Here is a 72,089-nt window from a genome sequence, read left to right on the forward strand (position 1 = left end):
GTTACTTGTGCACTGTATGGTGGTGTTATGTGTGCTCTGTATAGCGCTGTTACTTGTGCACTGTATGGTGGTGTTATGTGTGCTCTGTATAGCGCTGTTACTTGTGCACTGTATGGTAGTGTTATGTGTGCTCTGTATAGCGCTGTTACTTGTGCACTGTATGGTGGTGTTATGTGTGCTCTGTATGGCGCTGTTACTTGTGCACTGTATGGTGGTGTTATGTGTGCTCTGTATAGCGCTGTTATTTGTGCACTGTATGGTGGTGTTATGTGTGCTCTGTATAGCGCTGTTACTTGTGCACTGTATGGTGGTGTTATGTGTGCTCTGTATAGCGCTGTTACTTGTGTACTGTATGGTGGTGTTATGTGTGCTCTGTATAGCGCTGTTACTTGTGCACTGTATGGTGGTGTTATGTGTGCTCTGTATAGCGCTGTTACTTGTGCACTGTATGGTGGTGTTATGTGTGCTCTGTATAGCGCTGTTATGTGTGCTCTGTATGGTAGTGTTATGTGTGCTCTGTATGGCGCTGTTACTTGTGCACTGTATGGTGGTGTTATGTGTGCTCTGTATAGCGCTGTTACTTGTGCACTGTATGGTGGTGTTATGTGTGCTCTGTATAGCGCTGTTACTTGTGCACTGTATGGTGGTGTTATGTGTGCTCTGTATAGCGCTGTTACTTGTGCACTGTATGGTGGTGTTATGTGTGCTCTGTATAGCGCTGTTACTTGTGCACTGTATGGTAGTGTTATGTGTGCTGTGTATAGCGCTGTTACTTGTGCACTGTATGGTGGTGTTATGTGTGCTCTGTATAGCGCTGTTACTTGTGCACTGTATGGTGGTGTTATGTGTGCTCTGTTATAGCGCTGTTACTTGTGCACTGTATGGTAGTGTTATGTGTGCTGTGTATAGCGCTGTTACTTGTGCACTGTATGGTGGTGTTATGTGTGCTCTGTATAGCGCTGTTACTTGTGCACTGTATGGTGGTGTTATGTGTGCTCTGTATAGCGCTGTTACTTGTACACTGTATGGTGGTGTTATGTGTGCTCTGTATAGCGCTGTTACTTGTGCACTGTATGGTGGTGTTATGTGTGCTCTGTATAGCGCTGTTACTTGTGCACTGTATGGTGGTGTTATGTGTGCTCTGTATAGCGCTGTTACTTGTGCACTGTATGGTGGTGTTATGTGTGCTCTGTATAGCGCTGTTACTTGTGCACTGTATGGTGGTGCTATGTGTGCTCTGTATAGCGCTGTTACTTGTGCACTGTATGGTGGTGTTATGTGTGCTCTGTATAGCGCTGTTACTTGTGCACTGTATGGCGGTGTTATGTGTGCTCTGTATAGCACTGTTACTTGTGCACTGTATGGCGCTGTTACTTGTGCACTGTATGGTGGTGTTATGTGTGCACTGTATAGCGCTGTTACTTGTGCACTGTATGGTGGTGTTATGTGTGCTCTGTATAGCGCTGTTACTTGTGCACTGTATGGTGGTGTTATGTGTGCACTGTATGGCGCTGTTACTTGTGCACTGTATGGTGGTGTTATGTGCGCTCTGTATAGCGCTGTTACTTGTGCACTGTATGGTGGTGTTATGTGTGCTCTGTATAGCGCTGTTACTTGTGCACTGTATGGTGGTGTTATGTGCGCTCTGTATAGCGCTGTTACTTGTGCACTGTATGGTGGTGTTATGTGTGCTCTGTATAGCGCTGTTACTTGTACACTGTATGGTGGTGTTATGTGCTCTGTATAGCGCTGTTACTTGTGCACTGTATGGTGGTGTTATGTGTGCTCTGTATGGCGCTGTTACTTGTGCACTGTATGGTGGTGTTATGTGTGCTCTGTATAGCGCTGTTACTTGTGCACTGTATGGTGGTGTTATGTGTGCACTGTATAGCGCTCTTACTTGTGCACTGTATGGTGGTGTTATGTGTGCTCTGTATAGCGCTGTTACTTGTGCACTGTATGGTAGTGTTATGTGTGCTCTGTATGGCGCTGTTACCTCTGCACTGTATGGTAGTGTTATGTGTGCTGTGTATAGCGCTGTTACTTGTGCACTGTATGGTAGTGTTATGTGCTCTGTATAGCGCTGTTACTTGTGCACTGTATGGTGGTGTTATGTGTGCTCTGTATAGCGCTGTTTCTTGTGCACTGTATGGTGGTGTTATGTGTGCTCTGTATAGCGCTGTTACTTGTGCACTGTATGGTGGTGTTATGTGTGCACTGTATGGTAGTGTTATGTGTGCTCTGTATGGCGCTGTTACTTGTGCACTGTATGGTGGTGTTATGTGTGCTGTGTATAGCGCTGTTACTTGTGCACTGTATGGTGGTGTTATGTGTGCTCTGTATAGCGCTGTTTCTTGTGCACTGTATGGTGGTGTTATGTGTGCTCTGTATAGCGCTGTTACTTGTGCACTGTATGGTGGTGTTATGTGTGCTCTGTATAGCGCTGTTACTTGTGCACTGTATGGTGGTGTTATGTGTGCTCTGTATAGCGCTGTTATTTGTGTACTGTATGGTGGTGTTATGTGTGCTCTGTATAGCGCTCTTACTTGTGCACTGTATGGTGGTGTTATGTGCTCTGTATAGCGCTGTTAGTTGTGCACTGTATGGTGGTGTTATGTGTGCTCTGTATAGCGCTGTTACTTGTGCTATGTGTGCTCTGTATAGCGCTGTTATGTGTGCTCTGTATGGTAGTGTTATGTGTGCTCTGTATGGCGCTGTTACTTGTGCACTGTATGGTGGTGTTATGTGTGCACTGTATGGTAGTGTTATGTGTGCTCTGTATAGCGCTGTTACTTGTGCTATGTGTGCTCTGTATAGCGCTGTTATGTGTGCTCTGTATGGTAGTGTTATGTGTGCTCTGTATGGCGCTGTTACTTGTGCACTGTATGGTGGTGTTATGTGTGCTCTGTATGGCGCTGTTACTTGTGTACTGTATGGTGGTGTTATGTGTGCTCTGTATAGCGCTGTTTCTTGTGCACTGTATGGTGGTGTTATGTGTGCTCTGTATAGCGCTGTTACTTGTGCACTGTATGGTGGTGTTATGTGTGCTCTGTATAGCGCTGTTACTTGTGCACTGTATGGTGGTGTTATGTGTGCTCTGTATGGTAGTGTTATGTGTGCTCTGTATGGCGCTGTTACTTGTGCACTGTATGGTGGTGTTATGTGTGCTCTGTATAGCGCTGTTATTTGTGTACTGTATGGTGGTGTTATGTGTGCTCTGTATAGCGCTGTTACTTGTGCACTGTATGGTGGTGTTATGTGTGCTCTGTATGGCGCTCTTACTTGTGCACTGTATGGTGGTGTTATGTGTGCTCTGTATAGCGCTGTTACTTGTGCACTGTATGGTGGTGTTATGTGTGCTCTGTATAGCGCTGTTACTTGTGCACTGTATGGTAGTGTTATGTGTGCTGTGTATAGCGCTGTTACTTGTGCACTGTATGGTGGTGTTATGTGTGCTCTGTATAGCGCTGTTACTTGTGCACTGTATGGTGGTGTTATGTGTGCTGTGTATAGCGCTGTTACTTGTGCACTGTATGGTGGTGTTATGTGTGCTCTGTATGGTGGTGTTATGTGTGCTCTGTATAGCGCTGTTACTTGTGCACTGTATGGTAGTGTTATGTGTGCACTGTATAGCGCTGTTACTTGTGCACTGTATGGTAGTGTTATGTGTGCTCTGTATGGTGGTGTTATGTGTGCTCTGTATAGCGCTGTTACTTGTGCACTGTATGGTGGTGTTATGTGTGCTCTGTATAGCGCTGTTACTTGTGCACTGTATGGTGGTGTTATGTGTGCTCTGTATAGCGCTGTTACTTGTGCACTGTATGGTGGTGTTATGTGTGCTCTGTATAGCGCTGTTACTTGTGCACTGTATGGTGGTGTTATGTGTGCTCTGTATAGCGCTGTTACTTGTGCACTGTATGGTGGTGTTATGTGTGCTCTGTATAGCGCTGTTACTTGTGCACTGTATGGTGGTGTTATGTGTGCTCTGTATAGCGCTGTTACTTGTGCACTGTATGGTGGTGTTATGTGTGCTCTGTATAGCGCTGTTACTTGTGCACTGTATGGTGGTGTTATGTGTGCTCTGTATAGCGCTGTTATTTGTGTACTGTATGGTGGTGTTATGTGTGCTCTGTATAGTGCTGTTACTTGTGCACTGTATGGTGGTGTTATGTGTGCTCTGTATGGCGCTGTTATTTGTGCACTGTATGGTGGTGTTATGTGTGCTCTGTATAGCGCTGTTTCTTGTGCACTGTATGGTAGTGTTATGTGTGCTCTGTATGGCGCTGTTATTTGTGCACTGTATGGTGGTGTTATGTGTGCTCTGTATAGCGCTGTTACTTGTACACTGTATGGTGGTGTTATGTGTGCTCTGTATAGCGCTGTTACTTGTGCACTGTATGGTAGTGTTATGTGCGCTCTGTATAGCGCTGTTACTTGTGCACTGTATGGTGGTGTTATGTGTGCTCTGTATAGCGCTGTTACTTGTGCACTGTATGGTGGTGTTATGTGTGCTCTGTATAGCGCTGTTACTTGTGCACTGTATGGTGGTGTTATGTGCGCTCTGTATGGTGGTGTTATGTGTGCTCTGTATAGCGCTGTTACTTGTGCACTGTATGGTGGTGTTATGTGTGCTCTGTATAGCGCTGTTACTTGTGCACTGTATGGTGGTGTTATGTGCGCTCTGTATAGCGCTGTTACTTGTGCACTGTATGGTTGTGTTATTTTTGCTCTGTATATCGCTGTTACTTGTGCACTGTATGGTGGTGTTATGTGTGCTCTGTATAGCGCTGTTACTTGTGCACTGTATGGTGGTGTTATGTGTGCTCTGTATAGCGCTGTTATTTGTGTACTGTATGGTGGTGTTATGTGCGCTCTGTATAGCGCTGTTATTTGTGTACTGTATGGTGGTGTTATGTGTGCTCTGTATAGCGCTGTTACTTGTACACTGTATGGTGGTGTTATGTGCGCTCTGTATAGCGCTGTTACTTGTGCACTGTATGGTGGTGTTATGTGTGCTCTGTATAGCGCTGTTTCTTGTGCACTGTATGGTGGTGTTATGTGTGCTCTGTATAGCGCTGTTATTTGTGTACTGTATGGTGGTGTTATGTGTGCTCTGTATAGCGCTGTTACTTGTGCACTGTATGGTTGTGTTATGTGTGCTCTGTATAGCGCTGTTACTTGTGCACTGTATGGTGGTGTTATGTGTGCTCTGTATAGCGCTGTTACTTGTGCACTGTATGGTGGTGTTATGTGTGCTCTGTATAGCGCTGTTACTTGTGCACTGTATGGTAGTGTTATGTGTGCTCTGTATAGCGCTGTTACTTGTGCACTGTATGGTGGTGTTATGTGTGCTCTGTATGGCGCTGTTATTTGTGCACTGTATGGTGGTGTTATGTGTGCTCTGTATAGCGCTGTTACTTGTGCACTGTATGGTAGTGTTATGTGCGCTCTGTATAGCGCTGTTACTTGTGCACTGTATGGTGGTGTTATGTGTGCTCTGTATAGCGCTGTTACTTGTGCACTGTATGGTGGTGTTATGTGTGCTCTGTATAGCGCTGTTACTTGTGCACTGTATGGTGGTGTTATGTGTGCTCTGTATAGCGCTGTTACTTGTGCACTGTATGGTGGTGTTATGTGTGCTCTGTATAGCGCTGTTACTTGTGCACTGTATGGTGGTGTTATGTGTGCTCTGTATAGCGCTGTTACTTGTGCACTGTATGGTGGTGTTATGTGTGCTCTGTATGGCGCTGTTATTTGTGCACTGTATGGTAGTGTTATGTGCGCTCTGTATAGCGCTGTTACTTGTGCACTGTATGGTGGTGTTATGTGTGCTCTGTATAGCGCTGTTACTTGTGCACTGTATGGTGGTGTTATGTGTGCTCTGTATAGCGCTGTTACTTGTGCACTGTATGGTGGTGTTATGTGTGCTCTGTATAGCGCTGTTACTTGTGCACTGTATGGTGGTGTTATGTGTGCTCTGTATAGCACTGTTACTTGTGCACTGTATGGTGGTGTTATGTGTGCTCTGTATAGCGCTGTTATTTGTGTACTGTATGGTGGTGTTATGGGCTCTGTATAGCGCTGTTACTTGTGCACTGTATGGTGGTGTTATGTGTGCTCTGTATAGCGCTGTTACTTGTGCACTGTATGGTGGTGTTATGTGTGCTCTGTATAGCGCTGTTACTTGTGCACTGTATGGTAGTGTTATGTGTGCTCTGTATAGCGCTGTTACTTGTGCACTGTATGGTGGTGTTATGTGTGCTCTGTATAGCGCTGTTATTTGTGTACTGTATGGTGGTGTTATGTGTGCTCTGTATGGCGCTGTTATTTGTGTACTGTATGGTGGTGTTATGTGTGCTCTGTATGGTGGTGTTATGTGTGCTCTGTATAGCGCTGTTACTTGTGCACTGTATGGTGGTGTTATGTGTGCTCTGTATAGCGCTGTTACTTGTGCACTGTATGGTGGTGTTATGTGTGCTCTGTATGGTGGTGTTATGTGTGCTCTGTATAGCGCTGTTACTTGTGCACTGTATGGTGGTGTTATGTGTGCTCTGTATAGCGCTGTTACTTGTGCACTGTATGGTGGTGTTATGTGCGCTCTGTATAGCGCTGTTACTTGTGCACTGTATGGTGGTGTTATGTGTGCTCTGTATAGCGCTGTTTCTTGTGCACTGTATGGTGGTGTTATGTGTGCTCTGTATAGCGCTGTTTCTTGTGCACTGTATGGTGGTGTTATGTGTGCTCTGTATAGCGCTGTTACTTGTGCACTGTATGGTGGTGTTATGTGTGCTCTGTATAGCGCTGTTACTTGTGCACTGTATGGTGGTGTTATGTGTGCTCTGTATAGCGCTGTTATTTGTGCACTGTATGGTGGTGTTATGTGTGCTCTGTATAGCGCTGTTACTTGTGCACTGTATGGTGGTGTTATGTGTGCTCTGTATAGCGCTGTTACTTGTGCACTGTATGGTAGTGTTATGTGTGCTCTGTATAGCGCTGTTACTTGTGCACTGTATGGTGGTGTTATGTGTGCTCTGTATAGCGCTGTTACTTGTGCACTGTATGGTAGTGTTATGTGTGCTCTGTATAGCGCTGTTACTTGTGCACTGTATGGTGGTGTTATGTGTGCTCTGTATAGCGCTGTTACTTGTGCACTGTATGGTGGTGTTATGTGTGCTCTGTATAGCGCTGTTACTTGTGCACTGTATGGCAGTATTATGGGGGCTACGTGTAGTGCTGTTACTTGTACACTATATGGTAGTATTATGTCTACCCTGTGGTAGTGCTGTCAGTATTATTTATGCAGGGTGTAGCTTTTAGCTCTTATTTCTCCCGCTGACATTCGTCTGGTTTCTTCCTCAGGCACAGATGCCGCTGATCCCGCCGCTCATCTCTTCCCTCCACCCATCGCAGGAATGTTCGCTGCATCTGTGAGACGAGGATCCATTTCTGTTTCCAAACACAGATTTGTTGATTAAACTAATTAGTGCAGGATTAAGCGGCAGGACATGGAGAGAAGCGAGCGCTCAATGTCAGCGCGGCGCCGCTAATCCTCTGTATCATATGGAGTCCCTGCAGATGAGTCGGATGGGCATGACCCTGGCGAGGACAAGACTCCTATCCACATCTCTTCCCAAGTGCCCATTGAAGTGTGAAAAATGCAGCACGTATCACGTTGGGTCAGAAGCGCCATCTGGGCACAAGGGTCCCACTATTAAATGCATGGGTGTGCGGCCAAAACGCCTGTGCAACATGTGGCCTGGGGCGACCACTGTATCAGAAAGCAGAGGTGGGGGGGAAGGGGGTGTCCTAGAGGGGGGACACAGGCCGTTATGGCTGCAAATGGGAATATCCCTCTAAAGCAATTTTCACTGATGGCTTATTTTCAAGATCTCAGTTTGCTCTCAGTGAATGGAAGCATTCCTTTTTTAAATCAAAATCTTGAAAGTTAATGGGAGTCATTTACAGAGACCGTCTTTTTTCACTGGTCCTTGTTTTACCCCTGTGCCGCTGGATGACTTGCCCAATTCATGATAATATCTACTCCAGCCCCTGACTGATCGCCCCTACTCCTCTTTTACGTCTGACCCCCATTGTGTTTAACAGTCAAAGCTTGTTACTTCTTAGTTAGGACAACGCTCGGTCACTGATACATTGTTACAAATGATACATGTGGGTCAAAAAGTATCAGATTCAGTCACTGTGCCAGGGAGAGCTAGGATAGGGCGACACTGACCACCAACATGGCCGCTGCGGGTACATCTGAAGAAGAAATTGGCCACTGTAGGAATGAATACCCCCCCCCCCCCCCCCAAAACACAACGAAACATGCTCTACTTTCTGAAATAAAAATAACATTTAATATCGGGGAGATATTACATGAAACAGCGGAGAGGACCTCTCAGAGGCGCCCCAAAATCGTATGAAAAAGATTTCATTTACAAAAATTTCAAGAAACTGTTTAAAATAAAATATTAACACAAAAAATTACATTCCATCCTCTTCCATGTTCTGTGGTGAAGTGAAAAGAAACCAAATCATCGCCCGCGGCGTCCATTCTGAGCTATGGCTTTAACTTCCAGGTATAATGTAAAATAAAATAAAAATGCACAAGAATTTAAATTTCCTCCATAGCAAAAATATAAAAAAAATGATAAAAAGCAACAAAAGAAACCACAACGACCCTGAATGTGGCCACTAACGTGAGTACAGAACAGGAGGACGGTCAATTCTGACATCATAGGTTGTGGAGGACGAGGTTTAGACGAAGAAGGCACCATCATGACATGAACCAGACATCATGCAAAAACTCCCAAAGATGGTTATGTTTAATCCATCCATGTTCCCCCCAAAAAGTTTCTTAGTGGTCCTGAATCAAGGATCCAGCCCAGTAGGTCGTCCTCTGTCACATGACCGCACCGTAAGAAGGTAAGTAGATGAAGAAGAAGGTGGCAGCATTCCATTATTCATAAGGAGAAGACTCCAACTGAACCAGGCTTCCTCCAGAACATCAGTCTAACATTTGTCAGCACCAGTCTTTTTTTTTTTTTTTTTGTGTGAAAAATTCACCATATTTGTTTAAAAATGTCCACCTAATATGTTTGGTATCAAATCTCCAGTCCTCTCTGGACAAGAACGATGGGGGTTACACCACAGAGCTGGCATCAGCTGTGCTGTTCAGGCTCTCCACCACGTCAGCCCGCTCCATGTTGACCAAGGCTGCACACAACACTTCCAGCGTGGAGCTGTCCTTGGATGACCAGTCAGTAAGAAGAGTATGAACTGGATCTTCTCCTCTACCGAAAGTATCTATCGTGTCTTCTTCATAACCCAGCAAGCTAGCCAGTCGTTGCCAGTCCTTCCCGCGGCTGGTGTCGGTCAAGAGACGCTCCACTTCTTCTTGTTTGTGCGGCGGGAGGTTGATGTAAAGCTTTGGCTCCAATTTGGCTGTTGGGAGAAAAGAGTCAAGGTCACTTTTAGAAGGACAAATGTCACAAACATCTCTGGTTCTACAGGATGATAATGGTCATGAGTTACACATAAACGGTGGATGCTTCTACTCAATGATTGTCTGACAGTCCTGCTCTTTCCCATCAAGTGGACATAAACCCATCATGTATTCGAGCCTGGGGGTCTAAAAGACCAAGAGTTGACTCTGATGAGATTGGCAAAAACAGCAAACTTTATGTTTTTCCTCTGCAATGCAAAACCTGCAACAGGGCCCCCATCCCACCATTTACTGGTGTCTTCTAATGTGGTTCTTCCCCTGAACCCATATAGCTATACCCTTGGTCATGGACATCCTGTTGGAGCACCAGCATCAGACGATCCACCATACCTTTGTTCAGTTGGTTCTGTTCCTGTAGGCTGTGCGTGTCTAGGAAAACTCCACTGTCGCTATGAAGCTTCTCGCCCTCACCGGATGCTGCTAGTTCTCCTGCCCTTTGCTTGGCCAGGAGTTTCTTCTGCTTGCAAGAGACCCAGCTAAAACACAACAAAACAGCCATTTATCCATAAGACTGATAATCTGGTGATAGTCTTTAGAGAACTGATATCCTCCTAGTGGACTCAACATGGAAGACAAGACCTTCAGGTGATTACCCAAGCCACCAGCAAGACTACAGACATCTTGGCTGCTCCTTGCATACATGTCTATAGAATCAACAAAACGTTCTGACCACAGATTCCCAGAAAACCTCTTCATGATCATTCAACTACTCCAAAAACAGTCGACAAGTGACCAGAAGAAGTTAAGCCCACCACGTGATAGATGTCCGACAGGCACCGAGCTTGAAAAAATCATTTCCAACCAAATTTTGATAAAATTGATACTTCTGGTGAAGTTTCCAATCTCTTCTCTAAGTTATGAGGCCTCAGAAATAGAAAAATGGAAACAATGTGATGCGTCATGGAGATAAGTGACTGTTGCTCAGAGAAGCCGCAAAGATTTTGCTTCTGGAAGCAACTAAGCAAAAAGGAAAAGTAGCTACAGAACAGCAAGAGATGAGAATTGTGAAAGACACGGATCTAATCCACCGAGCGGGAGGCTAATCCTATTCATAGACTGGAAATCGGTTGGAACAGCCACAGAGGGGACAAAAGCCTCATCCTATGCGTGGAATGTCCTCCCTACCGAGAGGAGAACGTGGGATAACCAGCCCCCGCCCTCAGAAAACCTTCTCACAGATCTCCTAGAGGGAAGACGGTTTACACCGAAGATGGAAAGTTCCAGGAAAAACTTTGAAGTTTCTCAAGACAATAGAGCAATATCTGGTAACCTACATCCAATGGTTCGATAAAATCACATGATGACATCAGAGGAACTCACCACTTAAAGGCAACATATCCTATGAGCCCAACAACCACCGCAGCCAAGATGGAACAGTAGACAGGGATAATGTTTTTACTATGGTCCTCTGGAGAGATGAACTGAGGGGAGCCGGACATCGTCGTGTTCTCCTCTGTGTGTCCATTGCCATCTGTGTGCGATAGATCTTTATCTGTAGAGAGAAATGGTGCGTTACAGAAACACTACAATAGTAGAGAAGTGGTACTGTGCAGTGTATATATATACAGAATAAGAGCAGATACTGAGGATTACACCCGGTATACAGGACAGGAGAAGTGGTACTGTGCAGTGCCTCTATATACAGAATAAGAGCAGATACTGAGGATTACACCCGGTATACAGGACAGGAGAAGTGGTACTGTGCAGTGTATATATATACAGAATAAGAGCAGATACTGAGGATTACACCCGGTATACAGGACAGGAGAAGTGGTACTGTGCAGTGTCTCTATATACAGAATAAGAGCAGATACTGAGGATTACACCCGGTATACAGGACAGGAGAAGTGGTACTGTGCAGTGTATATATATACAGAATAAGAGCAGATACTGAGGATTACACCCAGTATACAGGACAGGAGAAGTGGTACTGTGCAGTGTATATATACAGAATAAGAGCAGATACTGAGGATTACACCCAGTATACAGGACAGGAGAAGTGGTACTGTGCAGTGTATATATATACACAGAATAAGAGCAGATACTGAGGATTACACCCAGTATACAGGACAGGAGAAGTGGTACTGTGCAGTGTGTATATATACAGAATAAGAGCAGATACTGAGGATTACACCCAGTATACAGGACAGGAGGAGTGGTACTGTGCAGTGTATATATACAGAATAAGAGCAGATACTGAGGATTACACCCAGTATACAGGACAGGAGAAGTGGTACTGTGCAGTGTCCATATATACAGAATAAGAGCAGATACTGAGGATTACACCCGGTATACAGGACAGGAGAAGTGGTACTGTGCAGTGTATATATATATACAGAATAAGAGCAGATACTGAGGATTACACCCAGTATACAGGACAGGAGAAGTGGTACTGTGCAGTGTATATATATACAGAATAAGAGCAGATACTGAGGATTACACCCAGTATACAGGACAGGAGAAGTGGTACTGTGCAGTGTATATACAGAATAAGAGCAGATACTGAGGATTACACCCAGTATACAGGACAGGAGAAGTGGTACTGTGCAGTGTATATATATACAGAATAAGAGCAGATACTGAGGATTACACCCAGTATACAGGACAGGAGAAGTGGTACTGTGCAGTGTCCATATATACAGAATAAGAGCAGATACTGAGGATTACACCCAGTATACAGGACAGGAGAAGTGGTACTGTGCAGGGTCTGTATATACAGAATAAGAGCAGATACTGAGGATTACACCTAGTATACAGGACAGGAGAAGTGGTACTGTGCAGTGTCCTTATATACAAGACAGGAGAAGTGGTACTGTGCAGTGTATATATACAGAATAAGAGCAGATATTGAGGATTACACCCGGTATACAGGACAGGAGAAGTGGTACTGTGCAGTGTCCTTATATACAAGACAGGAGAAGTGGTACTGTGCAGTGTATATATACAGAATAAGAGCAGATATTGAGGATTACACCCGGTATACAGGACAGGAGAAGTGGTACTGTGCAGTGTATATATATACAGAATAAGAGCAGATACTAAGGATTACACCCGGTATACAGGACAGGAGAAGTGGTACTGTGCAGTGTATATATACAGAATAAGAGCAGACACTGAGGATTACACCCGGTATACAGGACAGGAGAAGTGGTACTGTGCAGTGTATATATATATACAGAATAAGAGCAGATACTGAGGATTACACCCAGTATACAGGACAGGAGAAGTGGTACTGTGCAGTGTCCATATATACAGAATAAGAGCAGATACTGAGGAACTCTTTTTAATTTTATACAAAAATACAAAAAATTTGCCATAAAATTTCCAAACAATATATAAAACAATATATAAAACAAGTATATACACTTACCCTACTGGCCCAGCTCCATGCATACTATCTCATTCATACCTACTGAAAAGAGAAAATGAAACCTAGCCTAACGTAAACATCCGATCCGGCTGAACCCCGACTATATACAAATTTATACAAATTGTTTCTAACAGAAAAAAAGACAACTTGTCACAATAAATAATCATACAAAAAAATATCAAACAACAAAAAAATATTTCTTTTTTTTTTGAAATATATATAGATTTTTTTGTATATATTTTTTTATTTTTTTTTCTTTTATATTTTTTTTTTTGTATATTTTTTTGTATTTTTGTATTTCTTGGGGTATACACACACATATATGAGAAAAACAAAAACAAACCTATACTAACCCTACCAATCTATCTATCCCATCACCTTCACCCAGGGCCAACCTCCGCCTCTTGTCCCTCCATGAGGCCAGCCCTTCCTCCACCACCCACACCCAGCCCCTCGCCTCATGTCCTCCTATGTCCGCATAGTCCAGGGCTGGATGCAGGCCTCCCCACACGAAAAAATAAATAAATAAATATGAACCCCCCCCCCCCCCACCCTATCCCACCCAACCTAACTACACCCCACTTACCCTATCATACAATATATACATCTTATAACAACCATATCTATCTATACAAACCAATATTAAAATCCACCCGAAGGCCCAAGTTCAGTCATTTGCAAACCTTTCTTCAAAAACTCATCTTAAATACAAAACAAAAACCTAATGTGAAAGCCTCAGCCCAACACCAGGAAAAGTGCTACTGAGGCTAAGGCACATCAAAGGTGAAGCCTCTCCAGAGGTAAGAGACCCCATCCATACCCACCTTCTCGCACTCAAGAGAGCGAACCTTCGCCAGGTCACCTAGAATGTTCCTACACACTTCTTCCACAGGGAGGACTTTCTGCTGGGTTGAAACTAAACACCGTGCGTTCCATGTGAAGTACCTGACCACTATGCTAACTACAAAAGCTGTGCATGGGTCCCTTCTTCCCAAACCTTTGAATGCTCCATAAGCCCATTCCGCATAGGAGAGGTTGGCTAGCCTAGGCCAGCCAATGGATGCGCCCACCCGTTTGTATACCTCTGTATTAAAGGGACACTGAAGCAGGAAGTGCTCCATACTTTCCAGTATGTCGCCACACTCCTCCCGGGGACAACCCCTTTCATCAGAGTTCCTATACCTCAAGTTGCCCCTTACATACAGCTTCCCGTGAAAGCAGCGCCAAGCCAAGTCCCAAAACTTCAAGGGGATCCTTGCCGAATTTAACAACTGTAAACCCCTGTCTAGATCCCGGCTTGGGCAATCCTTAAGGGCCAGGGGCTTTCGGAAGTGGGTCAACAAGACCCTCTCGTCAAGGGATCTCCTTGACTGGGTCTTGATTTCCCTCACTCCCAAACCCCACTGGCGGATCACCTTCAGAATCGGGGTGACATAAGCCGGAAGATATCCGTGAGGTGTACGCAAATCCTTCACTTGCCCTCCTGTCTCCCACTCCTGGAAGAAAGGCCAAAACCAACCCCTGCAAGAGACTACCCACGGAGGAGCCCTCTCCTTCCAGAGGTTTGCCAGGTTGATCTTAACAAAGGTGTTCACGAGGAACACCACTGGGTTGACCATACCCAACCCCCCTAATCTCCTCGTACGGTATGTCACCTCTCTCTTGACTAGGTTCAGCCTATTCCCCCACAACAGTTGAAAGAACAGACTGTAAACCCGAGTCCAGAGAGGTTCTGGCAAGACACATACACTGGCCAAATAGATAAGCAAAGGGAGAAGGTAAGTCTTGATCAGGTTCACCCTTTCCCTGAGGGTCAAAGACCAACCCTTCCACTGGTCAACCTTCTGAGCGGCGATCGTGAGCCTGCTGTCCCAATTTTGGGTGGGATAATCCCCATGGCCGAATTGAACGCCTAGGACTTTGGCTGACGACTGGGGCTCTGGGAGGGTGTCCGGGAGACCGAAAGATGGATCACCCCCTCCCAGCCAGAGACTCTCACACTTATCCCGGTTAATCACGGACCCGGAAACTTCCGAGTAGCGTTCTACCTCCGACATCACGTATTCCGCCTCCCCTCCCGAGGACACGAAAACAGTGACGTCATCGGCATACGCCACCACCCTCAGAGTGGCTTCCGGCTCCTCCAGACTCATCCTGACTCCCGCCAACGGTCCTCGATCAATCCTCCTAATAAAAGGATCAATCGCAAACACGTATAAGAGCGGGCTCAATGGACAACCCTGGCGGACTCCAGACCCGACCTCAAAAGGGCTGCCAGACCAACCGTTCACCAGAGGGAAACTCTCTGCCCCTGCATACAAGATCTTTAACCAATCGACAAACCCCCCCGGCAGGCCATATTTCAGAAGGACTGCCCAGAGGTACTCGTGGTCAACCCGATCAAAAGCCTTTGCCTGATCTAAAGCCAGCATGTACCCCTTCCAGTTACCCGCCCTACTCTGCTCCACTGCCTCTCGGACACCGAGCACAGCACTAAACGTGCTTCGGCCTGGAACTGAGCAATGTTGGGTCTCCGAAAGGAGCCGGGGCGCAAACTGCACCAACCGTTTAAACAGTATCTTGGCCAGGATCTTTCTGTCCGTATTGAGAAGCGCTATGGGACGCCAATTCTCAATACGGCTCGGATCTTTACCCTTTGATATAAGGATCAGAGCTGACCTCCTCATTGACTTTGGCAGAGCACCCGAGGAAAGGCACTCATTGAATACCTTAGTCAAGAGGGGAACCAAGGAGTCCTTAAAGGTCTTATAAAACTCGGATGTTAAGCCATCCGGGCCTGGCGACTTCTTTAGGGCAAGCCCTTCGATCGCCAGGCTGACTTCCTCTTCTCTGATTTCTTCTATCAAAACGCCAAGAGAGAGGTCTACTCTTGACTCAGGGATGGTTTCAGCCAGGAAAGCCGAAATCCTGTCCCGATTCAGATCCTTCTTCCTCAAGAGGCACGAGTAGAAGGACTTGACGATTTCCAAGATCCCTGATCTGGACCTATCCAGAGATCCCGTACCATCGACCAGTCCCGTCACCAACTTACTTTTCACTGACATCTTACAGTTTCTGTAAGGGTCGGGCGAGCGGTACTTCCCGAAATCCCTCTCAAAAACCAAAGATGTGTGCCTATCGTACTGGCACCTCTTAAGCAAAGATTTCACCCTGGAGATATCCTCTCGGCTACCTCCAGTCGAGACCAGTTGTTCGAGTTTCCTCCTCAGACCCTGATACAAGCGGTACCTGTCCAGGGACCTGAGGCTCGAGAGCTGGCGGAAGAATTTTGCCACCCGATCTTTGAATATCTCCCACCACTCAGACTTAGTGTCACAAAGATCCAGCAACTCTACCTGACTCTGAAGGAAGTCCTTAAAGGATTGTCTCACCTCTGCTTCCTCCAGGAGGGCCGAATTTAGCTTCCAATAGCCTCTTCCCATTTGGGGGGATTCTGCAACATTCAAAGAGAACATAATCATACAGTGATCAGAGAATTCCACCTCTACCACCTCTAAAGGTGAAAAAGTAGTCTCCTCCTTTAAATAAAACCTGTCTATTCTAGACCTAATCTGACTACCTCTATAATAAGTGAAACCACCGTGGCCTGGGGTGTGCCTAATGTGGACATCCACCAGGCGAGCCTCGCTAGCTATGCTATTCAGGGATACACTATCATAAGCCAGCCGGTTTCTGGCGCCTCCCCGGTCTTGGGACCTTGTGACTGTATTAAAGTCCCCGCCAAAGACCACCTGCCGACTCGTAAAAAGGAAAGGTTTGATCCTCATAAAGAGACGCTTCCGATCCCACCTGGTTTGGGGACCATAGATGTTTATCAGGCGAAGCTCTTGACCCTTCATGAGGACATCTAAAATCAAACACCTCCCCATTTCTAACTCAATCACTCGTCGGCTTTCTACTGGTGCGGTAAAAAGAACCGCCACTCCGCTATACGGCTCAGCCGCAAGAGACCAATATGATGGACCACGCCTCCACTCCTTTTTTGCTTTATGCACAGCCGCCAAATCTGGCAGCCTGGTCTCTTGCAAAAATAAAATGTCAGCTTCAACCTGGCTGAGAAAATCAAAGGCTGCAAACCTAGCCGCATCCGATTTAATACTGGCGACATTAATGGTCGCCAGCGTCAACGGAGTGAGTGCCGCCATACAGAGTGATTAAGTTAGACGGCCTTCTTCCTTCCCTTCCCCTTCTTGTTCTTTTTCTTACCCCTCTTGGGGCTACCCCCTAAGGTGGCACGATCTCTTTTGAGAGAGACAGTGGTGTCCATCTCATTAGTCACCACCGCCTCCCCCCTCGAACCACCCTTGTCATTCCCATTACCAGCGTCTGGACCCGCCCCACCTCCCGAGGACCTTGCATCCTCACCGGAGGGAGGCGCGGGCCCCTCCAGAGGCTCCTTCTCTTGCCCCTCCGGCTCCCCACCTTCAACCTCCTCCCCGGAAGAAGAGATCTCATCCAAGGTGAGGTACCGGTTGGAAAGATCCAGGGGAAGAGAGTCAGGATTAGAGAGGTCCAGGGGGGAGCTGGCTTTGCCTTCCACAGGCACTCTAGCCGGGCTAGATCTTTTTTTGGTCAGACGTTTCCTTCTTGTTCTTTTAGACTCTGTCTCACTCTCCTCTGTTGCACTCTCGTAGCAAGAGGACAGAGTCACCTCGGAACGGTCTAGTCTCGTGAGTTCCTTGTTCACCTCGATATCCCCCAGGGTCTCAGCTCTAGGAGAGGCATTCTCTTGGGAGGGCACAGGCATCACCCCAGAAGGGGGTTCCACCTGCCCCCTCTCCATTTGACGCCCCTCCCTCCGTCTCTGCTGGGACGGGCTTTCTTTTCTCTTCATCGACCCCACTGCCCTGTCGCCTTCGCCAGCACTCGCCTCGGCAGTGGGGGCCTCCCGGCTCGCCTCTGCGCGTGCACGAGCCACGTTGGCGACAGAGCGAGGGCAACGACTGAACGGGTGCCCTAGCTCACCACACAGGTTGCATCTAATCTGCCCACAAGATGCAGCTAGATGGCCTTCACCCCCGCACAACGCGCACCTCTGCACTCGGCAGCTGGCGCTGAAGTGCGAAGGGCTGCCGCACTTGTAACACAGCTTAGGCTGCCCCCTGTAGAACACCATGATCCTATCCCGACCAAGGAAAGCAGATGACGGTATGTGGGAAACCGACCCCCCTGAATGTTTCAACTTAATCTGAAACGTCCAGGCACCCGACCAGATGCCAAACTCATCCAGGTTCTTGCTAGGAAGACCCTGGACGTCCCCGTACCTGCTCAACCAGGTCAAGATGTCAACACAAGAAAGTGACTCATTACGGGTCAGAACGGTCACTTTCTTGACCTCATTCTGGCGGGTCATCGCTTGCACAAAAAACCCCTGCCAGTCCGGCTGGTCTTTTGCCAGTTCATACCCAGACCAGAAAAGTTCAAGACCCTCTGGCCGGGCAAAACTGACATCAAACTCCCGGGTGCCATACGGATGTATCAGGGCAAAGATGTCACATGCCCTGATGCCCATCTGAAAGAGAAGCTCCGCCACCCTCTTCCTGGTAGGGCACGCTTCATTGCCTCTCCATTTTAGACAGACAACATTCCGTCTGGCTGACCCAGGGCCGGTTGTGGGGGAGGACCAGGTGGTCTCGCCCCCGCCTTGCTCTCGGAAGGCACGCAGGCCATGCCTGTCTATCCAGAAGGACAGATCCACCTGCTGCCCCCCTACTGTAATGGAATTCTCCCCTCTCCTAAGAGCCTCTAGAAGTTGCCGCTGCAAGTTACCGTCACCAGACATTGGTAATGGGGAGGACAATGGGGGCCGCCCCTCCCCCCCTGCGCCGGCGACCACACCAGCATAACTTCTGCCAGGCGTAACCGACGCAGGAGGGGCAGCCGGACCGGGCCCACCCCCACCCCCCCCAAACCTATCTACAGCAGGTGTCACTCCAGACCCCTCTGAAGGGGCCACATGAGGTGCACCGGCCACTTGTACAGTGGCCGGCCGACCTCCAACATTCACCCCTCCATCAGGGCCCGGGGCAACACCACTAACAAAAACCGTATTCACACAAGTGACCACTTCTTCAGTGGCCACTACCGCACTCTCCCCTCCACCCACACACACTGCTGGGCCAGAGGGGACAGAGGTCAGTTTATTCGTTTTGCCCAGCATTTCCTTGCTGGACACATTTTTAAAAGTCTTTCCTGATTTTTCGGGCCGGCGGGCTGTAGAACCACTGGTCCCAGCCACGCCAGCCTTATCCACTTGACGGACAGCACAGGAGGGAGGGGCGGTGCGCACCACACTCGCATCAGGACCGCCCCCTCCCTCTCTGCCTACAGACACACTGCTCTGAGCCCCTTTGTGGATTTCCGAAGCTCCACCCCCTCCACTCCTGACCACTCCCACTGCGCCTCCACTCCCCGCCGCCACAACAATACCAGCGGAAGGGACTGAAGCGGAGCAGACCGGGGCAGAGGAGACCGGAACCCCGGCAAGGACCTTGGCACACAACTTGGGAGGGGCGGAGGCAGCCACCTCGCACCCTCCCATTGCAACTCCGGATCGGGACACCGCTGTACCCGCGGCCGTACCCCCTCCACCCACAGCCACCCCCACCACCCCCCGTACCCCCGTCCCCCGCCGCCACGCCAAAACCGACAGGGGGGACTGCAGGGCGCACGGGAGCGGCGAAGCAGACCGGGGCAGAGGACGCAGACCCCAGGACAGGGATCCCGGCAACGACCTCTGCAAGGGGGGCAGTGGCAGCCACATCGCCCCGCCGCTCCTCCACCCGGCACTTGTCCAGTGCCCCAGCAGAGGTGGGCGGAGCCACCCGACCACCAACCATGCCCCCCTCGCCACTCGCCCCGGGAGCCTTCCTGTCTGGCCCCTCCTGCTTCTCCTCACCGCCCCTGTTACCGCAAACAGGGACGGCGTCCTGCACCATCTTTGCCACGTCTGTCTCCCCACTCCTACGCACCGGTCCCACAGCAGAGACCGGGCCAGGGAGGATGGTGGGGTTCGTGCCCTGAGCTGGCTTTTCAGCTGGCCCCGGGCACGCAGGGTGGGTCACATAGACATACCTCACCTCTGGCTTTAATGTCTTTGCCTTTCTCTTCTTTCCTATAGGCTCATCTTCTGGTAATTCATTTCCAAAGCAAATGTCCTCACGAATTTTTTGGGGGGACTCCAGGTGGCGTATCTCAGCCATAAGCTGCCCCCCAACTCCGCTGTTCTCACTGTACCCGCCTTCTTCATCAGAACTAGTGGGGGGCAGGCACACCTGCTCTGCGGTGATACCAGTTTCCACAGGTTGCCCCCCCATGTCCGACACTTCTTCCTCACTAGAGGAGTCATCTTCTTGCTGCTCACGGCTTCCAGCCATTTCATTAAATCTTTTGTCATTCAGGAGCTTCTCCTTAAAGGGGCCACTATTCTCCAGAATGGCCCCCATTCTTTCCTGCAGCTCTTTAATAACTTCCTTCAAGCCTTTTATTTTTCTCGATATTTCCGGCCAGTTTTTTCTGGCCGCTTTGTCCACCTTCCCCCTCTCAAGCCTTAGTTGCTCCCTCACCTTCTTAAGGGTCCTATTCGCCTCCTCGAACTCCCGGAGGTAGGCCGCGATCCGGGAGCTGTAAACGGCGATTAGTTCCCGGGGCTTCATGTTGCCCCAATCAGCCTCAACCGGAACCAGCCCATCCCCAGGAGCACTCCGCGTACCTCTTGGAGGGCTACTGTCCGCCCTCCTGGAACCGCCGGCGATGGACACGGCTTCACCTCCGGGGGCTGCAGGGGCCGCTGCACCACGACTCCTGCTGGATCTTCTGACCCCCGGGGCGGAAGATGGAACTGAGGCCGGTAGCTCACCTCCCCTACCTCCCGCCGGCCTACCCCGGGAAGCAGGATCCTGGGTCTTGAGTCGCTTCATAGCCCAGAACCCTACCAGCTCCCTGGGGAGAGAGAGGCAGGGCCTGGGCTGGGATAGATGGAACAATCCCTGGTAGCTTGTCAGCAATCAGCAGGAGCTCCTCCAGACACAACCACACCCGACCAGTGGCTCCTGCACACTGAGGATTACTCCCAGTATACAGGACAGGAGAAGTGGTACTGTGCAGTGTATATATATATACAGAATAAGAGCAGATACTGAGGATTACACCCAGTATACAGGACAGGAGAAGTGGTACTGTGCAGTGTATATACAGAATAAGAGCAGATACTGAGGATTACACCCGGTATACAGGACAGGAGAAGTGGTACTGTGCAGTGTATATATACAGAATAAGAGCAGATACTGAGGATTACACCCGGTATACAGATAACTTTAATCACTGTATAGGACACTTAAGAATAAGGGGTTCCTGAAATGTCCCTCCCCACATCCAGCACCACAATGTCCTCTTATCAGATATTGTTCCCCCCTTTCTGGTTTTTCAGAGATAATAGTTGTAGTTCCCAGTAGAGGCTGGAAATCCTGTCTGCCCGATCACTGGGGTCCTGAGTGGTCATTTTGCCTCACTATGCAGCGACACTTGAGGCTTTCCCAGAAACCATAATAACTTTATCTGAATCTCTGGTTATTATACAGGAGGAAATAGATGACACTTACTGTCTTCCAGTGATGTAAACATCGAACTGTTATCATCCTTCCGTTTCAGAATCGGCACATCTTTATCTGGTGATTAAAAACAAAAATATAGAATGTAAATTAATTCTATTACAAATAGAGTTACATCCTGTATTATACCCCAGAGCTGCACTCACTATTCTGCTGGTGGAGTCACTGTGTACATACATTACTTATTCTGTACTGATCCTGAGTTACATCCTGTATTATACTCCAGAGCTGCACTCACTATTCTGCTGGTGCAGTCACTGTGTACATACATTACTTATCCTGTACTGATCCTGAGTTACATCCTGTATTATACTCCAGAGCTGCACTCACTATTCTGCTGGTGCAGTCACTGTGTACATACATTACTTATCCTGTACAGATCCTGAGTTACATCCTGTATTATACTCCAGAGCTGCACTCACTATTCTGCTGGTGCATTCACCATGTACATACATTACTTATCCTGTACTGATCCTGGGTTACATCCTGTATTATACTCCAGAGCTGCACTCACTATTCTACTGGTGGCGTACCTGTGTACATACATTACTTATCCTGTACTGATCCTGAGTTACATCCTGTATTATACTCCAGAGCTGCACTCACTATTCTGCTGGTGCAGTCACTGAGTACATACATTACTTATCCTGCACTGATCCTGAGTTACATCCTGTATTATACTCCAGAGCTGCACTCACTATTCTGCTGGTGCAGTCACTGTGTACATACATTACTTATCCTGTACTGATCCTGAGTTACATCCTGTATTATACTCCAGAGCTGCACCCACTATTCTGCTGGTGCAGTCACTGTGTACATACATTACTTATCCTGTACTGATCCTGAGTTACATCCTGTATTATACTCCAGAGCTGCACTCACTATTCTGCTGGTGCAGTCACTGTGTACATACATTACTTATCCTGTACTGATCCTGAGTTACATCCTGTATTATACTCCAGAGCTGCACCCACTATTCTGCTGGTGCAGTCACTGTGTACATACATTACTTATCCTGTACTGATCCTGAGTTACATCCTGTATTATACTCCAGAGCTGCACTCACTATTCTGCTGGTGCAGTCACTGTGTACATACATTACTTATCCTGTACTGATCCTGAGTTACATCCTGTATTATACTCCAGAGCTGCACTCACTATTCTGCTGGTGCAGTCACTGTGTACATACATTACTTATCCTGTACTGATCCTGAGTTACATCCTGTATTATACTCCAGAGCTGCACTCACTATTCTGCTGGTGCAGTCACTGTGTACATACATTACTTATCCTGTACTGATCCTGAGTTACATCCTGTATTATACTCCAGAGCTGCACTCACTATTCTGCTGGTGCAGTCACTGAGTCAGGAGTAAGGCCTCTTTCACACGGGCGTCATGTTTTTTGCCCGGATAAGAGCCGGGTGCGTTGCGGGAAGATGCGCAATTTTCCCATGCGAGTGCAAAACATTGTCGTGCGTTGCACTCGCGTGAGAAAAATCGCGCATGTTTGGTACCCAAACCCGAACTTCTGTGGATTGATGTTCTGAAGATTGTATTATTTCCCCTTATAACATGGTTATAAGGGAAAATAATAGCATTCTGACTACAGAATGCATAGTATAATAGGGCTGGAAGGGTTAAAAAAATAAAAAAGTTAACTCACCTTATCCTCTTGTTCGCGTAGGCTTCAGAGCTTGTTGGTGACGTCAGATCACATGCTCCAATCACATGGTCCATCACCGTGGTGATGGAGCATGTGATCTGACGTCACCACAGGTCATTCAGCCCAAGCCCACAGCTAGTAAAGAACAGACCGGGAACGAACTACGCGAACAAGAGGATAAGGTGAGTTAACTTTTTTATTTTTTTAACCCCTCCAGCCCTATTATACTATGCATTCTGTAGTCAGAATGCTATTATTTTCCCTTATAACCATGTTGTAAGGGGAAATAATACAGTGAAAAGACTGTCACCTAGAACCCATGCGTGAAAATCGCACCGCATCTGCACTTGCTTGCGATTTCCACGCAACCCCATTCACTTCTATGGGGCCTGCGTTGCGTGGATTATCGCACCGCAACGCACAAAGAGGAGCATGCTGCGATTTTCACGCAACGCATAAGTGATGCGTGAAAATCACCGCTCATGTGAACAGCCCCATAGAAATGAATGGGTCAGGATTCAGTGCGTTCACCTCACGCATCGCACCCGCGCGGAATACTCGCCAGTGTGAAAGGGGCCTAAGGCCTCTTTCACACGGGCGTCAGTTTTTTTGCCCGGATAAGAGCCGGGTGCGTTGCGGGAAAATGCGGGATTTTCCCACGCGAGTGCAAAACATTGTCATGCGTTGCACTCGCGTGAGAAAAGTCGCGCATGTTTGGTACCCAAACCCGAACTTTTTCATAGAAGTTCGGGCTTGGGATTGATGTTCTGAAGATTGTATTATTTTCCCTTATACCATGGTTATAAGGGAAAATAATAGCATTCTGAATACAGAATGCATAGTAAACCAGCGCTAGAGGGGTTAAAAAATAAAATAAAATTTAACTCACCTTAGTCCACTTGCTCGCGAAGCTGGCATCTCCTTGTGTCTCCGCTGCTGATGAACAGGACCTGGGGTGAGCTGCTGCATTAAATACAGGTTAAGGACCTTCGATGACGTCACTCCGGTCATCACATGGTACGTCACATGATCTTTTACCATAGTGATTCACCATGGTAAAAGACCATGTGATGACCGGAGAGACGTCATCGAAGGTCCTTAACCGATATTTAATGGAGCAGCTCACCCCAGGTCCTGTTCAGCGTAGAGGATACAGAAGGAGATGCCAGCCTCGCGATCAAGTGGACTAAGGTGAGTTAAATTATTTTTTATTTATTTTTTAACCCCTCCAGCGCTATTGTACTATGCAGTCTGTATTCAGAATGCTATTATTTTCCCTTATAACCATGTTATAAGGGAAAATAATAATGATCGGGTCTCCATCCCGATCGTCTCCTAGCAACCGTGCGTGCAAATCGCACGGCATCCGTACTTGCTTGCGGATGCCATCCGATTTGCACACACCCCATTCACTTCTATGGGGCCTGCGTCACGTCAAAATCGGACAATATAGAGCATGCTGCGATTTCAACTGAACGCACAAGTGATGCGTTAAAAACATCGCTCATGTGCACAGCCCCATAGAAATGAATGGGTCAGGATTTAGTGCGGGTGCCATACGTTCGCCGCACGGAAAACTCGCCCGTGTGAAAGGGGCCTAAGGATCACACATCACAATATGCAGATAACCAGAGTAAGCTCCACATGCATTGAACACACAGGGAATGCTTGAAGTTTTCAGCTCTGAAGCCTGCAGGATTTTGAATGCAGCTCTGTAATGCTGGGTATGTGATCAGTGGAGGTCAGTAAACCTCTGCGGCTCCGCTGATCCCCTTTATTACTGTCCATCTAGTTGGACTGATCCTTGTGCTGCCTCCTCTGTCAGGCCCTGCACCCCCTCCCCCTCCCTTACACCCCTCGGCTGTCAGCACCTCGCAGCCGGCAGGCAGATGTTGCACCCCCTCCTCCTGACTTTGAAGTGCCTGTTTGAAGAGGGTCAGAGGATGGAGTCATCGAAAACATTCACATCCCCCCCCAAAAAAAAAAAACTAACACAATGTCTAAGAAGGAAACAAGAAGCCGATACTGAAGGGAAACAGAGTCAGCACCAACCGAGGATGAGGAGGAAGACAACAGAAACTGCAAACCGATTCCAAGACCCTGACATCTTATCTTACAAGCAACAGAACTTATACTCATCAATATACCTAATGTACAGCGGCGTATAACGAGTGCACAGTGCTCCCCCGGAAAGAAAACGCCTCGCTAGTGCCTCCTAATGGAAAGGATTCCCTAGTACCTGATCTAACCTGCACCCAAGGCGTCTCAGCCAAACACAGTCCTACTCCAGACACTGATGAAGAGCAAGCCGCCCGAAACAGCTGTCTGCAAGCGGATATGTCAATGGCAGTTTCTCCTAGTATTTTTTAAGATACAAGGAGAGACCTTCTATAATACTGCCTCCTATGTACAAGAATATAACTACTATAATACTGCCTCCTATGTACAGGAATATAACTACTATAATACTGCTCCTATGTACAAGAATATAACTACTATAATACTGCTCCTATGTACAGGAATATAACTACTATAATGCTGCTCCTATGTACAAGAATATAACTACTATAATACTGCCTCCTATGTACAGGAATATAACTACTATAATACTGCCTCCTATGTACAAGAATATAACTACTATAATACTGCTCCTATGTACAAGAATATAACTACTATAATACTGCTCCTATGTACAAGAATATAACTACTATAATACTGCCTCCTATGTACAGGAATATAACTACTATAATACTGCTCCTATGTACAAGAATATAACTACTATAATACTGCCTGCTATGTACAAGAATATAACTACTATAATACTGCCTCCTATGTACAAGAATATAACTACTATAATACTGCCTCCTATCTACAAGAATATAACTACTATAATACTGCTCCTATGTACAGGAATATAACTACTATAATACTGCCTCCTATGTACAGGAATATAACTACTATAATACTGCTCCTATGTACAAGAATATAACTACTATAATACTGCTCCTATGTACAAGAATATAACTACTATAATACTGCTCCTATGTACAAGAATATAACTACTATAATACTGCCTCCTATGTACAGGAATATAACTACTATAATACTGCTCCTATGTACAAGAATATAACTACTATAATACTGCCTGCTATGTACAAGAATATAACTACTATAATACTGCCTCCTATGTACAAGAATATAACTACTATAATACTGCCTCCTATCTACAAGAATATAACTACTATAATACTGCCTCCTATCTACAAGAATATAACTACTATAATACTGCTCCTATGTACAGGAATATAACTACTATAATACTGCCTCCTATGTACAAGAATATAACTACTATAATACCGCCTCCTATGTACAAGAATATAACTACTATAATACTGCTCCTATGTACAAGAATATAACTACTATAATACTGCTCCTATGTACAAAAATACACCTACTATAATACTGCTCCTATGTACAGGAATATAACTACTATAATACTGCTCCTATGTACAAGAATATAACTACTATAATACTGCTCCTATGTACAAGAATATAACTACTATAATACTGCTCCTATGTACAAGAATATAACTACTATAATACTGCTCCTATGTACAGGGATATAACTACTATAATACCGCTCCTATGTACAAGAATAGAACTACTATAATACTGCTCCTATGTACAAGAATAGAACTGCTATACAGGTCCTTCTCAAAAAATTTGCATATTGTGATAAAGTTCATTATTTTCTGTAATGTGCTGATAAACATTAGACTTTCATATATTTTAGATTCATTACACACAACTGAAGTAGTTCAAGCCTTTTATTGTTTTAATATTGATGATTTTGGCCACAGCTCATGAAAACCCAAATTTCCTATCTCAAAAAATTAGCATATTTCATCCGACCAATAAAAGAAAAGTGTTTTTAATACAAAAAAGTCAACCTTCAAATAATTATGTTCAGTTCTGCACTCAATACTTGGTCGGGAATCCTTTTGCAGAAATGACTGCTTCAATGCGGCGTGGCATGGAGACAATCCGCCTGTGGCACTGCTGAGGGGTTATGGAGGCCCAGGAGGCTTCACTGCAGCGTGGCATGGAGGCAATCAGCCTGTGGCACTGCTGAGGTGTTATGGAGGCCCAGGAGGCTTCAATGCGGCGTGGCATGGAGGCATCAGCCTGTGGCACTGCCGAGGTGTTATGGAGGCCCAGGAGGCTTCAATGCGGCGTGGCATGGAGGCCATCAGCCTGTGGCACTGCTGAGGTGTTATGGAGGCCCAGGATGCTTCAATGCGGCGTGGCATGGAGGCGATCAGCCTGTGGCACTGCTGAGGTGTTATGGAGGCCCAGGAGGCTTCAATGCGGCGTGGCATGGAGGCAATCAGCCTGTGGCACTGCTGAGGTGTTATGGAGGCCCAGGAGGCTTCGATAGCGGCCTTAAGCTCATCCAGAGTGTTGGGTCTTGCGTCTCTCAACTTTCTCTTCCCAATATCCCACAGATTCTCTATGGGGTTCAGGTCAGGAGGGTTGGCAGGCCAATTGAGCCCAGTAATGCCATGGTCAGTAAACCAGTTACCAGTGGTGTTGGCGCTGTGAGCAGGTGCCAGGTCGTGCTGAAAAATGACATCTTCATCTCCATAAAGCTTTTCAGCAGATGGAAGCATGAAGTGCTCCACAATCTCCTGATAGCGGCTGCATTGACCCTGCCCTTGATAAAACACAGTGGACCAACACCAGCAGCTGACATGGCACCCCAGACCATCACTGACTGTGGGGACTTGACACTGGACTTCAGGCATTTTGGCATTTCCCTCCCCCCAGTCTTCCTCCAGACTCTGGCACCTTGATTTCCGAATGACATGCAACAGTCCAGTGCTGCTTCTCTGTAGCCCAGGTCAGGCGCTTCTGCCGCTGTTCCTGGGGAATGCGGCATCTGTAGCCCATTTCCTGCACACGCCTGTACACGGGGGCTCTGGAGGTTTCTACTCCAGACTCAGTCCACTGCTTCCGCAGGTCCCCAAGGTCTGGAATCGGTCCTTCTCCACAATCTTCCTCAGGGTCCGGTCACCTCTTCTCGTTGTGCAGCGTTTTCTGCCACACTTTTTCCTTCCCACAGACTTCCCACTGAGGAGCCTTGATACAGCACTCTGGGAACAGCCTATTCCTTCAGACATTTCTTTCTGTGTCTTACCCTCTTGCTTGAGGGTGTCAATGATGGCCTTCTGGACAGCAGTCAGGTCGGCAGTCTGACCCATGATTGCGGTTTTGAGTAATGAACCAGGCTGGGAGTTTTTAAAAGCCTCAGGAATCTTTTGCAGGTGTTTAGAGTTAATTAGTTGATTCAGATGATTAGGTTAATAGCTCGTTTAGAGAATCCTTTCATGATATGCTAATTTTTTGAGATAGGAATTTTGGGTTTTCATGAGCTGTGGCCAAAATCATCAATATTAAAACAATAAAAGGCTTGAACTACTTCAGTTGTGTGTAATGAATCTAAAATATATGAAAGTCTAATGTTTATCAGCACATTACAGAAAATAATGAACTTTATCACAATATGCTAATTTTTTGAGAAGGACCTGTAATACTGCTCCTATGTACAAGAATATAACTACTATAATACTGCTCCTATGTACAAGAGTATAGCTACTATAATACTGCTCCTATGTACAAGAATATAACTACTATAATACTGCTCCTATGTACAAGAATATAACTACTATAATACTGCTCCTATGTACAAGAATATAACTACTATAATACTGCTCCTATGTACAAGAATATAACTACTATAATACTGCTCCTATGTACAAGAATATAACTGCTATAATACTTCTCCTATGTACAAGAATATAACTACTATAATACTGCTCCTATGTACAAGAATATAACTACTATAATACTGCTCCTATGTACAAGAATATAACTGCTATAATACTGCTCCTATGTACAAGAATATAACTACTATAATACTGCTCCTATGTACAAGAATATAACTACTATAATACTGCTCCTATGTACAAGAATATAACTACTATAATACTGCTCCTATGTACAAGAATATAACTGCTATAATACTGCTCCTATGTACAAGAATATAACTGCTATAATACTGCTCCTATGTACAAGAATATAACTACTATAATACTGCCTCCTATGTACAAGAATATAACTACTATAATACTGCCTCCTATGTACAAGAATATAACTACTATAATACTGCCTTCTATGTACAAGAATATTACTACTATAATACTGCTCCTATGTACAAGAATATAACTACTATAATACTGCCTCCTATGTACAAGAATATAACTACTATAATACTGCCTTCTATGTACAAGAATATTACTACTATAATACTGCTCCTATGTACAGGAATATAACTACTATAATACTGCCTCCTATGTACAAGAATATAACTACTATAATACTGCTCCTATGTACAAGAATATAACTACTATAATACTGCCTCCTATGTACAAGAATATAACTACTATAATACTGCCTCCTATGTACAAGAATATAACTACTATAATACTGCCTCCTATGTACAAGAATATTACTACTATAATACTGCTCCTATGTACAAGAATATAACTACTATAATACTGCCTCCTATGTACAAGAATATAACTACTATAATACTGCCTCCTATGTACAAGAATATAACTACTATAATACTGCTCCTATGTACAAGAATATAACTACTATAATACTGCTCCTATGTACAAGAATATAACTACTATAATACTGCTCCTATGTACAGGGATATAACTACTATAATACCGCTCCTATGTACAAGAATATAACTACTATAATACTGCTCCTATGTACAAGAATATAACTGCTATAATACTGCTCCTATGTACAAGAATATAACTACTATAATACTGCTCCCATGTACAAGAATATAACTACTATAATACTGCTCCTATGTACAAGAATATAACTACTATAATACTGCTCCTATGTACAAGAATATAACTACTATAATACTGCTCCCATGTACAAGAATATAACTACTATCATACTGCTCCCATGTACAGGAATATAACTACTATAATACTGCTCCTATGTACAAGAATATAACTACTATAATACTGCTCCCATGTACAAGAATATAACTACTATAATACTGCATATATGAGGTCATGTTCACATGTGACGATGCAGCAGGTGGTCTGTACATGATACAGAATGCGGACATTCGGTAATTTGCGTATCCGGAATGTCGCACAGAGTTTGCGCCAATCACCATTTCTTCTTCTCTGGCGCCTGATCGGAGTCGGTGTCCAGTATATTATCCAGGAATGTCGCACGCGCAGTTTACACGTGGCGCACACTTGCATCGCATTAGGCCACACCTCTAAAACGAGCCGTGTCTGCCATAATCAGAGTGCGGTATATTCAGGTCCTCTGCGGTTTACACACACTCACCTGCTGGTTGTTTTTCCACATTATTAAAATCATCACCGTTTTCAAAATCTCTGCTTGCTGGCAGTGAATTCCATTCTTTACATTGCAGAGGGTGTAAAGCCAACCTGACTTAATACTTCTCACAGCTGATTGTTTGTTACAGTTGTGCCCAGGGAGAGGCTCTTCAGGATGTTACAATGTAACAGCGCAGGTATAAAACGTATCCGTCTGGAGTCATCACAGAGGATTGTCAGGCCCGGATACAGTTGTAGCAAACCTTCAGCTGTGAGCAGGATGAGGTCAGGGTGGGTTTTTGGATGTAAACATCACTGCTTCTTGTCATTGTCAGCAAACAGAGATATTGAGGAGTGGGCACAGTATATTAGAAAGTTGCAGAGCGCGCACTTACTCATACAGAGGAAGTCGTGGAGCGGCGTGCAGTCCCCGATCTGGACCTCGCTCTCCAGGCACTGGGTCCGGCAGGGCAGGCAGGGGGACACGCTGCTCTTCACCTCTGAGTAGGAGCCCGGCGGGCAGAGCTGGCACTCCGTGTTCTCGGTGCGGCTGCAGGGCGTCTTGGCGCCATGGCCTTTGGAGCACACCTGGCAGGCGAGGCAGACGCCGTCACTGAGGTAGTGGCCGTCAGGACAGTGGCAGGCGGTGTCTTGTGTGGGGGTGCAGGTGGAGTGCACGGACTGCATGGCACCCTGGCAGCTGGAGCAGGGCTGGCACCCCGCAGTGGCACTGGACACATCGGAGAAGGTGGAATCTGCAAAAACAGAAGTTCATTATAATATTACAGCACAGCGTTCTGCAGAAGCGGGGAGACTGGCTGTTCAGGGCGCCAGGAAAGCTGGGTGACCACCCGATACCAAGTGTGGTGGCAGACCGATGGGTAGAAGCCACTGGAGCAATTACAAGGCATCACCCAGGCAGAGGTATCGCCCAGGAAAGCTGGGTGGCAACAGCTGTGTGACACTATATCTGCTGCCAGGGGTGTCACCCAGCTTTCCTACAACCTGACAGACACTAGAGCCGCTGCAGGGGTGTCACCCAGCTTTCCTACAACCTGACAGACGCTAGAGCCGCTACAGGGGGTGTCACCCAGCTTTCCTACAACCTGATAGACACTAGAGCCGCTGCAGGGGTGTCACCCAGCTTTCCTACAACCTGACAGACGCTAGAGCGGCTGCAGGGGGTGTCACCCAGCTTTCCTACAACCTGACAGACACTAGAGCCGCTGCAGGGGGTGTCACCCAGCTTTCCTACAACCTGACAGACACTAGAGCCGCTGCAGGGGGTGTCACCCAGCTTTCCTACAACCTGACAGACGCTAGAGCGGCTGCAGGGGGTGTCACCCAGCTTTCCTACAACCTGACAGACACTAGAGCCGCTGCAGGGGGTGTCACCCAGCTTTCCTACAACCTGACAGACGCTAGAGCCGCTGCAGGGGGTGTCACCCAGCTTTCCTACAACCTGACAGACGCTAGAGCCGCTGCAGGGGGTGTCACCCAGCTTTCCTACAACCTGACAGACGCTAGAGCGGCTGCAGGGGTGTCACCCAGCTTTCCTACAACCTGACAGACACTAGAGCCGCTGCAGGGGTGTCACCCAGCTTTCCTACAACCTGACAGAAGCTAGAGCCGCTGCAGGGGTGTCACCCAGCTTTCCTACAACCTGACAGACGCTAGAGCCGCTGCAGGGGTGTCACCCAGCTTTCCTACAACCTGACAGACGCTAGAGCCGCTGCAGGGGTGTCACCCAGCTTTCCTACAACCTGACAGACGCTAGAGCGGCTGCAGGGGGTGTCACCCAGCTTTCCTACAACCTGACAGACGCTAGAGCGGCTGCAGGGGGTGTCACCCAGCTTTCCTACAACCTGACAGACGCTAGAGCGGCTGCAGGGGGTGTCACCCAGCTTTCCTACAACCTGACAGACACTAGAGCGGCTGCAGGGGGTGTCACCCAGCTTTCCTACAACCTGACAGACACTAGAGCCGCTGCAGGGGGTGTCACCCAGCTTTCCTACAACCTGACAGACGCTAGAGCCGCTGCAGGGGGTGTCACCCAGCTTTCCTACAACCTGACAGACGCTAGAGCCGCTTTCCTACAACCTGACAGACGCTAGAGCCGCTGCAGGGGTGTCACCCAGCTTTCCCAGAGCCCCTGGACCGGAGACGTCACTTACTTTTTCTGCACGGCTCGCACACCGTATCCGATTCTCCACAGGGGACGGACACCCCGTAACCCGGGGGGCAGAGGGAGCAGCACCCCCCGGCCTGTGTATACCGACCGCTCGGACACGTGTCCCCCACAGCCACCTGCAAGCAATGGAGACAACAAGTTAGACGGTGCAGCCCCTGAACCAGCAGAGCTTGCAATCTAACCCCCAGCACAGGGAACAGCTGACATCAGGAGTCATTTAAAGTGACCCCACCCCACATGAAGGGCAGCCATCCAGGGGCTAATAAATTATTCACTTGCCCTTTAAAGCTGCATTGTTAAGATAAGGCATAAACAAACTCAGCTCTGCTACATCTGTTGGTCGCTCTCCCTTAAAGATAAAACTAAATTCTAAGATTCCGCCCTTCCCCCTTGTAAATGGCACCATATTAATTGAAAGGGGGTGTATATTTTTTGCAGTAGGCACCGGGAGTCCCCCCAGAACACAGGGGAGCCCAGTAGGGAATGGTGGCCATAGTACATACTCTGCAGATCTGCACTCCAGCACAGAAGAGGTTAACCCCCCTCCTGAAAGTTCACAGTCAGCCAAGAGTATATGAAGTCCTGGGACCCGAGTCAGTTTCAGCCCCCCCCCCCGAAACCCCCTGGGGGGATATAACACTATAACACCTTCGCCCTTATATACACAGTGAAGCTTCTTTTAAGTTTGTGACCCCCTGAGGCCGAGACAAGATAAAAGGGGGCGACATCCTGACAACTTCCTGCCCCAATTTACACATCAAAGCCCCTGTCCTGTAATCAGTGAGGTATCTAAGCCTGTGACTGTGAAACTGGCTGACAGAAGCACTACACTCCCCATCATGTACTGTTACTATAGAAGCACTACACTCCCCATCATGTACTGTTACTATAGAAGCACTACCCTCCCCATCATGTACTGTTACTATAGAAGCACTACACTCCCCATCATGTACTGTTACTATAGAAGCACTACCCTCCCCATCATGTACTGTTACTATAGAAGCACTACACTCCCCATCATGTACTGTTACTATAGAAGCACTACACTCCCCATCATGTACTGTTACTATAGAAGCACTACACTCCCCATCATGTACTGTTACTATAGAAGCACTACACTCCCCATCATGTACTGTTACTATAGAAGCACTACACTCCCCATCATGTACTGTTACTATAGAAGCACTACCCTCCCCATCATGTACTGTTACTATAGAAGCACTACACTCCCCATCATGTACTGTTACTATAGAAGCACTACCCTCCCCATCATGTACTGTTACTATAGAAGCACTACACTCCCCATCATGTACTGTTACTATAGAAGCACTACCCTCCCCATCATGTACTGTTACTATAGAAGCACTACACTCCCCATCATGTACTGTTACTATAGAAGCACTACCCTCCCCATCATGTACTGTTACTATAGAAGCACTACACTCCCCATCATGTACTGTTACTATAGAAGCACTACACTCCCCATCATGTACTGTTACTATAGAAGCACTACACTCCCCATTATATTAATGAGACTGGATCCGATCTAATCCTATCCTGTGTGATACTGTCTGCTGAGCTGTGTATCTAATCCTGTCCTGTGTGATACTGTCTGCTGAGCTGTGTATCTAATCCTGTCCTGTGTGATACTGTCTGCTGAGCTGTGTATCTAATCCTGTCCTGTGTGATACTGTCTGCTGAGCTGTGTATCTAATCCTATCCTGTGTGGTACGGTCTGCTGAGCTGTGTATCTAATCCTATCCTGTGTGATACTCCCTGCTGAGCTGTGTATCTAATCCTGTCCTGTGTGATACTGTCTGCTGAGCTGTGTATCTAATCCTATCCTGTGTGATACTGTCTGCTGAGCTGTGTATCTAATCCTATCCTATGTGATGCTGTCTGCTGAGCTGTGTATCTAATCCTATCCTGTGTGATACTGTCTGCTGAGCTGTGTATCTAATCCTATCCTGTGTGATACTGTCTGCTGAGCTGTGTATCTAATCCTCTCCTGTGTGATACTCCCTGCTGAGCTGTGCATCTAATCCTATCCTGTGTGATACTGTCTACTGAGCTGTGTATCTAATCCTATCATGAGTGATACTGTCTGCTGAGCTGTGTATCTAATCCTATCCTGTGTGATACTGTCTGCTGAGCTGTGTATCTAATCCTATCCTGTGTGATATTGTCTGCTGAGCTGTGTATCTAATCCTACCCTGTGTGATACTGTCTGCTGAGCTGTGTATCTAATCCTATCCTGTGTGATACTGTCTGCTGAGCTGTGTATCTAATCCTATCCTGTGTGATACTGTCTGCTGAGCTGTGTATCTAATCCTATCCTGTGTGATACTGTCCTGCTGAGCTGTGTATCTAATCCTATCCTGTGTGATACTGTCTGCTGAGCTGTGTATCTAATCCTATCCTGTGTGATACTGTCTGCTGAGCTGTGTATCTAATCCTATCCTGTGTGATACTGTCTGCTGAGCTGTGTATCTAATCCTATCCTGTGTGATACTGTCTGCTGAGCTGTGTATCTAATCCTATCCTGTGTGATACTGTCTGCTGAGCTGTGTATCTAATCCTATCCTGTGTGATACTGTCTGCTGAGCTGTGTATCTAATCCTATCCTGTGTGATACTGTCTGCTGAGCTGTGTATCTAATCCTATCCTGTGTGATACTGTCTGCTGAGCTGTGTATCTAATCCTATCCTGTGTGATACTGTCTGCTGAGCTGTGTATCTAATCCTGTCCTGTGTGATACTGTCTGCTGAGCTGTGTATCTAATCCTATCCTGTGTGATACTGTCTGCTGAGCTGTGTATCTAATCCTATCCTGTGTGATACTGTCTGCTGAGCTGTGTATCTAATCCTAGTCCTGTGTGATACTGTCTGCTGAGCTGTGTATCTAATCCTGTCCTGTGTGATACTGTCTGCTGAGCTGTGTATCTAATCCTATCCTGTGTGATACTGTCCTGCTGAGCTGTGTATCTAATCCTATCCTGTGTGATACTGTCTGCTGAGCTGTGTATCTAATCCTGTCCTGTGTGATACTGTCTGCTGAGCTGTGTATCTAATCCTATCCTGTGTGATACTGTCTGCTGAGCTGTGTATCTAATCCTATCCTGTGTGATACTGTCTGCTGAGCTGTGTATCTAATCCTGTCCTGTGTGATACTGTCTGCTGAGCTGTGTATCTAATCCTGTCCTGTGTGATACTGTCTGCTGAGCTGTGTATCTAATCCTATCCTGTGTGATACTGTCTGCTGAGCTGTGTATCTAATCCTATCCTGTGTGATACTGTCTGCTGAGCTGTGTATCTAATCCTATCCTGTGTGATACTGTCTGCTGAGCTGTGTATCTAATCCTATCCTGTGTGATACTGACTGCTGAGCTATGTATCTAATCCTCTCCTGTGTGATACTGTCTGCTGAGCTGTGTATCTAATCCTGTCCTGTGTGATACTGTCTGCTGAGCTGTGTATCTAATCCTATCCTGTGTGATACTGACTGCTGAGCTGTGTATCTAATCCTATCCTGTGTGATACAGTCTGCTGAGCTGTGTATCTAATCCTATCCTGTGTGATACTGTCTGCTGAGCTGTGTATCTAATCCTATCCTGTGTGATACTGTCTGCTGAGCTGTGTATCTAATCCTATCCTGTGTGATACTGTCTGCTGAGCTGTGTATCTAATACTATCCTGTGTGATACTGTCTGCTGAGCTGTGTATCTAATCCTATCCTGTGCAATATTGTCTGCTGAACTGTGTATCTAATCCTATCCTGTGCGATACTGTCTGCTGAACTGTGTATCTAATCCTATCCTGTGCGATACTGTCTGCTGAGCTGTGTATCTAATCCTATCCTGTGTGATACTGTCTGCTGAGCTGTGTATCTAATCCTGTCCTGTGTGATACTCACATACACCCCTGCATTAGACTGTCAGCTCTTGGGGGCAGGGTGCTGGCACACTGGCCCTGTGTCTGGGGTGCTGGACTGTGGGGCCCCTGGCAGGTTGGGCGGGGGGGCCAGGTGCCAGTCTGTGGGTTGCATGTAGTTTATTTAATTGGGGCCGGAGCTGAACAAACACCCGGCGGGAGGGGCGCACAGCACGGCCTTGTTCTACGCCCCACTGGGGGGCTTAAAGGGCAGCTCCACTCAGTGCGGACACTAACAGGACCAGTGCAGGGACCGTCCACCAGTCACACCATGAAGATGTCTGAGGAATGAGATTTACTAAAATCCTGTAATCTTATCCCGAATGTGTCGCCATCAGGGCGGGGCCCTCGTGTCCTGGTCCAGATAGAGGGGCCCTCGTACAGTCATCTAATGAAGGGGGGTCCAGCCACGATAGCCATGCTGTGGGAGGCTGCACCCCAAAATGGCATTAACCCATAGAAAATGTACTGCGCCTTTAAATGGTGCCCTTAGTACTGAGGAGAATCTGCCCCCCCCTCGTCGTGCGGTCACCAGGCTGCGGAGGGTTAATGGACACATTCGGGAATCCCCCCCACTCGGGTCTTGTTCTCATTAGGACGACTATCGGATTACAACCAGCACCATGTTTGAGGAGGATGGAGCCGACTCCCCGGGGAGAGACATCAGAGGACGCCCCGCGGGGGAGGGGTGAACCCCAAAAACCCAACAGCACCAGAATATCTGCAACCCTGATCTGTCACGTAGGAAGACGCGGCCTTCAGACCACGGCGACAACCCAGGAGGACCAGAAATGGACTTGGAATGGTCATATCGTTGTCACCCAGCTTTGACAGAGTTTTTGTAACCGTTTCCATTCACATCACAGCATCAGAGTTCTTACACAGACCCTCCCTCCGGGGTCATGGCGGACAGCGCTGATCACAGGGGGGTAACTGGACCACCAGGAGGCCACAGTCTGCTGCCCCCACATATAGGGGGGCAGCTCCACACCTGTGCCAGTCTGCTACAGGGGTCCTTGCAATCCAGACTGGACATGCGCCCCCTGCTGGTGCAGGCTCAGGACCCCCCCCCAGCCCATAGACATTATCGCTGGGGGTACGAGGCTCAAACTGCGCCCCAGGCCCCTGGTGTAGTGGCCACCTACAGATGAGTGCCCTCAGTACAATATGGCGGCAGGATACAACGCCCGTTGCGTATCCCCCTCACACCCACACGCCTTTAGGAGACGCCTCTCAGCGGCATCGATTTCCGAATTAAATTTGGGAAAGGCCGACAGACGCGCCTTCATGTCACCGGCACCGAGCCACAGACAGGTCCTGGGGATAAACACGTGAGGCCGCAATGGTGAGTCACGGATTGCGACACCGCAAGATGGCAGAGTCAAGAGAAAGTAACCGGCGAGGACGCGGATCCAGACAATAACAATCATCCCAGCCGCTCCCCGTCACCGGGCAGGTAAAACGCTCCGGCAGCCATAGCGCCCTGTTAACCCTTCAGCATCCACAGCCCTCTAGCCACCTGGCCCTGCTTCACACAGTTGGGCGATTTTTGCTTTGCTCCAATGCAAGTCTATGGGCAGGATCCGGCTTTAGCTCCCCCAACGCATTTCAATGACTGATGCCCCTCTGGGATCACCTAGGAAGTTGCCATTTCACAAATTGTAACAGTGGCATTCTCGGCGCATGGCATCGGTGCCCCCCGCTGCGCGGCCGGCCAATTATCTGCACAGGAACCGGCAGAGTAAATGTGGTTTCTCTAAGCTCTGACCGCTTAATTACTGAGGCCGAGAAGCCGCGTTCAGGGGGATGAATGAGACGCTTCTCTCTGCTGAAAGAGCCCGTTCAACCGCCGCGCCGCCCCTCCTCCGGCTCAGATACATCTATTTACTGACTGCGTTCAGGGACGCTTCTAACATACATCCAGAGTAAACGCCACGGCCGGGGGGGGGGGGGGTGGAATACGGAAAAAAAAAGCATAGCGCTATGACAAAAAGTACAATAATGACCGCCATAACTGCTGCACTGGAGATTAACAAAAAATCCATAAAAATGGCGCAACCGTGTACAGAAAAGGTTAAAAAACGAGCATCCCCTTTAAGGCTGGATCCAAGATGAAGCCTGAATAGGTTGCGCAACCCCCTCCGCTGTGTGGACGCTGCAGGGTCCACGATTGCGCAACAGAAGAGACCCTCTTATGGGGGGGGGGGGGGGTGGAGAGACACAATAGATCAGAAGCCGCGCGACTCGCTACAATGTAACCGAAGGCATCGCAACATTGTTGCAAACATGAAACATTGATGCAGAATTCCTAATCCTGTTATTTGCGCGCGCTGCGTTTATTACGGGTTTTAGCCTCTTTTTGCGCCTCCCTAGAAACGTTTATAAGGCGTCTAGAAAAGCGGGCATGGCTAAATCAGATTCGGAAAACGCGCCAGTTTTTCGGTATAAAGTAAGCCAACCAAGAGGCAGAGAAATAAGGGAGACGGCTCCATGGGGAGGTGCGCCACTGGTAATATTCCGCCTCCGCCACTCGTAATATTAGACGGGATTAGTAAATGAGCCCCAAAAGAAGCAGAAGAAGTGGGGGCTTCATCTGCCGGTGGGGACCCTCGGCCATTCGCCGCTTATCCTTCCTGGAACATTCATGGAGATAAAACCCCATCCAGAGCTAATACTTCTCACAGCTGAGGGTTTGTTACAATTGTATTCAGTATCTCTCTTCTGCCCAGATTGCAACAATGTATCGGCGCAGGTATAATGTAGGATGGGTAATAACTCACAGAGGATTTTTGCCTGGACTGGATACAATTGTAACAAAGCTTCCAGATTTCGGTTGCTGGAAGTAAACAAGAATGTTCTCATTCACTCACAGCAAGCAGAGATCTTGAAAAATTAAGCGGAATTGTAAGCACAAAGTCTATTAGAAAGCCACAGTTTTCATTTGTACAATTTGCCAGAATCTGGCAGCGGGCGCATGATCTACCCAAAGCTGTGCTGGGCAGGAAGAATTGTCATAGGCACCAGAGGAACGCCCCCCCAGGGGTAACTTCGGGGCCCCTCTTCAGACCTGAGCCATCCACGGGGTGATGTGGGGGGCGAAGTCTGGAAATCGGCCAACATCAGCGAACAAATAATGTGTTAACGAGAGAAATCCTGCTGCGGATCTACGGCCCATCGCACCCAACACCGCGTCGGGGGCGAAACCCTGGGAACCTGCCCGGAACAGCGGGGTGCCCCCAAAATCACTCTGCTTCTGGGAAAGCTGGGCGACAACTTCTACCGACATAAGAATTCTCTGTCCTTACAAGATTGCGCTAAAATCTGATGAAACCGCGCAGCGTACCTTCCCATGGCGCAAAAGATGCACAACAAAAGTCGCCACATAGCTCCGCCCTCGCCGTAACCGCCCATTAGGAGATCGACACAAAATGACTTAATGATCAGCTGCCAAATCAAATGTAACTCGGGGGTTAACCCATAAATTGCCTCCCGTTTCTGATAAAGCAGATGTCGCCAACTGACCGTCAGAAATCAGTGAAAACCATCGCAAATTGCAATTCTACAAACGGTGACACTTTCATAGACCCCCCCCCGATATGTATACAGGCGGGCAGAGGCGGTGAAGGAAGGGTTAAGGATGCCGTATGTCGCCAGGGCCTGTAGCGGCGCTCAGTGTCAGCGAGGCCTGATGGCGGGGAGGCTGCAGGGACGGTGCCGGGCAGGTCCCTACACGTTCCCGTCTTTCATCGCATCTTTGTCTCCTGACGTCTCGCTGATGGCAGCCATTTTATCACCCGGCGGCCGATGTCCCACCCGGGGAGCGGGTTACGTGCCCTGAGCATGTAGGCACCGCGCGCTACTGGAGCAGTATTGCAAAAGTAAAAGTGCCCTCAATGGAGATTGTCACATGGCAGCGCTCAATCTGTAAGAGTGTAAGCTCTTGTGTCTAGGGCCACATCTAACCCTGAGAGAGAGGATTTCTCACAGATTGAGATCATTCTGCAAAAATCGCCCACTTTGGGGTGTAACGGTGGATCTGTAGCTAATCCAGCAGGAAGGGCGACTGGGACTCCCCAAAGTTCTAGACTAAAGGGCGACTGTATCTCCCCAAATTCCAGACTAAAGGGCGACTGGGACTCCCCAAAGTTCTAGACTAAAGGGCGACTGGGACTCCCCAAAGATCCAGACTAAAGGGCGACTGTAACTCTCCAAATTTCAGACTAAAGGGCGACTGGGATTCCCCAAAGTTCCAGACTAAAGGGCGACTGTGACTCCCCAAATTCCAGACTAAAGGGCGACTGTAACTCTCCAAATTTCAGACTAAAGGGCGACTGGGATTCCCCAAAGTTCTAGACTAAAGGGCGACTGGGACTCCCCAAAGATCCAGACTAAAGGGCGACTGTAACTCTCCAAATTCCAGACTAAAGGGCGACTGGGACTCCCCAAAGTTCTAGACTAAAGGGCGACTGGGACTCCCCAAAGATCCAGACTAAAGGGCGACTGTAACTCTCCAAATTTCAGACTAAAGGGCGACTGGGATTCCCCAAAGTTCCAGACTAAAGGGCGACTGTGACTCCCCAAATTCCAGACTAAAGGGCGACTGTGACTCCCCAAAGTTCCAGACTAAAGGGCGACTGTGACTCCCCAAATTCCAGACTAAAGGGCGACTGTGACTCCCCAAATTCCAGACTAAAGGGCGACTGTGACTCCCCAAATTCCAGACTAAAGGGCGACTGTGACTCCCCAAATTCCAGACTAAAGGGCGACTGTGACTCCCCAAATTCCAGACTAAAGGGCGACTGTGACTCCCCAAAGATCCAGACTTAAGGGCGACTATATCTTCCCAAAGTTCCAGACTAAAGGGCGACTGTGACTCCCCATAATTCCAAACTAAAGGGCGACTGTGACTCCCCAAAGTTCCAGACTGTAGGGCGAGTCATAGAGGAATTGGGGACTCCGACCCCTTAATCACACTAGGAGGCTGCACAGAATTCACAGATATCAGGCTTCTGTGGAACTACAACTCTTAGCATGCAACCCTGAGCCAACATGGCAGCCCACACTGAGAGTTGTAGTCCCCGGGAAGCCCTGGTACATCAAACGCTGCAGTTGGTATGAGGTCATGCATCTCCCCAGTAACCCCTTCACTGCCGGCCGACTAACAAAGAAAGCACAGAAAGTAACGGAGAGAGAGGTCCCACCTTGGAGATGAGCAGCAGGGAGAGGGTCAGGAGGGTCCTCATCTTCAGTCCAGACAGATGGCAACAGCTGGGGGCCAGATCCAGGGGCCACACGACTCTCAATAACTCCTGGAAATATTGTATCAGTCCATCCACATAGTGCAACAATGTATCAGAAGAAGTTCAATGCCGGGCGCTGCCAGTCTGAGCGATGCCCCTTCTCCTGAGCCTTCTCACCATCAGGACATGAAAGAAGGGAATGCAGCAGAGGAGGAGGAGGAGGAGGGGAGCCTAAAAGGAGGCAGAGCTCTGCAGGATGATGAGGATGAGGATAGCTGGAGGGGCAGGTTCTGGGAGGAGTGAGCAGGAGAACAGCAGACAATGGCTCCTACTCCCTGCAAACCCCCCAGCCCTGCCTGCAGTTAACCCCTGCCCTGCCGCTGGGATCCCCCCAGAGGGTTGTCTGTGCAAACAGCAAACAGAGCAGAACAAGGTCAGATCTGACTGATTCTCTGCAAAAGTATTAACACCCCATGTAGAATCTGAAGTTCTGCAACTTTCTAATAGACCTTGGGTTTCAATTCTTAGTTATGGATGAAGCTTCCCCTTATCTCTGTCTTCTCACAGCTGAGGGTTTGTTACAGTTGTGTCCAGTCTAGACAATGCTCAGTGATGTAAACACCCGGGCTCCAGACTGATACATGTTATCTGCACTGATACATTGTAACAAACTATCAGGACAGGGAGGAGATTTGTGGGGAGGGGACGCTGGATTTCTCTGAGATGTTTTTCATGTCTGTAAAGCGCTGCGGAATATAGCGGCCATATAGTGCACACAGTAATATATAGAATATAGCGGCCATATAGTGCACACAGTAATATATAGAATATAGCGGCCATATAGTGCACACAATGATATATAAAAGTCATTGAGATGCAGGAGACCAGGAATGAGGGTCTGTGTGTCGGGACCCCCAAACAGTGGTATTATAGGGGCACTATGGTATGGTGTTATATGGGCACTATGGTACGGTGTTACAGTACAGACCAAAAGTTTGGACGCACCTTCTCATTCAAAGAGTTTTCTTTATTTTCATGACTATGAAAAATTGTAGATTCACACTGAAGGCATCAAAACTATGAATTAACACATGTGGAATTATATACATAACAAAAAAGTGTGAAACAACTGAAAATATGTCATATTCTAGGTTCTTCAAAGTAGCCACCTTTTGCTTTGATTACTGCTTTGCACACTCTTGGCATTCTCTTGATGAGCTTCAAGAGGTAGTCACCTGAAATGGTCTTCCAACAGTCTTGAAGGAGTTCCCACAGTTGCTTAGCACTTGTTGGCCCTTTTGCCTTCACTCTGCGGTCCAGCTCACCCCAAACCATCTCGATTGGGTTCAGGTCCGGTGACTGTGGAGGCCAGGTCATCTGGCGCAGCACCCCATCACTCTCCTTCATGGTCAAATAGCCCTTACACAGCCTGGAGGTGCGTTTGGGGTCATTGTCCTGTTGAAAAATAAATGATGGTCCAACTAAACGCAAACCGGATGGAATAGCATGCCGCTGCAAGATGCTGTGGTAGCCATGCTGGTTCAGTATGCCTTCAATTTTGAATAAATCCCCAACAGTGTCACCAGCAAAGCCCCCCACACCATCACACCTCTTCCTCCATGCTTCACGGTGGGAACCAGGCATGTAGAGTCCATCCGTTCACCTTTTCTGCGTCGCACAAAGACACGGTGGTTGGAACCAAAGATCTCAAATTTGGACTCATCAGACCAAAGCACAGATTTCCACTGGTCTAATGTCCATTCCTTGTGTTCTTTAGCCCAAACAAGTCTCTTCTGCTTGTTGCCCGTCCTTAGCAGTGGTTTCCTAGCAGATCTTCTACCATGAAGGCCTGATTCACACAGTCTCCTCTTAGCAGTTGTTCTAGAGATGTGTCTGCGGCTAGAACTCTGTGTGGCATTGACCTGGTCTCTAATCTGAGCTGCTGTTAACCTGCGATTTCTGAGGCTGGTGACTCGGATGAACTTATCCTCCGCAGCAGAGGTGACTCTTGGTCTTCCTTTCCTGGGGCGGTCCGCATGTGAGCCAGTTTCTTTGTAGCGCTTGATGGTTTTTGTGACTGCACTTGGGGACACTTTCAAAGTTTTCCCAATTTTTCGGACTGACTGACCTTCATTTCTTAAAGTAATGATGGCCACTCGTTTTTCTTTACTTAGCTGCTTTTTTCTTGCCATAATACAAATTCTAACAGTCTATTCAGTAGGACTATCAGCTGTGTATCCACCTGACTTCTCCACAACGCAACTGATGGTCTCAACCCCATTTATAAGGCAAGAAATCCCACTTATTAAACCTGACAGGGCACACCTGTGAAGTGAAGACCATTTCAGGTGACTGCCTCTTGAAGCTCATCAAGAGAATGCCAAGAGTGTGCAAAGCAGTAATCAAAGCAAAAGGTGGCTACTTTGAAGAACCTAGAATATGACATTTTCAGTTGTTTTACACTGTTTTGTTATGTATATAATTCCACATGTGATAATTCATAGTTTTGATGCCTTCAGCGCGAATCTACAATTTTCATAGTCATGAAAATAAAGAAAACTCTTTGAATGAGAAGGTGTGTCCAAACTTTTGGTCTGTACTGTATATGGGCACTATGGTATGGTGTTATATGGGCACTATGGTCCGGTGTTATATAGGCACTATGTGTTAGATAGGTTCCCGTCTTACAGAAATCGTCTTGATATGCGGCAGACGGGCTGAAATCATTTTGTACAAAATGATTTGCAAAGCACCTCTAATTTTTTATATCTCTAAGTACAGCGCTAGCAATTTTTATGCATTTTTGTACTTTATTTGGTTTGCAGAGGGCTGTAGCATTGCATGTTTTGTTTTATATATGGGCACTACGGTACGGTATTATACGGGCACTGTGTGATGCCATATTGTAAGGTATGCTGCTGTGGTGGGCACAGGGTCCGGTGTCCGCAGGTGGCCTGTATAAGGCCTCTTTCACACGACCGTTTTTTTTTTCCGTTTTGCGGGCCGTTTTTTGCGGTCCGTATACGGTCCGTATACGGAACCATTCATTTCAATGGTTCCGCAAAAAAAACGGAATGTACTCCGTGTGCATTCCGTTTCCGTATTTCCGTTTTTCCGTTCCGTTTAAAGATAGAACATGTCCTATATTTGGCCGCAAATCACGTTCCGTGGCTCCATTAAAGTCTATGGGTCCGCAAAAAAACGGAATGCATACGGAAATGCATCCGTATGTCTTCCGTATCCGTTCCGTTTTTTGCGGAACCATCTATTGAAAATGTTATGCCCAGCCCAATTTTTAATATGAAATTACTGTATACTGTATTTGCCATACGGAAAAACGGAACGGAACAACGGAACGGAAACGGAACCACAACGGAAGCAAAAAACGGAACAACGGATCCGTGAAAAACGGACCGCAAAACACTGAAATGGACATACTGTCGTGTGAAAGAGGCCTAAGTCTGAGTTTCTCCTGTGATCTCATTGTCTTCCCCTCTAGGGGGCGGTGGAGGAGGCGACTCTATTATTCTGGAGCCTTTCATCCCCTGAGGTAGAGGAAACCTGCTCAGGATGTGGCTCTCGTTCTGCTCTATTGGTGGTCTTCACCTGGAGGGGCTCAGCGCTTTATGTCCAGCTAATAAAACGTATCAGAGGTTACAGAGCGGGAAATCCACTGCGAAACCTAGGAATAAGATTATAACTGTACTACAACCCTCATCATGTGCTGCTGAGCTGTGTATCCAAGCCTATCATGTGTGATACTGTCTGCTGAGCTGTGTATCTAATCCTATCCTGTGTGATACTGTCTGCTGAGCTGTGTATCTAATCCTATCCTGTGTGATACTGCCTGCTGAGCTGTGTATCTAATCCTGTCCTGTGTGATACTGCCTGCTGAGCTGTGTATCTAATCCTATCCTGTGTGATACTGTCTGCTGAGCTGTGAATCTAATCCTATCCTGTGTGATACTGTTTGCTGAGCTGTGTATCTAATCCTATCCTGTGTGATACTGTCTGCTGAGCCGTGTATCTAATCCTCTCCTGTGTGATACAGTCTGCTGAGCTGTGTATCTAATCCTGTCCTGTGTGATGCTGTCTGCTGATCCGTGTATCTAATCCTATCCTGTGTGATACTGTCTGCTGAGCTGTGTATCTAATCCTATTCTGTGTGATACTGTCTGCTGAGCTGTGTATCTAATCCTAACCTGTGTGATACTGTCTGCTGAGCTGTTGTATCTAATCCTATCCTGTGTGATACTGTCCTGCTGAGCTGTGTATCTAATCCTATCCTGTGTGATACTGTCTGCTGAGCTGTGTATCTAATCCTATCCTGTGTGATACTGTCTGCTGAGCTGTGTATCTAATCCTATCCTGTGTGATACTGTCTGCTGAGCTGTGTATCTAATCCTATCCTGTGTGATACTGTCTGCTGAGCTGTGTATCTAATCCTATCCTGTGTGATACTGTCTGCTGAGCTGGTATCTAATCCTATCCTGTGTGATACTGTCCTGCTGAGCTGTGTATCTAATCCTATCCTGTGTGATACTGTCTGCTGAGCTGTGTATCTAATCTCTCCTGTGTGATACTGTCTGCTGAGCTGTGTATCTAATCCTATCCTGTGTGATACTGTCTGCTGAGCTGTGTATCTAATCCTATCCTGTGTGATACTGTCTGCTGAGCTGTGTATCTAATCCTGTGTGATACTGTCTGCTGAGCTGTGTATCTAATCCTATCCTGTGTGATACTGTCTGCTGAGCTGTGTATCTAATCCTATCCTGTGTGATACTGTCTGCTGAGCTGTGTATCTAATCCTATCCTGTGTGATACTGTCTGCTGAGCTGTGTATCTAATCCTATCCTGTGTGATACTGTCTGCTGAGCTGTGTATCTAATCCTATCCTGTGTGATACTGTCTGCTGAGCTGTGTATCTAATCCTATCCTGTGTGATACTGTCTGCTGAGCTGTGTATCTAATCCTGTCCTGTGTGATACTGTCTGCTGAGCTGTGTATCTAATCCTATCCTGTGTGATACTGTCTGCTGAGCTGTGTATCTAATCCTATCCTGTGTGATACTGTCTGCTGAGCTGCTGTATCTAATCCTATCCTGTGTGATACTGTCTGCTGAGCTGTGTATCTAATCCTATCCTGTGTGATACTGTCTGCTGAGCTGTGTATCTAATCCTATCCTGTGTGATACTGTCTGCTGAGCTGTGTATCTAATCCTATCCTGTGTGATACTGTCTGCTGAGCTGTGTATCTAATCCTATCCTGTGTGATACTGTCTGCTGAGCTGTGTATCTAATCCTATCCTGTGTGATACTGTCTGCTGAGCTGTGTATCTAATCCTGTCCTGTGTGATACTGTCTGCTGAGCTGTGTATCTAATCCTATCCTGTGTGATACTGTCTGCTGAGCTGCTGTATCTAATCCTATCCTGTGTGATACTGTCTGCTGAGCTGTGTATCTAATCCTATCCTGTGTGATACTGTCTGCTGAGCTGTGTATCTAATCCTACCCTGTGTGATACTTGTCTGCTGAGCTGTGTATCTAATCCTATCCTGTGTGATACTGTCTGCTGAGCTGTGTATCTAATCCTATCCTGTGTGATACTGTCTGCTGAGCTGTGTATCTAATCCTGTCCTGTGTGATACTGCCTGCTGAGCTGTGTATCTAATCCTGTCCTGTGTGATACTGCCTGCTGAGCTGTGTATCTAATCCTATCCTGTGTGATACTGTCTGCTGAGCTGTGTATCTAATCCTATCCTGTGTGATACTGTCTGCTGAGCTGTGTATCTAATCCTGTCCTGTGTGATACTGTCTGCTGAGCTGTGTATCTAATCCTGTCCTGTGTGATACTGTCTGCTGAGCTGTGTATCTAATCCTGTCCTGTGTGATACTGTCTGCTGAGCTGTGTATCTAATCCTGTCCTGTGTGATACTGCCTGCTGAGCTGTGTATCTAATCCTCTCCTGTGTGATACTGCCTGCTGAGCTGTGTATCTAATCCTATCCTGTGTGATACTGTCTGCTGAGCTGTGTATCTAATCCTATCCTGTGTGATACTGCCTGCTGAGCTGTGTATCTAATCCTCTCCTGTGTGATACTGTCTGCTGAGCTGTGTATCTAATCCTATCCTGTGTGATACTGTCTGCTGAGCTGTGTATCTAATCCTATCCTGTGTGATACTGTCTGCTGAACTGTGTATCTAATCCTATCCTGTGTGATACTGACTGCTGAGCTGCTGGATCTATGCCTGTCCTGGATGATACGTTGTTGCTTTGTATTTGCCTCCATGATGGGGGTTATCCTCCTCTGTTTACTTCATCTGGGTAAAGCGAGCGCTCAGCTGGTCAAACACCCAGACGTCATTTACAATGTGTGAAGATGGAAAATGGCCGCCGCCGGTGACCGGGGACAAGTAGACGCGACACGCGCTGTATGCTCAGATGTGTGCACACAAAATCTGGTCTCATTTAATAATCTGTTCAGCCTGGTCTTCCTGGTTCATGGAATTCCAGGACCACATAGACTGAGCCTCATATTTTAGCAATAACTGTGACAACTACTAGATCTGGATCTATGTTTGAGTCCTGAGTAGTTGTCGCTTCCCTTCACCCATAAACATAAGTCACCTGAGTGCAAGAGACTGGAATGAATATTACATTATAGTCCCCCGACACATGGGGGGCTGGGGGGGCTGGGGGGGCACTCTCACCCCCTTTATCAGCACAGTTTGCTTATTCTTGACTCTAGTGTCATAGCTATAGGGTTGGCTCTACTGTTCCATGTTGGACTCTGTAGCGCAGTCTTAGCTCTGCTGTTCCATGTTGGATCCTGTAGCGCAGTCTTAGCTCTGCTGTTCCATGTTGGACCCCGTAACACAGTCTTAGCTCTGCTGTTCCATGTTGGACCCGGTAGCGCAGGCTCGGCTCTACTGTTTCATGTTGGACCCTGTAGCGCAGTCTTAGCTCTGCTGTTCCATGTTGGACCCTGTAGCGCAGTCTTAGCTCTGCTGTTCCATGTTGGACCCTGTAGTGCAGGCTCGGCTCTGCTGTTCCATTTTGGAGCCTGTAGCGCAGGCTCGGCTCTACTGTTCCATGTTGGACCCTGTAGCGCAGGCTCGGCTCTACTATTCCATGTAGGACCCTGTAGCGCAGGCTCGGCTCTACTGTTCCATGTTGGACCCTGTAGCCTAGGCTCGGCTCTGCTGTTCCATGTTGGACCCTGTAGCGCAGTCTTAGCTCTGCTGTTCCATGTTGGACCCTGTAGCGCAGGCTTGGCTCTACTATTCCATGTTGGACCCTGTAGCGCAGGCTCGGCTCTACTGTTCCATGTTGGACCCTGTAGCCTAGGCTCGGCTCTGCTGTTCCATGTTGGACCCTGTAGCGCAGTCTTAGCTCTGCTGTTCCATGTTGGACTCTGTAGCACAGGCTTGGCTCTGCTGTTCCATGTTGGACCCTGTAGCGCAGGCTTGGCTCTGCTGTTCCATGTTGGACCCTGTAGCGCAGGCTCGGCTCTGCTTCCTTTGTATATTGCTCTTCCTCTCTAGGGAGACATTTCCCAGGAATATTAATGATCGTCTCCGGTGACAACCACACGGCTGCCGCTACTTCTCCGCACCCAGCTTTCCTCAGTCCTGAGAGGTTCACCTGCCAGAGGGCACAGAGGGGCACCTCCCCCACCCCCCCAGTAAGAGGCCGTTCAGGATACTGACAACCCCTGATGGCCAGAGACCAGTCACAGACCACACCGGTTGTCACCCAGCTTTCCCAGAATCAGTTCTAACTATGGACTGTTGGACAGATTGCCATTCAGGAGTCCGGGCGGGTTGGGTTCTTTGGCAGCTGTGATGGCGCCATGTTCCTCGCTGTCACCCAGCTTTCCCAGGTGTTATAATGAAGCCATGTGAGGACATGTGACCGCACCCTCATGAATATTCATCGCCTCTGATTTCACTTTATCTCTTCTGCTTTTTGGCTGTTGTGTCCAGTAATAACTCCCATCATCTTCTCTGGAGACACCCGGGAAGGGGTCCAGTGCGGTGATTACAGGCCGGGGGGGTCTGAGGAGGGGGGGTCTAATGATACAAACCATCAGGGGCACACGAGGCGAGGCACTTCTTAGGAGCCTGTTATAGAGCAGGAGGAGCTGAGCAGATTATACACAGTACAGACCAAAAGTTTGGACACCTTCTCATTCAAAGAGTTTTCTTTATTTTCATGACTATGAAAATTGTAGATTCGCACTGAAGGCATCAAAACTATGAATTATCACATGTGGAATTATATACATAACAAAAAAGTGTGAAACAACTGAAAATATGTCATATTCTAGGTTCTTCAAAGTGGCCACCTTTTGCTTTGATTACTGCTTTGCACACTCTTGGCATTCTCTTGATGAGCTTCAAGAGGTAGTCACCTGAAATGGTCTTCCAACAGTCTTGAAGGAGTTCCCAGAGATGCTTAGCACTTGTTGGCCCTTTTGCCTTCACTCTGCGGTCCAGCTCACCCCAAACCATCTCGATTGGGTTCAGGTCCGGTGACTGTGGAGGCCAGGTCATCTGGCGCAGCACCCCATCACTCTCCTTCATGGTCAAATAGCCCTTACACAGCCTGGAGGTGCGTTTGGGGTCATTGTCCTGTTGAAAAATAAATGATGGTCCAACTAAACGCAAACCGGATGGAATAGCATGCCGCTGCAAGATGCTGTGGTAGCCATGCTGGTTCAGTATGCCTTCAATTTTGAATAAATCGCCAACAGTGTCACCAGCAAAGCCCCCCCACACCATCACACCTCCTCCTCCATGCTTCACGGTGGGAACCAGGCATGTAGAGTCCATCCGTTCACCTTTTCTGCGTCGCACAAAGACACGGTGGTTGGAACCAAAGATCTCAAATTTGGACTCATCAGACCAAAGCACAGATTTCCACTGGTCTAATGTCCGTTCCTTGTGTTCTTTAGCCCAAACAAGTCTCTTCTGCTTGTTGCCTGTCCTTAGCAGTGGTTTCCTAGCAGATAATCTACCATGAAGGCCTGATTCACACAGTCTCCTCTTAGCAGTTGTTCTAGAGCAGTGGCGGATTACAATAGGGACGTTCGGGTCGGCAGCCCCGGGCCCAGCACTGCTGGGGGGCCCAACGCTGACCCGAACGCCCACATACTGCGGCGGGGCACAGGAGCGCATAGCTCCCTGTCCCGTCGCCGATCACCGGCATTCACCGCATAGGCCTCAGGCCTTGTAGGCCGGAGGCCTATGCGGTAGTGAAATCCCGGCGCAGGCGTGCGTGATGACGTCATCGCGCGCCTGTGCCGGGACGCAGCACTGTGACGCGCCTGACTCATCCCGCCCGCCTTCCTCTGCGAGCAAGCGCCTGGCCCTGGACATAGGTGAGTATTTATTTTTTCATTTTTTGTTCATTTTTTATTTTTTAGTTAATTTGCCTACTTGGGGGGGACACAGGAGGACCTATTAGGGAAGATAAATCGATTACATGGGGGGGGAATGTGGGGGCTGTATGGGGCCAAATTATTATGGGAGGGAATACTATGTGGGGGCAAATTACTAGATGGGGCAGTGTGGGGGCAAATTATTATGAGGGAATACTATGTGGGGGCAAATTACTAGATGGGGCAGTGTGGGGGCAAATTACTAGATGGGGCAGTGTGGGGGCAAATTACTAGATGGGGCAGTGTGGGGGCAAATTACTAGATGGGGCAGTGTGGGGGCAAATTGCTATGTGGGGACAAATTACTATATGGGGCAGTGTGGGGGCAAATTACTATGTGGGGGAAACTATTGTGTGGGGGAAATTGCAATGTGGGGACAGTGTGGGGTAATTTCTGTGTGGGGTAATTTCTATGTGGGGACAGTGTGGGGTAATTGCAATGTGGGGGCAAAATACTATGTGGGGGCAGTGTGGTGGAAATTACTATGTGGGGGCAGTGTGGAGGAAATTACTATGTGGGGGCAGTGTGGAGGAAATTACTATGTGGGGGCAGTGTGGGGCAAATTACTATGTGGGGGCAGTGTGGGGCAAATTACTATGTGGGGGCAGTGTGGGGCAAATTACTGTGTGGGGGCAAACTACTATATGGGGGCAGTTTGGGGGAAATTACTGTGTGGGGGCAAATTACTATGGGGGTATTACTATGTAGGGGCAGTGTGGTGGAAATTACTATATGGGGGTGTTGCTTTTGGGGAGGCACTATAGGGGCAATTCTATTATTTCTAGGGACACTATACAGGGATTATTGCCTGGAGCACAATAGAGGGTGGTATTATTACTGGGGGTCTCTAGTGGACATTATAGCTGCTGTGGACACTATAGGGACCATTGGGGTAATTTATCAAACTGGTGTAATGCAGAACTGGCTTAGTTGCCCATAGCAGCCAATCAGATTCCACCTTTCATATTTGACAGCTCTTTTGGAAATCCAGTTCTACTTTACACCAGTTTGATAAATTACCCCAATTATATCTATCAGGGGTCACTATTTTTTCAGCAGTATAGTTCCTGGGGCATTGGGGAGCACAACGGGCACAGTATTGGGGGTGGCAGGATGACACTGTGGGGACACCAGGATGAGGAGGTTGATGGAAAAATTTAGAAATCTAACGTGTCTGTAACAAACTCTGTAGAGACGAGATGCGGCTAAAAGAATTTGCCATTGTGGTCTGGGTCAAATGGAGGAGAAGAGGAAATAGAAGGTCTACATGACAGGAGATGTCACTGGATGTAAGAGGCATGTGGTGCTGTATTCTCCTCCATGTCTTTTTTATTACAATTATATGTATTTTAAATTTGACGATCAAATTTTTCAGTTTAGGACCCAATTTGGGGTATTTTGTTTTTGTCTGAAGATGTCATATGGCCTAAGAAGAGACTGTGGCGCCCATGAAGCATCGCAGCCTCTTCATACAAAAAAAAAAAAACTAAACTAAACTAAAATGGAGGGGGGGGGGGGCCCAAGTTGGGTAGACAGCCCCGGGCCTATCATGCACTTAATCCGCCCCTGTTCTAGAGATGTGTCTGCTGCTAGAACTCTGGGTGGCATTGACCTGGTCTCTAATCTGAGCTGCTGGTAACCTGCGATTTCTGAGGCTGGTGACTCGGATGAACTTATCCTCCGCAGCAGAGGTGACTCTCGGTCTTCCTTTCCTGGGGGGGTCCGCATGTGAGCCAGTTTCTTTCTAGCGCTTGATGGTTTTTGTGACTGCACTTGGGGACACTTTCAAAGTTTTCCCAATTTTTCGGACTGACTGACCTTCATTTCTTAAAGTAATGATGGCCACTCGTTTTTCTTTACTTAGCTGCTTTTTTCTTGCCATAATACAAATTCTAACAGTCTATTCAGTAGGACTATCAGCTGTGTATCCACCTGACTTCTCCACAACCCAACTGATGGTCCCAACCCCATTTATAAGGCAAGAAATCCCACTTATTAAACCTGACAGGGCACACCTGTGAAGTGAAGACCATTTCAGGTGACTACCTCTTGAAGCTCAACAAGAGAATGCCAAGAGTGTGCAAAGCAGTAATCAAAGCAAAAGGTGGCTACTTTGAAGAACCTAGAATATGACATATTTTCAGTTGTTTCACACTTTTTTGTTATGTATTTAATTCCACATGTGTTAATTTATAGTTTTGATGCCTTCAGTGTGAATCTACAATTTTCATAGTCATGAAAATAAAGAAAACTCTTTGAATGAGAAGGTGTGTCCAAACTTCTGGTCTGTACTGTATGTATAGTTTTATGGGAATAAATTCGGTATAACTTGTAATTTATACCTGGGCTATATATCTGGGCTCATTCTGGCCTAGTCAGTGATTGACAGCCTGCCCTCTATGAGGCAGAGGTCCTATCAGTGGTTAACAGGGCATCGTAGCTGGGGTACAGGTGTACCTGGCACTGGGTATTGTAGCTGGGGTACAGGTGTACCTGGCACTGGGTATTGTAGCTGGGGTACAGGTGTACCTGGCACTGGGTATTGTAGCTGGGGTACAGGTGTACCTGGCACTGGGTATTGTAGCTGGGGTACAGGTGTACCTGGCACTGGGTATTGTAGCTGGGGTACAGGTGTACCTGGCACTGGGTATTGTAGCTGGGGTACAGGTTGTACCTGGCACTGGGTATTGTAGCTGGGGTACAGGTGTACCTGGCACTGGGTATTGTAGCTGGGGTACAGGTGTACCTGGCACTGGGTATTGTAGCTGGGGTACAGGTGTACCTGGCACTGGGTATTGTAGCTGGGGTACAGGTGTACCTGGCACTGGGTATTGTAGCTGGGGTACAGGTGTACCTGGCACTGGGTATTGTAGCTGGGGTACAGGTGTACCTGGCACTGGGTATTGTAGCTGGGGTACAGGTGTACCTGGCACTGGGTATTGTAGCTGGGGTACAGGTGTACCTGGCACTGGGTATTGTAGCTGGGGTACAGGTGTACCTGGCACTGGGTATTGTAGCTGGGGTACAGGTGTACCTGGCACTGGGTATTGTAGCTGGGGTACAGGTGTACCTGGCACTGGGTATTGTAGCTGGGGTACAGGTGCACCTGACACTGGGTATTGTAGCTGGGGTACAGGTGCACCTGGCACTGGGTATTGTAGCTGGGGTACAGGTGTAACTGGCACTGGGTATTGTAGCTGGGGTACAGGTGTAACTGGCACTGGGTATTGTAGCTGGGGTACAGGTGTACCTGGCACTGGGTATTGTAGCTGGGGTACAGGTGTACCTGGCACTGGGTATTGTAGCTGGGGTACAGGTGTAACTGGCACTGGGTATTGTAGCTGGGGTACAGGTGTACCTGGCACTGGGTTATTGTAGCTGGGGTACAGGTGTACCTGGCACTGGGTATTGTAGCTGGGGTACAGGTGTACCTGGCACTGGGTATTGTAGCTGAGGTACAGGTATACCTGGCACTGGGTATTGTAGCTGGGGTACAGGTGTACCTGGCACTGGGTATTGTAGCTGGGGTACAGGTGTACCTGGCACTGGGTATTGTAGCTGGGGTACAGGTGTACCTGGCACTGGGTATTGTAGCTGGGGTACAGGTGTACCTGGCACTGGGTATTGTAGCTGGGGTACAGGTGTACCTGGCACTGGGTATTGTAGCTGGGGTACAGGTGTACCTGGCACTGGGTATTGTAGCTGGGGTACAGGTGTACCTGGCACTGGGTATTGTAGCTGGGGTACAGGTGTACCTGGCACTGGGTATTGTAGCTGGGGTACAGGTGTACCTGGCACTGGGTATTGTAGCTGGGGTACAGGTGTACCTGGCACTGGGTATTGTAGCTGGGGTACAGGTGTACCTGACACTGGGTATTGTAGCTGGGGTACAGGTGCACCTGGCACTGGGTATTGTAGCTGGGGTACAGGTGTAACTGGCACTGGGTATTGTAGCTGGGGTACAGGTGTACCTGGCACTGGGTATTGTAGCTGGGGTACAGGTGTACCTGGCACTGGGTATTGTAGCTGGGGTACAGGTGTACCTGGCACTGGGTATTGTAGCTGGGGTACAGGTGTACCTGGCACTGGGTATTGTAGCTGGGGTACAGGTGTACCTGGCACTGGGTATTGTAGCTGGGGTACAGGTGTACCTGGCACTGGGTATTGTAGCTGGGGTGCAGGTGTAACTGGCACTGGGTATTGTAGCTGGGGTACAGGTGTACCTGGCACTGGGTATTGTAGCTGGGGTACAGGTGTACCTGGCACTGGGTATTGTAGCTGGTGTACCTGGCACTGGGTATTGTAGCTGGGGTACAGGTGTAACTGGCACTGGGTATTGTAGCTGGGGTACAGGTGTACCTGGCACTGGGTATTGTAGCTGGGGTACAGGTGTACCTGGCACTGGGTATTGTAGCTGGGGTACAGGTGTACCTGGCACTGGGTATTGTAGCTGGGGTACAGGTGTACCTGGCACTGGGTATTGTAGCTGGGGTACAGGTGTACCTGGAACTGGGTATTGTAGCTGGGGTACAGGTGTAACTGGCACTGGGTATTGTAGCTGGGGTACAGGTGTACCTGGCACTGGGTATTGTAGCTGGGGTACAGGTGTACCTGGCACTGGGTATTGTAGCTGGGGTACAGGTGTACCTGGCACTGGGTATTGTAGCTGGGGTACAGGTGTACCTGGCACTATACAGCAGCACGTACCTCTCACATCCAGGGCCTCCAGGTGACGTCTTCTCTCTCATCATCTTCTCCACTCGGTCCGGACTCTTCTCTCCGCCGCCTCGTCTCTGCAGAGTGTGACACACGGACATCTTAAGTTCCTCACATTTCTATCATCATCCCCCAACCTGGAGCCCCCACAGTGTTATCCTGCTGCTCGCTGTGCCCCCCAATACCCCCCAAATACTATCCTGAAGAAAAATAGGTACCATACAGATAGTCCCCCACAGTAACAGTGCTCCTAATATTCCCACCAACAGTATATCGCTTGTAGAATGTCCTCATTAGTAATACTGCCCCCAACCGTGATAACGCTCCACAAGAGTGCCCCCATTAGTAGAAGAGCCCTCCAGTTTTAATAATACCCTCACAGACCCCTCAGTAGTAATAAGGCCCCCCATAGTGCTCTTAGTAGAAATAACACAGATTTTTAAGTCGCTCCTGTAGAACCCCCAGTAGTAATAAGACGCCTATAATGTCCCCTGGATTTATAATACCCCTACAGTGCCCCCAGTATTTATATCGCCCCCTACTGTTATAATGCTCACCCTGAAGTGCCCCCAGTAGTTATATTCCTCCCTCCACCATACAGTCCTATGTAAATAATATCACACCATCTCTCCTGCCCCCTCCAAAATACAGTCCTATGTAAATAACATCACTCCCCTCCCTTCAGCCCCTCCAACATACAGTCCCATGTAAATAACACTATTTCCCTCCCTCCGCCATAGAGTCCCATGTAAATAACACCACACCATCTCTCCAGCCCCCTCCAATATACAGTCCCATGTAAGTAACATCCCTCTCTATCTACAGGCTCCTCCAAAATACTGTCTCATGTAAATAACATCACCTCCTCTCCAGCCGCTTTCAACATACAGTCCCAAGTAAATAATATCGCCCCCTCCCCAGCCGCCTCCAACTTGCAATCCCATGTAAACATCACCCCCTCAACATTCAGTCCCATGTAAATAACATCATTTGCCCCACCAGCCACCTTCAATATACAGTCCCATGTAAATAACATCACCCTGCCCCACCCCCTCCCACATTCAGTCCCATATAACATCACTTCCTCCCCCAGCCCTCTCCAACACACAGTCTCATGTAAATAACATTACCCCCTCTCCAGCCACCTCCAACACACAGTCCCATGTAAATAATATCCCTCCCATTAGCCCTAACATACAGTCCCAGTTAAATAACTACAACTCCCAGCATTGCTCTACCTCTCCCTTCACTTACCTCTCCTCATGTACAGACCTCACCTCAGCCTCTTCCCAGGACTTCTCTTCACTGCTGAGCCGTCCTCTCCTGCACTGGTCACATGATGGTGACATCATCACAGGTCCTTCTCAAACACAGCCTGTTTTACTGGTCACATGACCTGTGATGTCACCATAGGTCCTTCAGCTCTTCCAGTGCATTAGATTCAATTATGTTGCCATCCTGAGGACTTATAGTTATATCTAACAGGCAGGCAGGACATTTGGGGCCTGGGACAAAACATCAGGGGCCCAGACCCCGAATGGTTTAACCTAGCAACGCCCCTGGGTACAGGTGTACATGCATTGTAGCTGGGGTACAGGTGTACCTGGCACTGGGTATTGTAGCTGGGGTACAGGTGTACCTGGCACTGGGCATCGTAGCTGGGGTACAGGTGTACCTGGCACTGGGTATTGTAGCTGGGGTACAGATGTACCTGACACTGGGCATCGTAGCTGGGGTACAGGTGTACCTGGCACTCGGCATCGTAGCTGGGGTACAGGTGTACCTGGCACTGGGGTACAGGTGTAGCTGGCACTGGGTATTGTAGGTGGGGTACAGGTGTACATGGCACTGGGTATTGTAGGTGGGGTACAGGTGTACCTGGCACTGGGTATTATAGCTGGGGTACAGGTGTACCTGGCACTGGGCATTGTAGGTGGGGTACAGGTGTACCTGGAAATGGGCATCGTAGCTGGGGTATAGGTGTACATGGCACTGTGTATTGTAGGTGGGGTACAGGTGTACATGGCACTGGGCATCGTAGCTGGGATACAGGTGTAACTGGCACTGGGTATTGTAGCTGGGTACAGGTGTACATGGCACTGGGTATTGTAGCTGGGTACAGGTGTACCTGGCACTGGGTATTGTAGCTGGGGTACAGGTGTACCTGGCACTGGGCATCGTAGCTGGGGTACAGGTGTACCTGGCACTGGGCATTGTAGCTGGGGTACAGGTGTACCTGGCACTGGGTATTGTAGCTGGGGTACAGGTGTACATGGCACTGGGTATTGTAGCTGGGGTACAGGTGTACATGGCACTGGGTATTGTAGCTGGGGTACAGGTGTACATGGCACTGGGTATTGTAGCTGGGGTACAGGTGTACCTGGCACTGGGTATTGTAGCTGGGGTACAGGTGTACATGGCACTGGGTATTGTAGCTGGGGTACAGATGTACCTGACACTGGGCATCGTAGCTGGGGTACAGGTGTACCTGGCACTCGGCATCGTAGCTGGGGTACAGGTGTACCTGGCACTGGGGTACAGGTGTAGCTGGCACTGGGTATTGTAGGTGGGGTACAGGTGTACATGGCACTGGGTATTGTAGGTGGGGTACAGGTGTACATGGCACTGTGTATTGTAGGAGGGTACAGGTGTACCTGGCACTGGGTATTATAGCTGGGGTACAGGTGTACCTGGCACTGGGCATTGTAGGTGGGGTACAGGTGTACCTGGAACTGGGCATCGTAGCTGGGGTATAGGTGTACATGGCACTGTGTATTGTAGGTGGGGTACAGGTGTACATGGCACTGGGCATCGTAGCTGGGATACAGGTGTACCTGGCACTGGGTATTGTAGCTGGGTACAGGTGTACATGGCACTGGGTATTGTAGCTGGGTACAGGTGTACCTGGCACTGGGTATTGTAGCTGGGGTACAGGTGTACCTGGCACTGGGCATCGTAGCTGGGGTACAGGTGTACCTGGCACTGGGCATTGTAGCTGGGGTACAGGTGTACCTGGCACTGGGTATTGTAGCTGGGTACAGGTGTACATGGCACTGGGTATTGTAGCTGGGGTACAGGTGTACATGGCACTGGGTATTGTAGCTGGGGTACAGGTGTACCTGGCACTGGGTATTGTAGCTGGGGTACAGGTGTACCTGGCACTGGGTATTGTAGCTGGGTACAGGTGTACCTGGCACTGGGTATTGTAGCTGGGGTACAGGTGTACCTGGCACTGGGCATCGTAGCTGGGTACAGGTGTACCTGGCACTGGGTATTGTAGCTGGGGTACAGCTGTACATGGCACTGGGTATTGTAGCTGGGGTACAGGTGTACCTGGCACTGCGCATCGTAGCTGGGGTACAGGTGTACCTGGCACTGGGCATCGTAGCTGGGTACAGGTGTACCTGGCACTGGGTATTGTAGCTGGGGTACAGGTGTACCTGGCACTGGGTATTGTAGCTGGGGTACAGGTGTACATGTATTGGAGCTGGGGTACAGGTGTACCTGGCACTGGGCATCGTAGCTGGGTACAGGTGTACATGGCACTGGGTATTGTAGCTGGGGTACAGGTGTACCTGGCACTGGGCATCGTAGCTGGGTACAGGTGTACCTGGCACTGGGTATTGTAGCTGGGGTACAGGTGTACATGTATTGGAGCTGGAGTACAGGTGTACCTGGCACTGGGTATTGTAGCTGGGGTACAGGTGTACATGGCACTGGGTATTGTAGCTGGGGTACAGGTGTACATGGCACTGGGTATTGTAGCTGGGGTACAGGTGTACCTGGCACTGGGTATTGTAGCTGGGGTACAGGTGTACCTGGCACTGCGCATCGTAGCTGGGGTACAGGTGTACCTGGCACTGGGCATCGTAGCTGGGTACAGGTGTACCTGGCACTGGATATTGTAGCTTGGGTACAGGTGTACCTGGCACTGGGTATTGTAGCTGGGGTACAGGTGTACCTGGCACTGCGCATCGTAGCTGGGGTACAGGTGTACCTGGCACTGGGCATCGTAGCTGGGTACAGGTGTACCTGGCACTGGGTATTGTAGCTGGGGTACAGGTGTACATGGCACTGGGTATTGTAGCTGGGGTACAGGTGTACCTGGCACTGCGCATCGTAGCTGGGGTACAGGTGTACCTGGCACTGGGTATTGTAGCTGGGGTACAGGTGTACCTGGCACTGGGTATTGTAGCTGGGGTACAGGTGTACATGTATTGGAGCTGGGGTACAGGTGTACCTGGCACTGGGCATCGTAGCTGGGTACAGGTGTACATGGCACTGGGCATTGTAGCTGGGGTACAGGTGTACCTGGCACTGGGCATCGTAGCTGGGTACAGGTGTACCTGGCACTGGGTATTGTAGCTGGGGTACAGGTGTACATGTATTGGAGCTGGGGTACAGGTGTACCTGGCACTGGGCATCGTAGCTGGGTACAGGTGTACATGGCACTGGGTATTGTAGCTGGGGTACAGGTGTACCTGGCACTGGGCATCGTAGCTGGGTACAGGTGTACCTGGCACTGGGTATTGTAGCTGGGGTACAGGTGTACATGTATTGGAGCTGGGGTACAGGTGTACCTGGCACTGGGCATTGTAGCTGGGTACAGGTGTACATGGCACTGGGTATTGTAGCTGGGGTACAGGTGTACCTGGCACTGGGCATCGTAGCTGGGTACAGGTGTACCTGGCACTGGGTATTGTAGCTGGGGTACAGGTGTACCTGGCACTGGGCATTGTAGCTGGGTACAGGTGTACCTGGCACTGGGCATTGTAGCTGGGGTACAGGTGTACCTGGCACTGGGCATTGTAGCTGAGATATAGGTATACAGAATTTTTCTGTTTTTCCCAGAACAAAGCCTTATGCACACGACCTTATGTATTTTGCGGTCCGCAAAAAACAGATCCGCAAAAAATACGGATGACATCCCTGTGCATTCCGTATTTTGCAGAATGGAATAGCTGGCCCCTAATAGAACAGCCCCATCCTTGTCCGTAATTCGGACAATAATAGGACATGTTCTATTTTTTTTGCTGGGCGGAAATACGGACATACGGAAGCGGAATGCACACAGAGTACCTTCCGTTTTTTTTGCTGAACAATGGAAATGAATGGTTCAGTATACGGTCCGCAAAAAAAACGGAACGACACGGAATAAAAATACGTTCATGTGCTTGAGGCCAAAGAATGCATTTACATGGGACTGCTGGTGATGAACCTCTGACGTTGCACTCGGCCTTCTGCTAGGTGCTCACCGCTTTCCCTGGGTGTAGAGACAGGTCTATTCTGATGGAAACGGGCAGTGGCGGACTGGGAGCCTAAAATGGCCCTGAAAAAAAATACCTAAAGTGGCCCCATGTTGTTGGCGGGTCCAAATTTATGGAAGGCGGGGGGACACAAGTAGGCGGAGTCAGCAATATCATACTGTCCAATCAGAACCACGTAGCACAGTGCGGCACTATATGTTGTGGTGGTCCGGCTCCTCCCAAGGGGCTTTGGAGGTGAGATGCTCTGCAGGGTTTGTGCACTTGCTGACCTGATGCCAGTGGCAGAGGTGAGGGCTTGGGCAGCCCCCATGGCATTGGCTCCCCAGGAATTTACCCTGTAAGGTCTATGACCAGTTCTCCCCTCGACACGGAGGGGGGTGATGATGCAAGACAACCCTGTGATGAGGGGGTTAATGGTCAGCTTGTGGCCCAGTAATGGTCTCGGTCAGCGTGTGACAAGACACAGGTGTTGACTCAGCTGGTTGGGGCTATCGCCCTGCGGCCCCCTCCTGTGAAGCCCCGATAGATCTGCAGGTCCCAGGCGGAGATCAGACACTGGAGGTCACTGCGCAGTTGTTGGGACCTGACGGGATATTAATATCCCTATAAATACCAGTGACCCCGCGTCCGCCGCAGCAGCGCAGGGTCCTAGCCCCTCCTCTCACTGACGTTGTTGTATATTTAAGAACCTGGGGAGGTGTCTGTATGGACTGTAGGAAGTGCCCCCCGAGACTGCTGCGGGCTCCTGGTGAGGTGTGCGCAGGGGCCAGTCTCACAGAATGGGGCTTTGGCTCTGGAGCAGCACATGACGACAGCCGGGAATATTGCCTGGTCTCATGTGGGAAAACATGCTCGATGTTACATACGTTTTACAGACATTAAGGCCCCTTTCACACGGGCGTGTTTTCTGCGCGGGTGCGATGCGTGACGTGCACGCATTTCACCCGCACTGAATCCGGACCCATTCATCTCAATGGAGCTGTGTACATGAGCGGTGATTTTCACGCATCACTTGTGCGTTGCGTGAATAAAATCGCAGCATGTTCTATATTCTGCGTTTTTCACGCAACGCAGGCCCCATAGAAGTGAATGGGGCTGCGTGAAAATCGCATAGCATCCGCAAGCAAGTGCGGATGCAATGCGATTTTTACGGATGGTTGCTAAGGAGATGAGCCCCAGGACCCCATTAAAGCCCATTTACTGTATTATTTTCCCTATACAGAATGCTTAGTACAATGTCCATTAAAGGGATTCTGTCATGAGAGTGTTGCCCTATAAGCTAAACATACGCCCCTGTCCGTACTAATAACACGAATCCTAAACTGGCCCTATTAAACCTGCTTGTGCCTCTATTAGCCCAAAAAACTGTTTTTTATAACCTAAGGTGCCCAAGGGGACGTCCGTTAATACAGGGTGCCCGGCCGTCTGGTGCCCAGCGCCTCCTTCCCAGTCTTAATCGCCGCCCTCACTGTCTACAGTGCCGCCTTCCTCACCTCAGCGCCGCCTCCGCCAGATCCTGCCGTCCCTCTGCCAGATCCGGCGCCTGCGCACTAGGCTCAGCCTGATGCGCCGCAGACTCCTGGCAGCGGCTTCGTTGAGCGAAGTGCGCATGCGCATCAGGCCGATCACTCTGCCGCAAGTGTGGAAGTAGCCTAAATATGTATAAATTAGATCTATACTTTCAGATAAGACTTTGTGTTTTAATTCCTCATCGTTTTTATCTCTGTTTGCTGTCAGTGAATGACATTCAAAGGCAGAGCTAGTCCTGGTCTTGGCTGTGCAGTAGATACAATGTATCAGTGACAATGCTCTGTGATATAAACATCCTGTTGTATTCAGATTGATACATTGTAACAAGCTCCAGAGTTCTGCAGCTGCCCCTGATGTGTTCAGATCAGAGAGCATTGTCTAGACTTGATGCAATTGTAGCAAACCCTCAGATGCACCCTGCTGCTGCTGCCCTGGGGGGAGAGAGATTTGTTTTATATCTTTGTATTTTCTCTGTGTGTAATGGCCACTCCTGGGGGAAGGGGGGATATTTCAAGGGACACATGTTTACAGCCGGGCGGGCAGACACTTGAGGGTCCTGTATTGTCCTGGCCATTAAGAGGAATAAACTGACTTTGTGCCTCAAGGCTGACACTCATTGTCCCTGGGCTGCGGAGGGGGCTTTGTGTATTGAGGAAGGGGGGGTGTTTGCTAACAAGTGTTCACTTCCTACACAACACAAAGGAGATAGACTGCATCAAAGAGCAGCAGCGGGCAGGAGGAGCAGTGCCAAAGTCCCTGCCACCCCCCAGAGAGACCCTGGACAGGGTGTCCTCCAGGCCCAGTTATCTCCAAAGCTTCCTTTCTCTTCTCTGACTTAAAGGGGTTATTGGGGTTATGTGTAAAACATGTCCCCCAATGACTGAGCCCCTCGCAGGTCACGCTAGGGAGGCTCGTCCCTGTCACGGCTGCTATCGGCTGCTCTCTCTGTTGCTGGATATTTTGATCTGTGCGATGGGAAGATGCGGCGGCGGCGGCCGTGCGGCGATCAGAAGCGATGTGGCTGCCAGGGAGCAGGGTAAGTATAATCAATGTGAGGAGCACCGGCATTAAGGGGAATGTGCTAGACTTTGAATACCCCTTTAAGAGCCCTTTAGATGGGCCGACAATCAATGCCGGTGTGGTCCTGGTGTCTTCTCTCTGCTTCAGACAATCGCTGGTGTGAGGACCGTATTTTTCACCCTCTAAGGTTTTAGAAGAGGATAATAAGAAAAAAATATTTTCCATTGCACCTCAGGTCAGACCAGCAGTCAGACCCCCAATGTTAATCAGACCCCCAATGTTAATCAGACCCCCAATGCCTCAGATCAGACCCCCATGTCAGACATCAGCCCCCCGAGTCAGCCATCAGCCCCCCCGTGTCACATTTCTCCCCCTCAATGTCACATTTCTCACCCTCCATGTCACATTTCCCCCCCTCCATGTCACATTTCCCCCCCTCCATGTCACATTTCTCCCCCTCCATGTCACATTTCTCCCCCTCCATGTCACATTTCTCCCCCTCCATGTCACATTTCTCCCCCTCCATGTCACATTTCCCCCCCTCCATGTCACATTTCCCCCCCTCCATGTCACATTTCCCCCCTCCATGTCACATTTCTCCCCCTCCATGTCACATTTCTCCCCCTCCATGTCACATTTCTCACCCCTCCATGTCACATTTCTCCCCCTCCATGTCACATTTCTCCCCTCCATGTCACATTTCCCCCCCTCCATGTCACATTTCCCCCCCTCCATGTCACATTTCCCCCCCTCCATGTCACATTTCCCCCCCTCCATGTCACATTTCTCACCCCTCCATGTCACATTTCTCACCCCTCCATGTCACATTTCTCCCCCTCCATGTCACATTTCTCCCCTCCATGTCACATTTCCCCCCCTCCATGTCACATTTCTCCCCCTCCATGTCACATTTCCCCCCCTCCATGTCACATTTCTCCCCCTCCATGTCACATTTCTCCCCCTCCATGTCACATTTCTCCCCCTCGACAGGGTGTTGATTTAGAGCGGCCTAATCCTCCTGAGCCCCTGCAGATTACCCTTCGAGCGCGGTCCGTTAAACTGCTCTAAGTGCAAGAGGCAAATTGGTCCCCAAATCCCCTATTATGGCTTAGTCCCCGCTTTAGACTCCCTCCCTCTGGGGCGGCATGGCGTTACCACCCCGACACATACGGTCTATAGGGCGCCCTCTGCTCTCTCCACCATCTACAAACTGATTTTCATTTCCCAGATAGCGCGCTTTACAATTAGCACGACTTGATTTGAGCTTTATGGGTGTAGTTTGGGGTCTAGATCTCCCAATTATAGAGGGGAGAACACTAGGCTGATAATGCCGCTGTCTGCGGGCACAAAAATCAGCATCGGGCTCCTCTAAAGGCATTTGCACTATCCAAGGACCGTTCCCTCCCGAGAGTCAGCTTCTCGTCAAGTGGAGGCGAGGCGCGGCATTTACCTACCATCACCTCCACAGTATGAGGACGAGCGATCCCTAATGCTATCACCCGTCCTCACCCAGAGTCATTGCTCCTGGGCAGCAGAGCGCGATTAGACACGTGTCCGCACTTTCCATCATTTCACCTATAGAACGAGCGTTTCACTTCCTCATCGGCTGATTCGCGCCACCTTTCGATGGGGAGATTACCAGGGACTATTGTTCCGATAAACGCTCGATCCTGATAATCTGATGACCTTCTGTGCAGAATGGGTTCCCCTTTAATTTGTGCTAGAGATTGGCTGGTTCAGGCTACATTCCCTCATAGGATAGATCAGCCACCATCCAGACGCCACCGGATACTCCGCCCTCGGCAGAGCGTCCTAGGTGCCGGACGGCTGGTGGCACCATGTTGTACATTTGGGAGTGGGAGGCTTTGCAGATCAGCTGGCAAGAAGTGCGTGAACCTCTGGCGACTCCCTGACCGCCCCTTGGATATCGCGCCTCTTAGTGGATGATCTTTTGTTTAGTGCAGCTTTGTGTACTTTATATAAACTGTTACTTTACTATGATAAGAAAGTCATTTTATATAAGTTAAAGGGGTTGTCCGGGTTCAGAGCTGAACCCGGACATCCCCCCATTTCCCCCCCCCCCCCCCAGCAGCCCCCCTGACTTGAGCATCGGAGCAGTTCATGCTCCAATGCTCTCCTTTGCGCTGCGCTAAATCGCGCAGGGCAAAGGCATTTTCTGGAGTTCCGGTGATGTATCGGGCTCTCCACGGGGCTGCCAGGCGGAAGCTTCTGCCCAGTAGTGAGCCCGATGACATCACCGGCACTGATGGGCGGGTTTTAGTGCTGCCCTAGCCTGTGAAACGGATAGGGTAGCGCTAAAGCCCGCCCATCAGAGCCAGTGACATCACCGAACACACTGCCGGGCAGAAGCCTCCGCCCAGCAGTGTGTTATTGTAAATAAAAGAGCCCTTGCCCTGCGCGATCCAGCGCACGGCAAGGGAGAGCATCGGAGCATAAAACGCTTCGATGTGAACATCAGGGGGGGGGGCTGCCTGGGTGACGATGTGGGTATTTCTGGGCTCAGCTCTGATCCAGGACAACCCCTTTAATAAAGTGCTCCTTTTGGGTAAACTCACTCACATGTCTCCTGGATGCCCTGATTCGGGCCCTTGGTCGGCCTCCTCTGCCGCTGGCTCTGAGCTGATGACCTTACACATCTTCCTTGGACTTTTCGTCTTCTCTCTTTCTCCTTTACTTCTTGTTCAGCAGTTGCTCTGCCTTTACATTGCCTTCCCCTTCCTAGGTGTAGATGTTCTTTCCCCCCTTTCTCCAATTCTTCTTTTGTTTTTCCTCTATACCTTGGTTCTACTTTTTTTTTTCAAAATAAACCTTCGTAATTTAAAAAATGATTACAAAAAAGTTAAAACTTTTATTATATAACGGAAAAGGTTCACGCACATAGCGCTGGGCCCCGGCCTTTTAGTCTCGCCCCCTGTAGGTGTTGGATACTGCCGGGCATGTTCAGTGGATCTTTGGAAGACTTTCCTCTGCAGGAGGGATCAGATTAGACATCAGCGAATTACAAAAAAATTTGATGCGGCCGGTTCGCCGAATTTATTCGTAGTGAATGACATTAAAAAACGGCTATTTCCTGGCTGCAGAGAGTCTGTATAGCGGTGTAGAACACGGTGCCTAAGGACTCATGCACACAATGTTTTTTCACTATCAGTGATTTGGCTTCAGTGGTCCGTGTCCGATTTTGCTTCAGTTGTGTTTCCTTGTGTCTTCCTTTTTTTTTGTCTGAGGCCTCATGCACATGTAAGTTTTTTTTGCGGTCCGCAAAAACGGTTTCCGTTGTTCCGTGATCCGTGTCCGTTTTTTCTTCCGTGGGTCTTCCTTGATTTTTGGAGGATCCACTGACACAAAAAAAAAAATCGAAGTCAAGTTTGCCTTTGAAATGATAGGAAAAAACGGACACGGATCACGGACATGGATCACGGACACGGATGCGGATGACAATCTTGTGTGCAGCCGTGATTTTTCACGGACCCATTGACTTGAATGGGTCCGTGAACCGTTGTCCGTGAAAAAAAATGACAGGTCGTATTTTTTTCACGGACTGGAAACACGGATCATGGACGCGGATGCCAAACGGAGCATTTTCCAATTTTTCCACGGACCCATTGAAAGTCAATGGGTCCGTGGAAAAAAACGGAAAACGGCACATCGGCCGCGGATGCACACAACGGTCGTATGCATGAGGCCTTACAGGGGAAAAAAAAGGAAGGTTAATGAAAAGTGTAATTTTATTGCACCAAGGTCTTGTAGAAAAAAACGGACGCGGACACGGATGACATACCAGTTGTGCATCAGTTATTTTTCATGGACCTATTGACTTCAATGGGTCCGTCCTCCGTTTTCCACTGACAAGAATAGGACAGGTTATATATTTTTGACGGACTGGAATCACGTATCACGGACGCGGAGAAAAAACGGAGGACTATCATTTTTTTTTCACAGCTCCATAGAAATGAATGCGACCTCCGCTAAACTGTGAAAAATGACGGAACGGACGCGGATGCACACAACGGTTGTGTGCATGAGGCCTTACAGTAACACGCATAGGGAGCCTGCTGTGGTAGTGACATAATACTGTGCGTCCGTATGACATGCAGATGACAGGCGTCGCTCTTAGAATCACTGCACACGTCACGGGGCCAAAACTGACCAAATAACTCACGTATGAACTCAGCCTTACAGGTCGATGTTAGCGCCAAGAAGAAGCGCACTCCTTTTACACCGTCGTCAGCTGATTCCACATAGATGTCTACAGAACCTGTTCTATTAACCCCTTATACAAGTAGAGCCCCCGACAGAGTTGAGAGGGGGTCCGCAGTAAGGTTGTGTCGACGTCACAGATTATTTTGCCCTTCCTCTGATCCGTCAGAACAATAACCCACAAAAAAAACGGATCCTGTCTTTGGAGCATCCGCTTTGGAGCATTTGGTCAGTAATCCATCAGTATTGCCAAGGCCAAAAATAACAGGAGTGGATCCAAAACAGAGATGACACGTGAATGGAATATTTGCATGTCTTCTGTGTTTTGTACCCACTCCTGCTTTTGGCGACCAAATCATAAGCCAATTCTGATGGGACCATACAGGCCTTACAGCGGCTACACAGACAGGATCCGTTGTGCGTCTCATTATTCCTTCCTTCTGACAGATCAGAAGAAGGGTCAAATAAATGATGATGTCAGCCAGGCCGAAAGGCAAAATAGTGGCCCAGTCATGAAGTGGGGAGGGTGGGAACAGCATGAGAAGTCCACAGAGTGGCCCTATGACATAGTGGTGAGGTGGAAGCAGCATGAGGAGGCCACAGAGTGGCCCAATGACAGAGTCTGGAGGTGGCGGCAGCATCAGGAGGAGGCCACAGAGTGGCACAATGACAGTGTGGAGGTGGCGGCATCATCAGGAAACCACAGAGTGACCCGGTGACAGAGTGGGGAGGTGGGTGGCAATACCATTACCAGCTGAAGATGGTGGGTGAAAAAAAGAGCCCTTTGCATCAGATGTGTGGCATCAGGCGGGTAGCGGCATCAGAATAGTAGCTGAGGCAGGTAGCCAGAAAAAAACTGTCTCTTTTGTCAAAGTGTTGGTGTGGCACCATGGATGATCTAGTCTGATGCATCAGGCATTGGTGGGTGGAAATAGTGGCTGATCCACGCTTGATTCATCTTGACAAAGGTCAGTCTCTCCACATTTCGGGTGAACAGGCGAGTTCTTCTTGGGGTAACTATGGCCCCTGCCGCACTAAACACTCGCTCTGATGCCACACTACTGACCAGGCAGGACAGCTTTTCCAGGGCAAACTCTACCAGTTGCGGCCACAAATCCAGTTTGGCTACCCAGTAGTCCAGCAGATCTTCAATGTGGGGTGGCAGGGTGCTGTCCACGTTTGCCACCACCTGCTGGTTCAGGTCCTGCTCCAGGTCTAGGTGCTGCTGCTGCTGGTGGTGAGTAGTTTATTTACTAGGCGGGTGCAGAAAGCTGCTCATCCGCGACTCTAGACTCAAGTTGCTGCTGATGGAGCTGGAACTGCTCCTACACCCCCCCCCCCCCCCATGAGAACTGAGAACAGAGGGCCCCCTGGTCAGTCCCGCAGATAGGCAGCGGCCAACTGACTACATAGGATGACTCTATAGTAGTTCAGTTTGTCCTCCCTCTCAGCGGGTGTAAAAAAAGGCCTCCCAAGATGGAGAGCCAGAAGTCATCCATCTGCCGAATGGTGACAATTCAGCTGTCACTATGTAAGCAAGTAAGCATGCATGCATCCTGGCGACTGACAAATAACGTGGCCTCCTCAAAGGGCCTGAGCAAACGGCAGGTGTCACGTATGAGCTGCCACTGGCTGACATCGAAGTTACACAGGGGAGTACTCCTGTCCACCTGTATCATCAAGAAATTGTTTATGGCCTTTCTCTGTTCGTATTGTCGTTCCAACATATGGAGTGTGGAATTCCATGGGTGGAAACGTTGCATATCAGTCTATGTTGGGGGATGCCATTCTGCCGCTGCAGCTCAAGGGGGGGGGGGGGGTGCTTGGCGGTGTACGAGCAGCTGAAGTGCATGCAAAGGTTCCTGGACATTTTTAGGATGTCTTGCAGATGGGTGGAAGACTTCAGGAACCGCTTGTCAACCAGCTTGAACACGTGTGCCACGCAGGGCGCATGGCTCAGCCATCCTTGACGCAGCGTCGACATCATGTTCTTCCCATTGTTCCAATTTTTGAGTTGTCGCGGAGAAAGTCAGGATTCCATTTCTTGCTGAAGGACACGGAGCAGTTCCTCCCCTGTGTGACTCCGCTCGCCCAGGCAAACGAGGTGTAGGACAGCGTGACACCGCCGTGCCCTGCACATGTGGTATGCTGGAGGAGCACTATGACTTGTCCCTGCAGTGGAGGCTGAGGACACAGTGGAGGATGAGGAGGCAGAGGCGGACATTGGCGCAGGACCGGCCTGAGAACGTGGAGGCGGAAGCGGCGTCACCTGGCCAAGTTTCTGGTGTGGCTGTGCAGGAACCACATTCACCCAGTGGGCCGTAAAGGACAAATATTGTCCCTGACCGTAGTTACAGCTCCACACGTCGGTGCACTTTGGCAGACACCGACAGGCTCAAGGACTGGCCCACATTCTGTCCTACATACGTGTGCAGCGCTGGTACTGCCTTTTTGGCAAAGAAATGACGGCTTGGGACTCTGCACCTCGGCTCGGCACAAGCCATCAGTTCTCTGAAAGGTGCAGAGTCCACCACTTGGGATGGGAGGGACTGCAGCACCAGCAACTTGGCCAGGAGCGCGTTCAGTTTCTGCGCCGTTGGATGAGTGCGCGCATACTGCTGTCTCGGTGATCGATTGCTGACAGAATGACTGACGAGGAGGAGAAGGAGCATCAGGACCGGCAGATGAGCGGAAGGACAGACAGCTCCCTTCGGCTGAGGTGGTGGAGCCTTAGTAACCAATAGGAAAGTTGCCTGCTCCTTAGTGTTGATCGCGAATATTCTAATTGCGAAGTTTTTATTGCGAATATATTACATTGCCGATTTTCGCAATCAAGTGAATAACGACTGGAGATCACGAGTTCTCGAATTTGCGAATTTATGGCGAATATTCGGCCAAAAAGTCACGAAATATCGCAAATGCGAATATTGTTTATGCCGCTCATCACTACCTAAAAATCGGGGTGCGTGCCACTGGGTGATGCAGCGGTTTCTGCGGCAGGCTGGACCACCACATCGGAGCCATGGCCACTTTATGGTGAAGCTGCATATGTTGACGCAGGGCCGTGGTGCCAACATTGGCACCATGGTCACGCTTCACCTTCTGCCCACAGATTCTACAAATGGCCATGTTCACTTCCTCTGGCGGCTTAACGAAAAACTGCCACACCGCTGAGTAGGTGTTTTTACCCTAACACTCCGCACTGACTGCTACCGCCGCTGCCTCCGTGAACCCCTGCACCACTACTTTCCAGGTAGGTAGGCTTCTGCAAAGTGGGTGGTCTACCCCGGGCATGTTTGGCTACTGACCTCCCACTGCTGCCACCCTGCTGACTCCCGGCCACACTAGCGACTTGCTGGCTCCGCCGCTGGGCAAGCTGACACCATTTTCTCCCGATGATGATGAAGCCCCTCCTGCACCCGGCTCCCAAGTGCGATCAGCTACATCATCATCGAGTCACTGATGTCCTCCTCAACCGTCTCTGGGTCAGGAGCTTGACTGCTCACAACACCAGCTCCTACGCCATTCTCCTCATCACTACTTGCCCGCCTAGCGGAGGTAGCAGCGGATGTCTCCACATCTTGGCTGGGCATGAGCTGCTGGAAAAATGCGATTCGTTACCATGAAACGTGAGGAAATTCGGATTCGGCGCAAATCAAATTTTTCCTGAAAGTCAGATCGAATTCCACTTTGTCAACTTCTATTCGCTCGTCTCTAGATCAGATGATACCTGGGAGACCATGACTGTTACTAGTGCTTATCAATGCCAAGAATTATCCACTGATGTGACGTCCAGAAAAGCAATAATCCAAATTCCTCCAAATAAAAAACTGCAAGACACTGTCACCTCCCTCAGGCCTCATGCACACGGCCGTTGTTTGGGTCCGCATCCGAGCCACCGTTTTGGCGGCTCGGATGCAGACCCATT

General features: G+C 48.7%; 1 protein-coding gene across 2 annotated transcripts; it reads right to left on the reverse strand.

The window, feature by feature from the left end:
- Window positions 1–8,334: 8,334 nt before the first annotated feature.
- On the reverse strand, window positions 8,335–42,177 carry LOC122939023 (tumor necrosis factor receptor superfamily member 16-like). 2 transcript variants are annotated; one of them, XM_044294941.1, is made up of 7 exons: window positions 41,931–42,177; window positions 32,784–32,916; window positions 31,005–31,364; window positions 21,497–21,562; window positions 10,826–10,997; window positions 9,836–9,981; window positions 8,335–9,444 (listed from the first exon to the last, which is right to left on the reverse strand). In XM_044294941.1, the coding sequence occupies exons 1-7, from the start codon at window positions 41,970–41,972 to the stop codon at window positions 9,143–9,145; spliced, it is 1,221 nt and encodes a 406-aa protein (XP_044150876.1). In that variant the 5' UTR covers window positions 41,973–42,177; the 3' UTR covers window positions 8,335–9,142. The 2 variants fall into 2 exon arrangements, with proteins under 2 accessions (XP_044150876.1, XP_044150877.1); XM_044294942.1 differs by lacking the exon at window positions 41,931–42,177 and having other exon boundaries at window positions 32,780–32,902.
- Window positions 42,178–72,089: the final 29,912 nt, after the last annotated feature.

This window comes from Bufo gargarizans, chromosome 5, assembly GCF_014858855.1.
Source record: "Bufo gargarizans isolate SCDJY-AF-19 chromosome 5, ASM1485885v1, whole genome shotgun sequence".
In the NCBI taxonomy this organism is placed as follows: Eukaryota; Metazoa; Chordata; class Amphibia; order Anura; family Bufonidae; genus Bufo; species Bufo gargarizans.

Bases quoted from the DNA above. Each gene is read 5' to 3' on its own strand.
- LOC122939023 (XM_044294941.1), bottom strand. From the start codon at position 41,972: ATGAGGACCCTCCTGACCCTCTCCCTGCTGCTCATCTCCAAG. The intron at 32,917-41,930 runs GTGGGACCTCTC...CATTGCTTGCAG, and splicing joins CCCTGCTGCTCATCTCCAAG to GTGGCTGTGGGGGACACGTG. The intron at 9,445-9,835 runs GTATGGTGGATC...TTCTCCCAACAG, and splicing joins ACAGAACCAACTGAACAAAG to CCAAATTGGAGCCAAAGCTT.